This window comes from Bacillus rossius, assembly GCF_032445375.1.
Source record: "Bacillus rossius redtenbacheri isolate Brsri chromosome 9 unlocalized genomic scaffold, Brsri_v3 Brsri_v3_scf9_2, whole genome shotgun sequence".
NCBI lineage: Eukaryota > Metazoa > Arthropoda > Insecta > Phasmatodea > Bacillidae > Bacillus > Bacillus rossius.
The window spans coordinates 32058110-32128865 of record NW_026962013.1 but is presented as its reverse complement, the minus strand read 5'-3'; the positions used below and the strand labels follow the sequence as shown (position 1 = coordinate 32128865).

The 70756-nt window shown below is 41.6% G+C and overlaps 3 protein-coding genes across 3 annotated transcripts; 1 reads left to right on the top strand and 2 right to left on the bottom strand.

The window, feature by feature from the left end:
* The first annotated feature begins 21067 nt into the window (after positions 1-21067).
* Positions 21068-36456, top strand: LOC134543183 (ragulator complex protein LAMTOR3-A). The gene is made up of 5 exons (XM_063388076.1): positions 21068-21242; positions 21321-21355; positions 26438-26496; positions 26582-26715; positions 34900-36456. Exons 1-5 carry the CDS (start codon positions 21195-21197, stop codon positions 35035-35037), a joined length of 414 nt encoding a protein of 137 aa, XP_063244146.1. The 5' UTR covers positions 21068-21194; the 3' UTR covers positions 35038-36456.
* Positions 36457-40406: 3950 nt separating this feature from the next.
* On the bottom strand, positions 40407-56790 carry LOC134543182 (glyoxylate reductase/hydroxypyruvate reductase-like). Its single transcript, XM_063388074.1, has 7 exons — positions 56441-56790; positions 54257-54384; positions 51706-51895; positions 47461-47627; positions 45620-45784; positions 43583-43708; positions 40407-40636 (listed from the first exon to the last, which is right to left on the bottom strand). Exons 1-7 carry the CDS (start codon positions 56560-56562, stop codon positions 40518-40520), a joined length of 1017 nt encoding a protein of 338 aa, XP_063244144.1. The 5' UTR covers positions 56563-56790; the 3' UTR covers positions 40407-40517.
* A 605-nt stretch (positions 56791-57395) lies between these two features.
* On the bottom strand, positions 57396-60435 carry LOC134542900 (cell surface glycoprotein 1-like). Its single transcript, XM_063387485.1, has 2 exons — positions 59710-60435; positions 57396-57404 (listed from the first exon to the last, which is right to left on the bottom strand). Exons 1-2 carry the CDS (start codon positions 60433-60435, stop codon positions 57396-57398), a joined length of 735 nt encoding a protein of 244 aa, XP_063243555.1.
* Positions 60436-70756: the final 10321 nt, after the last annotated feature.

Genomic DNA, 70756 nt, shown 5'->3' with positions numbered 1-70756 from the left:
ATATTTACTCCCCGCACGCATGTGGCTCTGTTGACAATCGCTCCCGGGTGAGGGTATGAGGAGGGGGGGAGTTGGCGCACGGCCAGATGTGCGTGAATGGGGGGGCGAGGGTGGTGCGCGGACAAGGATGCTCGCTGAAGGCCGGGAGGGGGGGGGGGGGGTGGAGGCGAAAGTGAGAGTTGGCGGAGGGGTGGCGCGGGCAGTGCCGCGCTTTACCAGGTGATCCCTTTGTCGCCGCTCCTCTGCACGCCAAATTCCACCGCGCGTGTCCAAAATGGCTGTCTTCTGTCCCCTTTGTCTGATCTTGATCCGATTTTCTTGGTTTCTGGCTCTGATATTATGCCCAACGCAAGGGCGCCATTTGCTGTCACCCTGCCTCTGTAGAAGGCCTGGGGAGTACCTGACGGGCGCTACGCGTGTCGCGGTGCTGCTGTTGTCCGGGGGACGCCAGGCTAGTGGAACACTATGCCGTTGGTGATGGGTCGTGGGTACTCTGCCCCCGCATGCCCCGCCAGGTACGCGGTTGGAAATCTACCCTGAAATTCCCTACTTGGCTGTGAGGCCGCTCGGCCGTGTGGAGGACGGAATGGTTCTGAATAATCGTAGATGACCCAGTTTATATAAAATTGGCTTTTAATCCACGGACTTCTCCAGTGGTACGCATGGGTACGCTGTACTCCCTACACATACACTACGCGGTGGCAGAACCGCTACATAAGCTAAGATAATACCCTATGCGGCGTCTGAGCCGTTGTACTTGACGCCCTCCCCGCTGCCTGTCCTGAAATTATGATAATTAAATTACGTTGATTCGAATTTGGTCTCGAGGGTGGGGTTCTTTGCCTCGTGGCTGCAGGCAGGGACGTGTCTACAAAGGGGCCCCCGGGCTGTTATGGCCCCCCAGGACGCCGTACTATTAAAATAACACACGTGATCGTTACTGATTTTATTGTTGACACACGTTACAGTACTTCACTTCGCATAATACACTATCATGTGGCTGGCCGTATCATCGTCGACCTCGTCTCCGCTCACACGGCCCTCGATTGGCGGTATTCCGGGAGACTACCACATCAAGGGGTGCAGACTATCCTGAGAGCTACAGCGACGATAGTTAAGGCGTGTGACGGATTAAGTGATTAGCACGTGGTAGTCCGGACGGTGCGTTATACAGAAGATTTACTAATTACTGGATATGAAACACTGAAATGGACACTTAAGCGTGGTTGAAGGCAAACACTAACACTAACACTGAAATCTGACAATAAAGTTACTACAAGCGAGTCCCGGGCTTGGGATGATGTTAGTCCCTACATTCAGGGAAATTACGTTAATCAAGCGCAGGCACCTTGGCAGGCTGCCTAAAAACACTTAAGTTTACGTAGCACACTGAAAAGACTCGCGGTTGAGTTGACACCGACCGCCAATGTTCCTCTATGTCGCATAGACCTCTATGCCTCATCAACGTCTCACGAAGGCGTGTGCACCGAATGCGCTCGTGCGCGCACCTGAGTGTCAAAAGTGCAACGGGGCGAACGCCAGGTATCAAGTGCCACGCCGGCTGAAGGATCCGGCCGGGTGTGGCATATCCCTCCGCTGAACTACAATAATTGTAATGTTTGTAATTTTTTCCACAGGAGATTATTAAACATTATTTTCATTATTTAATATTTCATTTCTTTCAAAATTATGTTGCACTGTGCGCCTTGTCCCGAACCTGGCCGGTTCAGTTTCCCGCGATAATCACACGTTTCCGCGGGAGAGTCGGCGGGGGAGGGGGGTCGCGCGCGGTGAGAGCGGCAGCATCCTTCCGGAGCTCTGAAAGGCCGGCAGCCTCCGCGCAACACGGGACCAGCAATTTGTTTTTTCACCAATATGTAGTTTCAATAGTTATAATCTTCACAATCCTTTTCGTACAGTTCCGTGGTCGGCCTCGACTTACCATGTGGTATTAATTCATTAAATCAGTGCTCCAAAACGAGCGTTCATCGTAATACGTAAGTACTGTGGGTGATCTACGAGAAGTTACATCGGCGCTTCACGCAATAACCTAGCCAACCGGCTAACTAGTTTCAGCCCGCACGGGGCAGCCAGTAGGTGACACGTGCAACCAAATTTACTAACGAGTCAATATCTCGGACAAGTCTAAGAGTAAGGTAGAGTCGCCAGAGTTACGGGCCTACGTGTTATTAGCCCAGTGTAAAACGTAATGTGTAATTGTGAAGTGTTTTATTAGTCAGGGTATAGTTGACGCCGTCCCCGCTGCCTGTCCTGAAGTTACGTTAATTAAAATGATAGGAAGGAAATTTGGTCTCATTTGCGGGGTTCCTGGCCTCGTGGCTGCAGGCAGGGACGAGTCGGCAAAGGGCCCCCCGGGCTGTTATGGCCTCCCAGGATGCCATATTAGTGAAATACACACGTAACTTTGATTGTTTTATTCCGGTAGCACACGTTACAGAACGTCACACAAGGCACAGGCACGTGACTGGCCGTATCGTCGTCAACCTTCACTCCGCCTACACGGCCCTCGAATGGCGGTACTGATTACGTCTCGCGGTGTTCCGAGGACTGTCCCAACGATAGGTGCAGGCTATCCTGAGTTTCGGTGGCGGCGGTTCGGGACGCGTCAGGTCTGGTACCTAGCTTGTGATAGTCCGTGATACCCTTACTACATGAATCGGCTATTGTCTGTGCGGGTTTACAATTAACACTGACTTATACATGGATGCGATGATGACGACACACACTAATCTAAACATGGCGATTAACACTAAATAATTATGAGTATGTCCCGGATTCGAGGGGGATTCGGCCCCTGGACTTCTAATGTTCACGTGATGCGAGACTGATTCTCACAGTGGCGTGTGCCACGTTTAAACTGGGAACGGGCGCGACGGGACCCAGCGTGGTCTCTCGTTCACGTCCATTGCACGTCCCAGGGCTTGAGGCGTTCGTACAATGGTGGTACGTGTTTGGCGCAATGCCGTCCTGCTCGGGCAAAGTCCTAACTCCCCGTGGGGAGATCTTAAAGCGTGAGGCGCAGGCACCACGGCGAGCTGCCTTGATATATGGTAATTACGTATTACGTTAAAAGATCCGTAGTCGGATCGCACACTTTAACTAAAGACCGCAAACATTTCGTACGGCCGAATTAGGGCCAACCGGGTAGCTGTAGAAAGTTGATTCGGAGATAGTTACCTATTGATGCTAAACGTGGATATTGGCGCAAAAGTTGGAGGCTCCCCGTGCGCGGGGCTGCCGGCCCTGGCGAGTGCTGGATGGCTACTGACGACTCTCCCTGGCGACCTGGCCAGGGAGGGGAGGAAAACCCGCGGGAAAACTACGGAGCGCGGGAAGGCGATGCCGGCCAGTTTTTTGAGTGGAAATATTTGACACAACCATTAATTAATTAAAAACAATATTTATATTTATTAAAAGTTTTCGTTTCTGTTTGGTAATTGATTTGCATGTGCACTATATGCCTGATGCGCAATGCCACACCCGGCCGGGCGCTTTGAGCGTTTAGCTGGCCATGACTGACGTCACGCCGTTCGAGGTGCTGCACTAAGCTACACGCGCGGGCGTGTTCATAGCACTGGCACTGGCTCAGGTGTTGAGGACACATAACGGCCTGTGCTCTCAGAGGGAGCACCGACGGCGGCGTCATAGTATGTCATATTAGGGTTTATTCTGTAACCGCCGCATCGCATCATGCAAGCAAACTTACTAACGAGTCAATATCTGGGACAAGTCTAAGAGTCAGGTAGAGTCGCCGGAGTTAAGGGCCTACGTGCTATATTAGCCCAGTGTAATACGTAACGTGTAATTGTGAAGTGTTTTATTAGTCAGGGTATAGTATGTCATGATAGGGCTTATTCTGTAACCGTCGCATCGTGTGCAAGTGTACGATCATCCTGCACATTAAAATCGTGAGCCGCCACTGAGAAAGTGGCCGCGCGTGTGACGATTCAATTCGGGACAACCGTTACGGCCAGGACGGGCAGCACTATGTATAGGGCTGTGCCGTGATAAATTCACCAGACATCAATCAGAAATTTCGTGTTCTCTTTCAGGCGTCCCGAGTGGCCATAACAGCTCGGGAGGCCCTACTGTGTTGAACCGCTACCTCTAGCTACAAGGCCGAACCTACCCTGAGATCCCGAACAATATTAAAATCACGTAAAATTCAATAGAGGTAGTGGGAACGGCATCAGAGTGACTCCACCGTCGGTGCTCCCTCTGAGAGCACAGGCTGTTATGTGTCCTCAACACCTGAGCCAGTGCTGTGCCACGAACACGCCCGTGCGTGCCACGTAGTGCAGTGCCCCGAACGGCGTGACGTCAGTCACGGCCTCCTACGTGTGCAAAGCGCCCGGCCGGGTGTGGCATTGCGCGACTAGGTAGTCTGTGTACATGCATTTGATAAAATAATCAAAATATAAAACTTTTAAAACAGCCAATAATTATTGTTAATTAACTAATCATTTTGTAAACCAATATCGTTCACAAAACTGGCCGGAATCACCTTCCCGCGTTCCGCAGTTTCCCGCGGAATTATCCCCCTCCCTGGCCCGGTTGCCAGGGAGAGGAGGAGTAGCCACCCAGCACTCGCCAGGGCCGGCAGCCCCACGCGCGGGGAGCATTCATCTTTCGCGCCAATCTCAACGTTAACATCAATAGGTAATTATAGTCAAATCTTTTCAATAGCTCCCCGGTCGGCCCTAACCGGCCGTACGATATCTCGTGCGGTCTTTCTTTAAAATGTGTGACTCGCCACCGAGTCTTTCTTGTGCTACGTAGTGGAATTATTTAGGCGGCTCGCCATGGCGCCAGCGGCTCACGCTATTAAAACTCTGTCGAACACGAGACTAAGTTTAATGACGATTCATCACCGGGGACGTGCCACGGTCACGGACGAGATATCCCGCCGGATTCCGCCGTGCCCGTGCCCAGCTTAACATGGCCTTCGCCACCACGCGGACTATCCGCCTTTACGTGACCACCGGAGTGGGACACTCGAACTTCACCCCGAACTCGGGACTAGCCCTCAGCGACTCTAGTGTAATATTTCTTTGTTAAGTGTACTTGTATAACCAGCTGTTAGTGTGCCCCGTGTAACGTCCCACGCAAATCGACCACGTGTGCATAACGGGCTTGCCGCTTACCCGAGCATTCATCTCCGTAACTCGCCGGGTTACCTACCTCTCTTAAAGTACTAGCCGCCGGGCTATCGAGCGATCGTAAAGAATACCGCCAATTGAGGGTGGTGTAGGCTGAGTGGAGGTCAAGATGATGCGGCCAGTCGCGTGAGAAGTGTAACGTGTGCGACGTAATAAATCTGTTAAACGTACATGTGTGTTTTCTCTAATAAGGCGTCCTGGGAAGCCATAACAGCCCGGGGGGGCCTTTGCCAAGGCGTCCCTGCCTGCAGCCACGAGGCCAGGAACCCCGCCCTTGAGATCAAAATTCTTTAAATCTTTTCAATTAGTGTAATTTCCAAAACAGGCAGTGGGGACAGCATCAAGAGCCACACATTTTAGTTACGGACAGTACGACACATCATACGGCCGAGTTAGGGCCGACCATGGAGCTTATGAAAGAAGATTTATAACTATTACCTATGGACGTTACATGCTGGATCAGGCGCGAAAAGTTGGAGGCTCAACGTGCGCGGGGCTTCCGGCCCTGGTGAGTGCTGGAAGGCTACTGACGATTCTCCCTGGCAACTGGACCAGGGAGGGGGAAAAATCCGTGGAAAACCACGGAGCGTGGGAAGATGATGCCGGCCAGTTTTGTGAACGATGTAACGCCCCTCGTGCCTCAAAATTAAATTATTTTAAATTAATTAAAAAGAGCCTTGGAAACTTGCTAGGTAAGAAATATAAGAAAAATAAGTTTATTGACCAGAGGTGGCACGAGGTGGAGAACAAGGCAATTTGGAACTCCCTGACACAAGCAACTGGGGAGCTGGTGGATCGTTTACGGGAAGAAGGTATATCATAAATAAATTAACACTACACAAGTAGCTTGGTCTATAGGTTCCCTGTTTTATTTAAAAAAGGTAAATAATGAATTCCGTTTTCATTTGATTTGGCATTTAACAGTTTCCCAATTAATATATTAATTATATATTAAGTTTTTCGATAACGGGCCGGCCCTTAGATTAGTATAACACATATACTCAACTTTAACAACAAACAATAACATAACAAAAATTTATTAGTATCACACCAAAATTTGATTTGTCCAATTATTACATCGATGATTAGTTTTATTATTGACTCTACATATTCTTGAGGAAAGCACTGTTCGCTGGTAGGCTATTCATTCGATTAATGTAGTTCGTAGCTAGAAGGTGGGGGGGGGGGGGATGTTGATTTCATATTACCACCCAGGTCTTCAAAAAATAACGTCGGGTCGCGGAAACCTCTCTTCTAACGTGACCCGCAGTGGAGGTGCAGGACCACGAGCTGGGAGCAATTTGTCTCTCCAGCACTTCAACCCTGTCTGAAACCCAAATCAAATTCAAAACGAATTAGACTTGCTTCCAGACAGTCCTACACCATCGGCGCAAAAGGCCAACAAACGGGAATGGGGGGGAAAAGCCGGATTACTCACCAACCAGGGTGTAGAGTTCGGAGCTCACTAGGTGTCCCGCGCCGACATCAGGATGCCGCAGACCGAGAAGTCAGGATGCGCGGACGAAACCGAAATTTTTTGAATTAAATAAGAATAAATAAAAAATTTAACTAACATGACTTTTCTAAAAACTACCTCTGCCTGGCTACTGTACAAACGGGATCACATCCCTTAAGCAAGCTGACTACATTCTCGTGCACACGAAAATCACCGTTCCCGCAAAAAGCCTCTTAGCGCAGAGGACGTAGAGGAGACGTGGTCAGTAGCCGAGGTCAGAGGGCTGAGTCCTCGCAATCGGACAAAGCACCTAATTAAATCGGGCGGTAAGGCCCCGGGTTAAAGGAGGGGGTAGGTTCAGTTCTAAGCCGAAAATTTCCGAAGTAGTCCGAGGCGGGCGTGACAACCACACGACATGCGCGCTCTCTACCGGACCGAAACGAAAGCAACGAACAATCGACTTCTCCGGGCCGCGAGAGGTAAGCATAGTGCCTTATGGCACCGCGACGCTGCTTTCTAGCGGCGTAAGGGGGAACTACTTGAGGTGGTGAGCAGACTTGCCACCAGGTGTCACGAGGGTAAGCTCTGCACGCTGGCGACCAGGCCCGCGGTTACTTTTTCCTCCGCTAGATGTCAGGGATGTGTCTGTCGGACCCGGGAGAAGGTTTTTGCATCAGGTCATCGTCCCGTCCGGTCACTGCTCTTAGCTTAATTTCTTAGAACTAAAGTGAGGAGGAGAGAGAGGAAGGGGGGGCAGAAATAGCCACTAAGGTGGGAACGCAGCTCCACTGGAGACTGCTTCGTGACGAGACATGCTTTTCTCAGCAGGCCTCTACAAGGTAGGAGCTTGCAGCCCAGGAGCTGCTCAAAGCAGTTTTGGTCATGCAGGGAATTAAAATTACAAACTCGGGACGTGACTGCAGGCGAGAGAAATTTCAACCGGGCTGACCATGTCCACATTAGACAGCAAAATATCAGATTGGCCCCCTGGGAAGGGGCTTCGGTCCACTGGCACAAAGTTTAAATCCGTGGTGTACACCGGCCTAACAAAAAGTAAATCACCCCCATTAACAACCAGATAAATTTAAAAAAATAGAAACCCCAAAAAATTTTAAAATTATATAATAAATTAAAAAAAGTGACGAAATGCCTAATTTCCGGCACATACTTCCCCCTTGATTGCGGAGCATATAGGGAAAAAAAAACACCACTTACACTGCTCAGTAAAACTAGTACCAGGTTCGTCTGTATCCTACTACTTATATTCTAACACCTTTGAGACGCGTCCGCCTCTCAGGCACAACATATCGATAACCCTTAAACACACTTATTAACTAAGAGCTTATTAACTAAGTGGCCACTTAAAACTAATACAACGTAAAGCTAGCATTCTTATTTCTAGTACCATGGATTTTTAAGACCTCGAGGATTTCTGGCATGCCTAATATTAGAGAGTCCCCTATGTTAGGGTAAAGAAATTAAACACATCTACTTTAAGTCAGCATGTGTTTTCTTTAGATGGGAGATGTGCGCTCTGGTCACGAATTCTCCTGAACTGGGGTCAGCTAGGCTAAACGTCACTGGCGTTAAAAATCGCTGTATTTGAAAAGGACCTCTCCAGCGGTACGCCAGCTTGGCGGAAAACTTATCCACTGCCTTGCTGAGTGGGTGTGCCTTACAAAGCACAAAATCGCCTACCCTGTAAGGGTTAGGAGATCGGTTTTCGTTGTATTTCTTTTTTCTGCTCTCATGAGCCAGATTGAGATTTTTACGAGCTCTTCTCCAAATCTCCCTGATGTCTCTCGGATCATCGGGCAATAGGTCATTCAAAGACCAAAGATTTGAAAGAGGGGTATTAGGTCGGTAAGTGAACATGAGTTCGAAAGGAGTACTTTTGTGTCCTTCATGATGTGCATAATTAAAGGCCATTTGCAGCCACACCAAATTCGAATCCCATTTATCCTGCTCCTGCGCATGGTAAGCTATTAGAGCAGACCAGAGATTGCGGTTGAATCTCTCAGCATGCGAGGGCAGTGGATAATAAGGCGAGGTTGTGACGTGCAGAATGCCATGTGAGAAGCACATGTTCTTAAAAATCCTAGCCGTGAACTGGGTTGCATTGTCTGAAACTACTATCGACGGGACTCCCGACGTCTTGAAGATCTGATTACGTAGCGCAGATACAGTGTTTTATGCGGTGGCTTTTCGCATGGGGATGAGCCAGACAAATTTTGTGAAGGCGTCGATACACACCAGCAGCATAGTGTTTCCTGTCTTTGAGCGCGGGAAAGGCCCGACAAAGTCGATAAACATCTTTTGCATGGGGCGCTCGGCCACATCTGAAGTTAAATAACCGAAACGAGTGTTCTGCGCTGGCTTACTCAGCGCACAGATTTTGCATAGTCTCACCTGCTCGGTGATGTCCTTGTGCATGCCGTCCCACACGAAATGACGTCGGATAGCCTGAATGGTCTTATATATACCGAGGTGTGCGCCCACCGGCGAGGTGTGATAATAATGGAATATCATATTATGCAGATTTTGTGGGAGCACAATTTTGTATGTTTTTGATTGGGGGGTGCGTTTTTGTAACAGCCCCTTAGACATCCTAAAGTATTTTGGCTCCGTTCCTGAACTAAAAAGGTTAATAATACTGGAAATGTGGGGATCAGCTTCCTGCTGGCTCTGTAAATCCTGAAATGCCAACGGAAAGTCTGTCAATAGGGCTTGACATAAGAGTGGTGTTCCTTCGGGCGGAGTCTGAGTTGGGTTTTCGAACATGCGAGACAGAGTGTCCGCTACTATATTCTGTGTGCCACGAATGTGTTGGATTTTGAACTTCAAAGAGGAAATTTTTGCAATCCATCACCCGAGTTTCCCTAATTGTTTCGGGTGTGCCAAAAGCCAGGCTAATGCCTGATTATCTGTCTCTAACAGGAATTCCCTGTGTTCTATAAATTGGCGGAATTTGTCAATGCCAAATACCACGGTGAGGCATTCTAATTCGTAGATCGAGGAGGCTTTCCTCTCGGCGTGGGTAAGTGTCCGCGATGCAAACGCAATAGGCTGTCTGCAGCCTTCGACTTCCTGTGACAGTACTGCACCAATAGCCACACTGGATGCATCGGTCTGTAAAATGAAAGGTTTGGTGAAGTCTGCCATGCGGAGTACAGGCGGGGAAGAAATCGCCTGTTTCAGGAAATTAAAAGCTTTTTCTTGTTCCAGACCCCATATGAAAGGTGTGTTTTTCTTGCGCAAGGTATTTAGTGGTGCTGCGTGCTCAGCGAAATTAGGAATATATTTTGAGTAAAAATTTGCCATCCCAATAAAACGTGAAATACCCTTAGGGTTTGTGGGAGGCGGAAAATCACGAATGGCTTGTGTACGTGAAGGATCAATGGTGACTCCCTTGCTAGAAACCAGGTGTCCTAGAAAAGACAGTTCTTGGACTGCAAACTTAACCTTTTTCGTGTTGACAGTTAACCCTGCTTTACGAAATCTACTTAGGACTTCCTCTAAATGTTTGATGTGTTCCTCGAATGTTTCTGAATATACGACGACATCGTCTAGATAGTTGTACACTGTTTTGAATTTTAGATCTCCTAGTATCTGATCCAGGAGTCGAGTTAGTACTTGGGCTCCCGTGGCAAGTCCGAAAGGTACTACTGTGTATTGGTACAAGTTCCAAGGGACACAGAAGGCTGTGATGGGTTTTGAATCCGCAGTAAGGGGAATTTGGTGGTAGGCCGAATTTAGATCAAACACACTAAAATATTTGGCCTTACTGAACCAATGAAAAGCAGTGTTTAGGTCTGGCAACGGTATGTTTTGTATGACTATTTTCTCATTTACTTTTCTGTAATCAATTACACGTCGTTGTTGATCCTTGCCCTTAGGCACCAGGAAAGCTGGGGAACTGTAGGCGGATGTCGAGGGTTCGATTACCCCTTTTTCCAAAAGCTCCTGAACATGATTGCGCATCGTCTGCATCTTAGGGCCTAAAAATTGATAAGGGTGAGATCTCACTGGTATTTTATCCGCTAACTCAATTTGGTACTCGACTAATTTTGTGCGACCTAATTTACTAGTCAAGACATCTGGAAAAGTACTGCATAATTTTGTTGTGTCCTATATTTGCCCTCGGCCTCCTCTCTCTGCAACCAACATGGCCGCTTCACAAGGAAAGCTGTATCCCAACAGGCTTCTCTACACCAGCCGTGGGACATAGGCTACGAGTGGTGCCGCAAACATAACATAGATGGCAGCACGCATCTTTTTGAACGTTTATAGCAGTGCATATGGATTTATTAAGGACTATATAATATAACATGTGTGTCAGTGCTATATATGTTATAAGTAAATAATATCCTAGTGTGTGAATTACTGGGGAGGGCACAGGATGGCCTGTTTTTCTGTATTGGGGAAAGATATGTCGCTCTGTCAGTGACCATTGTAGGGAGGAGATCTATATAAGCTCGGTACAAATTGTGCCTAGCCAGAGCTCCTCTCCAAGTAATTGGCAAATATAACTTGGTGAAATTGGATACAGAGGAAGAGTTATTTGATCTATCTCTTGCTCTCAGCTCCCTTCCACCCGCTGGAGCGGTCTTAGGGTGCTCGCTCTAGAAGCTCTTTCCTTCCTCCCTCTGGAGCGGCCTTCGGGTGCTCGCTCTAGAATCTCCTCCCTCCTTCCTCTGGAGCGGCCTTCTAGTGCTTGCTCTAGACTCGCCTCCCTCCTTCCTCTGGAGCGGCCTGCGGGTGCTCGCTCTAGACTCTCCTCCCTCATTCCTCTGGAGCGGCCTTCGGGTGCTCGCTCTAGACTCGCCTCCCTCCTTCCTCTGGAGCGGCCTTCGGGTGCTCGCTCTAGAATCTCCTCCCTCCTTCCTCTGGAGCGGCCTTCGGGTGCTCGCTCTAGACTCTCCTCCCTCCTTCCTCTGGAGCGGCCTTCGGGTGCTCGCTCTAGAATCTCCTCCCTCCTTCCTCTGGAGCGGCCTTCTAGTGCTTGCTCTAGACTCGCCTCCCTCCTTCCTCTGGAGCGGCCTGCGGGTGCTCGCTCTAGACTCTCCTCCCTCATTCCTCTGGAGCGGCCTTCGGGTGCTCGCTCTAGACTCGCCTCCCTCCTTCCTCTGGAGCGGCCTTCGGGTGCTCGCTCTAGAATCTCCTCCCTCCTTCCTCTGGAGCGGCCTTCGGGTGCTCGCTCTAGACTCTCCTCCCTCCTTCCTCTGGAGCGGCCTTCGGGTGCTCGCTCTAGAATCTCCTCCCTCCTTCCTCTGGAGCGGCCTTCGGGTGCTCGCTCTAGACTCTCCTCCCTCATTCCTCTGGAGCGGCCTTCGGGTGCTCGCTCTAGACTCGCCTCCCTCCTTCCTCTGGAGCGGCCTTCGGGTGCTCGCTCTAGAATCTCCTCCCTCCTTCCTCTGGAGCGGCCTTCGGGTGCTCGCTCTAGACTCGCCTCCCTCCTTCCTCTGGAGCGGCCTTCGGGTGCTCGCTCTAGAATCTCCTCCCTCCTTCCTCTGGAGCGGCCTTCGGGTGCTCGCTCTAGACTCTCCTCCCTCCTTCCTCTGGAGCGGCCTTCGGGTGCTCGCTCTAGAATCTCCTCCCTCCTTCCTCTGGAGCGGCCTTCGGGTGCTCGCTCTAGACTCGCCTCCCTCCTTCCTCTGGAGCGGCCTTCGGGTGCTCGCTCTAGAATCTCCTCCCTCATTCCTCTGGAGCGGCCTTCGGGTGCTCGCTCTAGACTCGCCTCCCTCCTTCCTCTGGAGCGGCCTTCGGGTGCTCGCTCTAGAATCTCCTCCCTCATTCCTCTGGAGCGGCCTTCGGGTGCTCGCTCTAGACTCGCCTCCCTCCTTCCTCTGGAGCGGCCTTCGGGTGCTCGCTCTAGACTCTCCTCCCTCATTCTTCTGGAGCGGCCTTCGGGTGCTCGCTCTAGAACTCCCACCCCTCCCCCCCTCTTCACCCCTCTCGACCTGTTTCTGCACTACCCTCCCCTCCTCCTGCCCAGCAAGAGGGCTGGCAAGAAACACCCTAAGGGGAACAAGGTGTGTGGCCAAGAGCATCAGGGATACTTCTCTGGACCTGTGGACGCCGTGGCATCCAGCCCAGAATACAGCCTCTCCAGCACCAGCCCCGGTACCGGGACACGTCAATTTATCAATGGCGCCCCGCTGCTGTGTATTAAGGTGCTCGTGTGAAGTGGTGTTGCCCTGATCCAAGATGGCTGCCGTTGGCTCGGCCGGAACTGAAACTATTTGTTCAGGGGTCCCACAAGGAATAGGATTACCCATGTTGAATTTGAAAACAAAATTCTTCGCCTGAAGATTAATGATTAGACCTGTCTTGGCAATGAAATCAGACCCGTAGATTAGGTCCGTGGCAAGTTGATCAGACACCAAAAATGGAAAATTCCATGAATATAAATCAATCTTCACCTTGATCACAACTGCTAACGTAATATTTAATGGCTGCTCTGAAGCTGTGAAACATTGTAACTTAGTGGTCTCAGTCCTTAGAATTAATTTGCTCTGTTTTAACTTGTCAAACAACTGCCCAGAAATTAGGCTGCGCGCTGATCCCGTGTCAATTAGTCCCGGTACAGTGTGTTCGCCAATCGTTGTTACTGCATACGGAATTACTGTAGGAATATTGCCAAAAATTTGGTGGCATTTTCTCTTGCCCTTATTTGTAGGATCAACACACGTTTTACATGAGTACGTGTGCGTTGAATTATCATTTCCCTTATTTTTGTTATTTCTCCTGTTATTGTGCTTTCTTTGTTTATGTTTGTGACCTCGCTTGTTACTTTTATTCCTGGACTCTTTGTTGTTAGGATTCTTGTTTTTATGTAATGATGTTTCTTGTGTACTGTCATTACTTGGCGCAAGTTGAACTTCCCACTTATAAGAAAAAATTTTAACACTTTTTCGGTGACCCTGAATAAGGTTGTTCGGGCCACCGCGTTATGCGTTTTTTGGAGTGTCGCCATTTTGTTTGTTGTTTTTGTGGTAACACTGGGCCAGGGAATGCCCGTCTCTTTTACAGAAATTACAATGTGTATTTTGTTGATACCTCCCTTGTGGCCTTGAAGAGAAAAATGTATTGCCCTGATGTTTCTGTGCTGCATTCTTATGTTGCGAATTACTGCGCTCCGCTCCCGCGCTGCTACCTTGTTGACTAGCGAATGTGGCTTGTTTATTTCGCTGAAAATCAGCGTATTCTATGTTTGTGGCGTGTACGCAAAGTTTGTCTAGCTCAGCATAATTTTGGGGGCGTGTCTGGAACACTGAGCGCGAGCGCTCCGCTGGGTTCAAACCGTCTAGAATCGTACTCACGACCTCTCTCTCTGGAACCTTTAGCCTGAGTACCTGGTTGGCTTCCCGTATGTCCGCAACGTAATTCGACAAGGCTTCATTACGCTGCTGCAAGCGGTTAAACCACTCCAACCGGATGTTTGTGAGTAGCCTACTCGGTATACAAAAATTTAACACGTCTTCATGAAACTCATCGAAAGTGAGGTCATTCTCAATGGCTGCCATGATCCGCTCGCTTAAGGGAGCTTGGGTGTATGGGTAAACAATTTCAAAAATTTGTTTGTCGGGAATCCCTCCCTTTTGTCGCAGCTTTAATAAGACCCGAAGGAAATCAATTAGTTTGTGTGCGTCCAGACCCGACGCCTCTGGCAAATCCTTGAGTAGCCTTTCTACAGGATGGGTGATTTTTCCGTAGAAACTGTAGCCAGTTTCTGGGGCTGTCGTGCTCCTCAATACTGAGTCGTGGGGCTGAGCCGCGGCTCCTGCTGGCTGAGGTGAAGGCCGATTTCGTGGCACCTGGTGCGACTGAATCTGTTCCCGAGTCGCACCCGAGGGGCTGATTTGTGGTGGAGTGAGCTGGGGCGTTATGAGTGGCGGCTGCAAAATACCAGCACTCGGAAGTGGGGTGGTTTGCCATGAAGGCAACTGTGGTTGAAATTGAGCATAAGGGTTAAAATAGCCCTGAGTGGTCGGATACGGGAAAAACATGTTTGGTGGGTATGGTTGCGTCATGTGGTGTGTCATGGTTGGTAATCCCTGTGAAAATGTCACGCTAGTGACGGGGTGGGTTGTCACATGACCCGTTGTAATGTTTGTCGCCGCTGTCGTCGACTGCACAAGCGGCTCTGAATGAGTGGTAGATACGTGTATCGGTTGGTTTGGAAGCGACGTTAGTGGCTGTGAGTCAGGGGCTGCGTCTGGTAATCTGCTCGTTTCCGTCTCCTGTCTGTTTACTGTCGCCCGTACTTCTGATTGTCGCGTGTCGGGTTGCTCTACTCCCAGGGGCAAGCTAGGAGCGTCCCCTTCCGGGAGGGCGGGACAATCGATGCCTAAAGCCTGTGCCTCAGCCACATAATGCTGACTGCGTCGTGTGTCTTCCAAAACGGCTGCTCTCGCCGTCAATTTTGAATGGAAACCGGCCGTCTGTTGCAAACATCGTTCTACCTCTTTTATATAAATTCCATGGAGAAGGTCTGCCGAAAGCTGTTTCAGGTTTTGCAAACGTCGGGTAACATGTTTTAGCCTGACTATATGTCGTTCGACATTGGGTAAATTTTCCTCCACCTCTAGATAGCTTACGAAAGCCGATATATCATAAAACTTGGCGCAAGCAAGGTTGAATTCTTCAGTTACATCTAAATCCAAATTCGATACACTAGTGGGCACGCCATCATGAAGGGCGGCCCTGAGCCTCTTCCTGAGGACTTGGACATTGCCACTGGAGGGCAAATTGCGTAGCTGTAACTCATAGGTCAGCTCATCTGACAGCAATAACTCCGGCTTAAACATACTGCTCGGACGTAAATTACTGCTAATTAAAACAAAATTTTAACACACCTGTACGATTCAAACGTACACCATAAATACTCCTCCCTTAAAAACTATCTTAATTTTAAATACCTCCTAAGGCTTCCTATATTAATATAAACTACCAACTAGTCCCAATGCGCGGGGAGTAAGTCACACCAAAGCGGGGGAGTATGTGCCCAAACTTATTTGCGTATAGAGTCGCCGTACTACTCAGACAACTGCGCGAGCTTCCCCTGTCAGTTTGACTTGCCAACCTGTATACGTCAACAGGGGGACTGACCTGCCGCTCGCAAGGTCGTCTCCCACGATGGACAAGGGAGAGGGGTGTGCAGGAGGAACAGGGCCGTGTCGTCGCCCTCAGATAACGGGCGTGTCGCTGGCTCAAGCGGGGTGATAAGGGGGGGGGGGACGCCAGCTGAGCCGAGAGATAAGACACGTCTCGCTGCCGGCCTGCTAGCGGACCGCACGCCGCGACTTCTTGCGCCGCGCGCAGACTAAGTCCGCACGGCACTTTAAAACTCAATCATAACTTTAAAATAGAAAAGCAATATAACTACCGGGTGTACCAGCGATCAGTTTACAATGTTAAAAATACAAAATTGGTTTCACAAAAATTAATTAATTTTTTTTTAAATTTTTTTTATTTTATTTTAGGTATGCCTACTTCTTTTAGGTATGCCTATAGACCAAACCAGGCTCTGCTACCAATTGTAACGCCCCTCGTGCCTCAAAATTAAATTATTTTAAATTAATTAAAAAGAGCCTTGGAAACTTGCTAGGTAAGAAATATAAGAAAAATAAGTTTATTGACCAGAGGTGGCACGAGGTGGAGAACAAGGCAATTTGGAACTCCCTGACACAAGCAACTGGGGAGCTGGTGGATCGTTTACGGGAAGAAGGTATATCATAAATAAATTAACACTACACAAGTAGCTTGGTCTATAGGTTCCCTGTTTTATTTAAAAAAGGTAAATAATGAATTCCGTTTTCATTTGATTTGGCATTTAACAGTTTCCCAATTAATATATTAATTATATATTAAGTTTTTCGATAACGGGCCGGCCCTTAGATTAGTATATCACATATACTCAACTTTAACAACAAACAATAACATAACAAAAATTTATTAGTATCACACCAAAATTTGATTTGTCCAATTATTACATCGATGATTAGTTTTATTATTGACTCTACATATTCTTGAGGAAAGCACTGTTCGCTGGTAGGCTATTCATTCGATTAATGTAGTTCGTAGCTAGAAGGTGGGGGGGGGGGGGGGAATGTTGATTTCATATTACCACCCGGGTCTTCAAAAAATAACGTCGGGTCGCGGAAACCTCTCTTCTAACGTGACCCGCAGTGGAGGTGCAGGACCACGAGCTGGGAGCAATTTGTCTCTCCAGCACTTCGACCCTGTCTGAAACCCAAATCAAATTCAAAACGAATTAGACTTGCTTCCAGACAGTCCTACACCGTCGGCGCAAAAGGCCAACAAACGGGAATGGGGGGGAAAAGCCGGATTACTCACCAACCAGGGTGTAGAGTTTGGAGCTCACTAGGTGTCCCGCGCCGACATCAGGATGCCGCAGACCGAGAAGTCAGGATGCGCGGACTAAACCGAAATTTTTTGAATTAAATAAGAATAAATAAAAAATTTAACTAACATGACTTTTCTAAAAACTACCTCTGCCTGGCTACTGTACAAACGGGATCACATCCCTTAAGCAAGCTGACTACATTCTCGTGCACACGAAAATCACCGTTCCCGCAAAAAGCCTCTTAGCGCAGAGGACGTAGAGGAGTCGTGGTCAGTAGCCGAGGTCAGAGGGCTGAGTCCTCGCAATCGGACAAAGCACCTAATTAAATCGGGCGGTAAGGCCCCGGGTTAAAGGAGGGGGTAGGTTCGGTTCTAAGCCGAAAATTTCCGAAGTAGTCCGAGGCGGGCGTGACAACCACACGACATGCGCGCTCTCTACCGGACCGAAACGAAAGCAACGAACAATCGACTTCTCCGGGCCGCGAGAGGAAAGCATAGTGCCTTATGGCACCGCGACGCTGCTTTCTAGCGGCGTAAGGGGGAACTACTTGAGGTGGTGAGCAGACTTGTCACCAGGTGTCACGAGGGTAAGCTCTGCACGCTGGCGACCAGGCCCGCGGTTACTTTTTCCTCCGCTAGATGTCAGGGATGTGTCTGTCGGACCCGGGAGAAGGTTTTTGCATCAGGTCATCGTCCCGTCCGGTCACTGCTCTTAGCTTAATTTCTCAGAACTAAAGTGTGGTGGAGAGGGAGGAAGGGGGGGCAGAAATAGCCACTAAGGTGGGAACGCAGCTCCACTGGAGACTGCTTCGTGACGAGACATGCTTTTCTCAGCAGGCCTCTACAAGGTAGCAGCTTGCAGCCCAGGAGCTGCTCAAAGCAGTTTTGGTCATGCAGGGAATTAAAATTACAAACTCGGGACGTGACTGCAGGCGAGAGAAATTTCAACCGGGCTGACCATGTCCACATTAGACAGCAAAATATCAGATTGGCCCCCTGGGAAGGGGCTTCGGTCCACTAGCACAAAGTTTAAATCCGTGGCGTACACCAGCCTAACAAAAAGTAAATCACCCCCATTAACAACCAGATAAATTTAAAAAAATAGAAACCCCAAAAAATTTTAAAATTATAGAAATAATTAAAAAAAGTGACGAAATGCCTAATTTCCGGCACAATGACAAGAGTTTACAAAATCATTAATTAATTAATAAGAATTATTTGACATCTTAAAAGTTTTAGTTTGTGTTTATTAGTTAAATTGCATAGGCACTGAATTCCCTTTTGCGCATTGCCACACCCGGCCGGGCACTTCGTGTATACAGCCGGCCGTGACTGACGTCACGCCGTTCGAGGCACTGCACTATGCTACACGCGCGGGCGTGTTCATAGCACTGACACTGATTTAGGTGTTGAGGACACATAACGGCCTGTGCTCTCAGAGGGAGCACCGACGGAGGCGTCATACTATTACACTAACACACGTTGATTACAAAATTCTACACTAAAATAACACTGTGAATTTGCCGCGGCAGTCTCGTGGGGAAATGATTACTAGTTCGCTGGAGGCGGCCAGCGCCGAAAGTTAATTGTCTTAGGAGTGCTCAATGAGCGTGATCCTAAATTCTAGTCTATACTTACATGAGGTTGTAGCTGGCAGGTTTATGCATGGCGATCTTAATGAAAACGAGTTGGCTGGAGTCGGCCAGTGCCGTACATTGCGTGGTCCGCGACGCAGTGCAGAATCGCAAGGAAACGGTTGAGAGAAGCCCGGGTCCGCGAAATACACACCGAGTCTACGTGAGCAGCAATGAATTAAAAAGATTTGGTTATTAAATCAAGTATAGAGTGAACTTGACGCCAACCGCCGGTGCTCCCTCTGGTCCGCAAAGGTCGTTATGCCACAACAACACTGGCTCCGAAGTGCGGCGAACACGCTTGAGCGTGATCTTCGCAAAGTGTGAGAAAGTGCACCGCAACGAACGCCGCAGCGACGACAGCGCCCGGCCGGGTGTGGCAATGCGCCTAACTAAACAGTTGATTATTTTGTTAATTAAAACAACCAAATTAATAACAATTTAAAAAGAAGGGTTCATGTAAGGGAAATTATGTCTAATTGTCTTATAAGCATATGTTGTGTAATTTGTTTCTAAGTCCAAAACTGGTCGGGTCGGTTTTCCCGCGTTCCACGCGTTTAGGCGCGAGGCCGCTGGGCGGTCTCGAGCTCAGTTTCCGTCGGGGGCTCTCAGGGGTCGGATGCTCCGCGAACTTCGGGCCAGCAACTCTAGTTTCTCTTCAACATTTCAGCAATAGTGTAAGTTTTTAAAAATCTTTCAACCAGGTCGGCGCCGACCCCACTTCAGTCGCACGATATTTCGTGCGACTCTTAGCTTAATAATTTATTCCCAACGGGGATTTTTAATTTAATACGTAAGGCCATGTCCAGTTTAAGGACAGCGTAATTAAGGCACGCAGTTTTCGGCTTCAGTAGCCAACTAATTGTTATCGTCGAGAACCTTGTGTAATACTGACTAACTCTCGTCTCGTAACTTTCTTCATTTTAGTGCAATTTGTAACGTGTGTTTTAAGTGACTATCTTTCCGGTTATGGAGACTTTACATGTACGTCGCACGCTGACGTGATTATTTAACCTTTAGAGACTTTAATATTTCGTTGCAGGCTAGACTGCAACCCACCCTGATCACAGGGTCTTCGCTATTTGTTTACATATCTACATGATTTGTTGCAATCTCAATTCCGTGACTTTGTACTGATTCTTGCTCAGGAACACGTAGCCACCATTTCAGCCCGTTGATATCACTTTGCAATCTACCCTGGTCACGCGTACCGTTTGCCTTCATTCATACGCGTGTCACAGCGGTCCGACAACGGACGCGGCCAGTCCGGAACCAATCAGTGTATAAATGCTGAATAAAGTGCAGTGTTTTGTAATCCGTTTATTAATCATTTACAAGGCGTCCTGGGTGGCCTGAACAGCCCAGGTAACTTCTGATCCACGGCGCACTCCTGTCTGCAGCCACGAGGCCGAACCCCCATTAAAATCCCTGAGATCTTTTCAAGCATTCATATTTAATTTAAAAACATAAACAGGCAGCGGGAGTGGCGTCAAACTATCGGTGGAACAAAAGTGAAGGCTGCTCACGGACACACGTCTTGACCCGGCACAGAGTGGTTGGAGACTGCCAAAAATGGCCGCCTTGCAAGGGCGGGAAACTTTCACTTCCTTTGTGAGTCGGCGCCAAAAACGTATATCAACTTAATTTGCTCTATTATAAGCTAAAAACACGTTCCAGGCCATCTTGTTGGTTGTGCATGCTATAATCCAGCCCTCTAGATCTTCAGTTAGTATAAGCCCCCTCACGCTATCATGTATTCTATGCTGAAATATATGCTATCTACCAAGCCGTTAAATTCTTCTCCTCAGTATCCTGTGTAAGCATCTGCCTTTATACTGATTCACATAGTGCAATCTCCTCGTTGACTTCTCTCCACCAATCACATAATTATGCTACCGATCTGATTCCGCCTCAATCACAACCGTTTCAAGAAACATCTGCATAAAATAAACCTTTCTGATACTCAAACTGTGACTGTGGATGTAACAGGGAGGATACAAATCACATATTGTTTCAATGCCATCTCCTGCAAGCTCGAGATGTCATACAGAAAGCTTATCGCATGTGGTATATATCCTCCCTATAACATGGAAAGTGAACTTTCATCTTTGAACATCCAGGCTTACGAAGCTATGTATGAATTTCTAATAAGTGTCAATAATATCGTCTTGTCAATTTTTTTTTCCCCCTTGTCAAAATGTTATGTCTATTTCGCGTTCAACCTTCTCGTCCGAAGCTGCCACTCAGGCACCATGATTACTAACTACGCATCTGGCTTGTGAAGTCATCGTCAACACTACAACATCTGTAACATTATTGCAGCATTCCTTGTCAGCTTCTGTACCATTTCTGAGGAGAAATCTTTTCTCGCTGTTACTGCGAAATACGGAGTACCAGACTTGCTTATGGCTGGATTGGAAACGTAGGCCAATATTTGTTGTGACGAAGAAGAAGAACATTTAAGTAAAAACACCTGTGTATCTTTACTTGTCAACATTATTTATACAGGATTTGTATTTGCTTTTGCCATTTCGTTTATCTTATAATTGGAAGCTTATGGTTTTCGTTAGTAGCCAGTCAAATTATATTTTTTCGAATATGGAGGTATGAGAAATATTTGTTGAACTTATTCTTTTCATTTAGTACTAATTGTTATAAACTAATCCAATGTTTTTATTCCAGGAAATGAGAAAGTACTTACATCAGTTGTTATTGAAGTAAGTATTGTTTTCATCTATTATATTTTTGTTAACTATCTACACAATTCTGAGTAAGTAGCTGAAATGGAGGCGCATCCGAAAAGAAAAATAAATAAAAATTTGAGAATGTATGTTTTTACTTTTTGACTGATCGGCAGTGGCGGATCCAGAGGTTCACCTCGGAGGGGGCACTCTAGGATTTCAGAATAGCCAGAGAAAAAATGGCTTAAAATTACTAAATTTATATTTAATCTACTCACACTACACATAACATCTAACCACCAGATTTTATATAATTCTACAAGAAATTCATTAATTATATTAAAATATTTTATTGGTTTCAGAAACAATCATTTTTGTCGGCAATATTAATGTAGCAGACAACTTGTTTTTTTTTGGGGGGGGGGGGGGAAGAGGGCACTTGTCCCTGGTGCCCCCCCTTGGATCTGCCACTGCTGATCGGTTGGTTGGGTTATCTACATTATTATAGCTATGCTAGTAATTATTTCAACTGTTGGGAGGGGCTATTTGCATGATAAAAAGTGAGATAGTGTAAGGGAGTGGATGACTAAAGGGTTTTGGGTGTTAGGTTTGAAATATTGCCCAGTTAAATTGAGAGTTAGATTAGACATTTAGAAAAGCAATAATCCCTTACTTTAATGTATTTTTGTCATCTTTGAAAGTATTGTTTTTTAACGGCTGTAAGAGAATACATAGGAATATGTCCATGGCGCACACATCCCTACATCCATTATCAGATGCAGCCACAATGTTAAAAATGGCGGGGGGGTCCAAATACTTTTACTGCTAGCACCACCTGTTGATAGTTCATTGTACTAATTGGCATGCAGCCATTTTGACTTATGATGTCCACGAATATTTAGCAAAATGTAAATAACAAATTTTTAAATTGGTAAAATTCTCGCATCGCTGCTTATCCGTAAATCTAATGATAAAATTAGGGAAATAATTTTTTGAATGCTAAATATGTTCCTCTATTTATTAGCTGAAGTACCCGGCATTGCCAGGGCTAAACCACCCTGGACCTGATTTTTGGAAAACCTTCTTGTCAGTTGATGAAATATAAGGAATATCTCTGCCGAGTTTGAAAAACTTTAAGTATTGAACTTTAATGTTCACGTGAAATTTGAACAAAGATGAAGAATGCATCAACAATGCAACTGCTGTTGCCATAGTGATTTTCTCATTGAGTGGCATTTTTCTTTATACAAACTTTACTACCCTTTTTCACTCCTTTAGTGATGGAATTTAAAAATTCCCTCCTGAGTGCACCTTCAGGTTGTGCATTGTCAGTCAGTGTTAAGAGTTTTATTAAGTACCGTAACGTGGGGTGAGTTTGATATGTTTGCTATGCTTTTGGGGTCATATTTTTTTGATAATTTTTTTAAAACCAATATAAAAAAGTTATGGTTACGTAGATATTTCAGTGATATAGTGTGATGTTCTGAAAAGTATTTTTTATTTTTTAATATTACCTAAAAAAATAATATATGGTGGATCAAACTCACCCCATGGGTTGGGGTGAGTTTGATACCCCACTTGAAACTACATAGAATTGAAGCCTGTAACATCCAAAGGATCATTATGAACCCACAAGGAAATTGGTTCAGCCGTTTACAAGATATACATTTCTGTATAGGTTGGGGTGAGATTGATCCCCTAGTATAGCACATGCATATTAGCGAATGAACTGTGTACAGTTTTTGTTTACTTTAGCATTGTTGAAAGTTAAAAACATAAAAGGACAAAAAAAATTATAGCTTCTAATAATTAAGTCTAACAGTTTAATGTGGCATGTTTACAAAGATTTTAAAGAATAAAGTTTTTTCACTAAAATTCTAGGAGATAACTTCAAAAAAAAGTTTCACTAGAAATTATTTCGATAACATAGTAACAATTGATTTAACACTCATTAACTTCTATTTTTCCACTGAATTTGTACAGTAACCTGTTGCCTGACCGTTCTACAATAGGCTCAGGTAGAACAGCTATAATGTCAGAAGTTGTAACCGAGAACACATCTTCCTCGACACTCTTAAACACTGTTTTCTGTGTGTCGATAGATTTAAGTCCCATAACTCTGAACTCAGTCTCGTCGATTTGGTGCTGAATTATAGCAGCATACTGAAAATTTGTTGATTTTCGCCTACCAGACAAAACTTTAACTAAAACAAAAGTTCCAGTCTTCAGCACTTCAGAACTTGGTTGAATGTACACTAATGGCTATGCTTCATTGTAATTTTTAGCACTGAGATCTTCAACACTTTCTGCATGAGATACACGAGTAGATGGAAGAGGATCATCTATGTCGGAATCTACTCTTGCAGCAGCTGTTACACTGTTATATTAAGCCTCTTTCTTTTTCGCTGGCGTACACTGCCGTCTCCGTGGTGTCGCTGAGTGCTGAGGTACTCCACAAGAGAATCATGTATGACTTCATCACATACAGATTGCCGTGGTAGCTTTCTAGAACTTGGACTGGGTTTAAAGGGCAGAGACCGGTTGCTTTGAAGCCACTAACTAAATTTTTGTTAATGGAGTGCTGTGTTCCATCCATTCTTTTAAGAGTGGAATTAAGCATTTTAGGAAATTCTTGCTTAGGGAGTCCTGTTGATCTCAAACTTCTCATTTTGAACAATGTATTTCAGTACGCCATGCTGGCTTAAGTGGTCTAAAAAAACACACATAAGAGGCTGGGTTAGATGGGTAGTGTTAGGTGGTAGGCACACAAAAGAAATTTCATTTTCCTGACACAGTTGAATGACTTCGTCTGTGAAGTGCGAGGCTAGGTTATCTCCAACAAGTACCTTTCTACCTTCAAGTTGCCGAGCATGTGGAAGGAAGCATGTTACAAACCATTCAGTAAATGTCTGGGCATCTATCCACCCATGAGTTGTAAGGTTATATCGTGCACCCAATGAACAGCATAGTTCAGCACAGCATGGGCTTCCCTTTGGTCCATTTTCAGTCCATTGTTGCCATTCTTGAAAATAACTATATAAATAAATGTTGGTGGCTAGCAGTGCAGTTATGTTTTATGGAAAACTGCCATTATAAACTGCCAGAGAGAGTTACACATTAAAATTTTGACAATATTTCATACAAGACACACAAACCATTTCAACACCACACCATCTATCAATCACACCCCATGGTAAAACATGGTTTGTATCTCCTAACCTAAAAGGTTACAAAGAGGCGGGAAAACTTGTATACATTGCAGACATGTCAGACATTTGTGTTATTAATCAGTTGTTACGAAATGAAAATAGGCTAACTGTCTCAGCTGTAAAGTTTTAAGACTTAAAATTAATGCAATTTTTATTACCCACTTTTAAAAATTATTTTTGACTTGTTTGGCTTTTTTGTTTTGTTTTGGGCATTTATGTGTTTGGTTACTGTATACATTCTTCAACCATTTTAAAAATTGAAATGTTTTCCCAAAAAGACATACAACAAAATAAAAATTTAAAACTTCTCCAATGCATGAGTGATCAATTTCACCCCTTGATATCAATCTCACCCCATGTCACGGTAGGTATATCAGCTGTTACAATTTACATCAAAAGGCATTACCAGGAAGTAAGGCAGTAACATGATTATATTGGTCTCACTGTAATTACTAAATAAGTACTCAAATATGATACACCCTTAATATATATGCTAAATGTATTACATCAAAATTTAATTTAAAATTAAAAGGCAGCCAGCATAATTCCATTTATCTAAAATTCTATTTATCTAAAATTCCATTTATCTATGCACAATAAATATTGGTACCCAAAAGTTATAGCTATTAAAAATGATTAGATTAAAAATAAAGTTTTCTAAATCACTAAAAGTTTTCTAAAAATGATCCTTAAAAAACTTTTGAGTCCTGTGTGGTTTAATTATGTTGTGATCAAAAACACAATAAAATAATGTTGAATACATAATGCTGTGGGTTTCATGTGTCTCAAGCATTTGAGTACGGTTGAATGCATACGGCAAAGTCCTTGACGTGAACGATGTTGTATCAAAGTTTATAACGGTCATTTAAAATGTAGTACACATATTTCCCTTTTTGTGTTATGAAAGGGAAAAACCAATAAATATTCCTAGTTCGTCACAGGCAAACTTGAATGATTAACTAACCTGTTGATTTGCAAACATGTAATTGTAAAGTTTAAAAAAATTGCAAATAATTGCAGTTACAAACCACAGATGCAGTTCAGTGCTCACACTGGTATTTTATAGAATATACTCAATATCATTTCGGGACACAGTAAGTATTTTGAGAGGGTTGGCTGATGGTAAAATTTTAAACCATTTACTTTATACACAGTATAAGCACAAGTCTTGTAAAACACAAAATTTATGCAAACTATGATTTGCTTGTAGATGGTAATGGTCATTGGGCCAACAGCCAAGTCCATTAACCACCGCGGCACTTCCCTCGCTTGCGTATGCACCCCGTTGTCGTCAGTACGGCGGTCGTGACGTCACTTGCCACTGCCGCATTCGTGTCGAGTGCATGAAACGGTTTAAACCTTCGTGTAACCACTGCCAGGCGTGGGTTCAAAACTTCCGTCAGTCCTAACCTTTCCCGTAATATTTTATTTTTATAAATATAACATTTCAACTTAAGGATCTTATTACTTGAATTATTATCAACAAACCAAAAAAGATTAAAAGCTGTTTTTTTTTTATTTAAATTAATTTGGTAAAGCTGGACTGCCTAAAATAATAAATCGAAAATACATAATCTTTTTAATTAAAATAATTTAAAATTTCAACTGATAAAGCTTTGAAATCATTATGGAGTGGCCAATGGCCATACTATTATGCATTCCTCAGAGAGGCAAGAGCCATGTCGTCTTATCTCATTACGTTCTATTATTTATACTACATCTTTGGATTGTTCTGCAATTATTTTAAGAATAAAAAAATAATCAGAATTTTAAATTAGTGCTACCAATATTATTTTCAACTATGTATGTATTTATTTCTTACAGTTTATCATAACATTTTCAAAGAAAATTGCAGCAGTGAAATGTTTTTTTGCCACAATTATTTTACAAATGATTGCTTTTGTTGCAGAGTTGATGGCTTGCATTGTATCATTATTACCGACAGAGATGGTGTCCCAGTTTTGAAAGGTAACTATTTAGAAATTACTCGTCTGTTTTGGAAAGGCTTTTTTTTTTGAAGTTGATAAAAAATTGAATTATATTTGTCTTGTAGTTTCAAATGACAAAGTGCCGGAACTGGCAATGAGACCGAATTTCCTCTCTACGTACGCAATGGCGACAGACCAAGGCAGTAAATTGGGTCTCGGAAAAAACAAGCTGCTCATCTGTTCGTATTCTTCGTACCAGGTATGTTGCCTTAGGCATTATTGTTTAGTAGCAGTCTAATCAGCCCAGCACATGTCTTTAAAATTTTATTTAGTACATAGGTATACATTGAGTTAACTTATGCAAAACTGCAGTTAACAAAAGTTAAAGAGGTTGGCTGACTGCAGCTGTCCACTTATCTTGTCTTTTGTATGCACTTAGTCAGCATAATTGTCAACCTTACCCTTTAAGATTTATGTATTTTCAAATTAACTGTACTTGAAGTGTTTGAGAAATAGTAATTATGTTCCTCCTCCAAACATTTTCATATATAGTGGTGAAGAAATACTTTGGTGCTAAAAAATATAATCACACTAAGAGAAATTTTTGTTTGTAATTTGAGTTCTAATTAGGCTTAGTAATTAATTTTTTTTAGTTCTTATAAATGGGTTGGGTGGATGGATCCCAAGGCTATCCATGAGCATCGTCCCATACAAAAAAGTTTAGTTTCCTGCAGAATCACCAAGTGCCTGTTTGGCACATGCCTGTTGAACACTGGCTTGGTGACATTGCTGTTCAGGGTTTAGGCGTGTGGTGGGGAACTTTTGCAACTGGATACTTAGTATTTTAATCACCTGCTGTGTTGCTTCATTGCATTGCGATGTTTTGTTTTTGGGAAATTCATGCGGATATTTCACAATATAAGCTTTGCATCCTATATTTGTTGCATGTATTCTTTACCAAAAATGTTGTTTTGAATAATTGCTCAATTGCTGCTAACTGGAAGTTATTTTTCTTTGTTTCTGACAGCTGGTTAGTGCAAGGAAATTTATTTCTACAGGATGTTTGATTGAGCTTAAATTTAATTGGGTGGCAGAGAATACAGAAACAAGCAGTTTTTTTTGGTTAAGTAACAGATGTCTGGGAACTAGTGATGGGTCAAATCCCTATTTTTCTGGGATCCAAACCTTGAGTTGAATCTCAGAGAGTACCTCAGATATATCCCACGAATCAAAATCTAGGTGTCAGCCTTTCTAAAATAAAATAATGTACAATAAATCAAAAATATTAACTATGGTGTTGAAACATTCTACCCTTTAAGGCAATTGGTGCATGGAAAATATTACGACAAAACTAATTTAACTGTACATATTTATTTTTGATGCTTCTTTTTAAGACATAATATACCTAGGATCTTTTTTAATAAACTTTTTTTACTGAGTTATGTCATTTTAAATGCATTTATTTTTATTCCAAGCCAGAATTATTTAGAAAACACATAATTATGTTAAACTTAAGTATAGTTCAAGAAATGAGTGTACGAATAGGTTTCTGCACCTATAAAAGTAAGAAAAAAAAATTTTCATCGTCAAAATGACAGTTTAATATTGAAAATTTCCATTGATCATTGCTGGACTACTTCAGGAGCGATTTAAAGAATAAATTTAAATGAAAATGAAAACATAATTGGCAGAACACTATTGAGTTATGTATATATTTTCATATCCTTTTTTTTTTGATACGATACGACTCAAAACACGACCTCTGGAGTGGCAGTTCTAGTGCTGCGTGTAAAACTCTCGCCGCCGGGAAGAATGTCCCAGCTACGTGGCGCTGAGGGCGGCGCTTGTCGGAACCAGGTGGTCCGGCGGAGCTCCGGCCGGCTGGCCGCAGCCTGCGGGAGGGGAGGGGGAAGAATGGGGTGTAGAGGGAGGACGAGAGAGGAGGCCGAAGAAACAAAGGGTCTGTCAAGGTCGTGCTTCATAGTGGAGTATCTTCGCTCAAGCAAGGAAATTGTCTCTGTACAGAAAAATTCGTACAGCGAATTTCTTTTTAGTGGTTATGTTTTGACTTGAAGTTGAATACTGACAGGGTGATTATTCTTCTTGGTGGTTGTTTACACATATGAATAAATTTTTACCCTCCAGATTAATATGTTTTGACAGCATAGAACATCAGTTGTGTATTCCGGTTAGTTAGGGTATGCTATATGCACACTAGAATGACAGATCTAAATTTAACCAAAAAAATAGATTTTATATTTATTAAAATTTATTTAGAACATCAAATCAACACTAGGCTATTCTCGTTATATGAAATAAAAAAAATTGAAAATGTTAGCTAGCGATGCCAGAATGCTGGGCACACTAATTACAAATGTCCTTTTGTAATATTACATTGCACAGAACACTGAAACCTTAATACTTCAAATGTTTGTTTACAGTTTTATTATTCTGTGCTACGTTATTTAAATTTATATGTTTTATTTATTTTGGGTTTTGAACTATATTTCTGACATTGTTTCAGACGTTTGGGCTTTTCTGTATGTAATTATTAAGTAATTGCGGCTTTTGGAATTACGTTTTTCACGGCCAGAAATTGCCCGAGGTTTCGGCGTAACTTTCAAAAAGTGCCTCGAGCCTATTGTTGTAAAAGTTACACTACTAAAAAGAAGCTTGGTTTTGGCCGTTTTGGTGCGTGCAGCTCCGCGTCAGGACGTTCCTGACGCGGGCCTACCATAAGTTATGTTACGTGTGCGGTAATAATAGTATGTATAAAAAGTTTATCATCAGACTGCTGATGGTATTTTAAGTTGCGAACGGGAATACGCGATTTTAAAGTTATTAACGTCAGAAGATATCATTAGTCTAGGTATGGCCATTTTGTTATTACTCTATCACTAACGCTGTACTGACGCCCTGCAACCTTTTAACATTGCCAATTGATATTATGACTTTGTTGATGTTGCTGGGATAAACTAAAACCAGCCGCTATTAAATATTATATTTACTAAATTAATTAGCCTCTCAGTATTATTAATGGCAAGATCATATGAACATACAATGCACAACTATCTTAGTGGTCTTGAGTCTATAGGTCTTATGTTTTATCGGACAATTGATTTAATTTATGAGTTAGTGAATTTTTCGAACCGTAAATCCATTTTTGAACTCTACGTGAAACATTGACATTTGCGAAGTCGTGTCCATGTACCTGGCAACGATAGTTAAAAAAAATCGGAGTGATATTTTGGTCAAAAGGAATTACTGTATTGAGGGATACGTGGTATTTGTTTATTCGTGTGTAAGTAATAAATCAGTCTTAAAATCAGTTAATTATTTTGTCTTCCTCTTTCGTATTCTAAGTGAGATAAATATCAGATAAGCATGTGTTACTTGTATCACGACATCTAGGTATTGTTTATCAGTAATTAATATTATATTTTATTTTTTTGTTAACTAATGTGCATAGGGCAGTGCACTAGACATCACTACCTGTGTGTAGTGTTGCGTTACACTTTTTAACGCATTAGAGTTCACATAAAATGATAAATCCAAAATTTTGTTTAAAAGTATAAATATCAGCGATCAATTTAATTAATGTCCTGTATAACTCAGTGAGTAAAACACTCGAAAATATGTATAAGACCTGTTAACCTAAATATTTGTTAACAGTTAAACTGAACCAAGATGTTAGTGTTTTTTTTTTCCTTCCGTATATTAGAGGTATGGGACATCAAAATACGCATCTGTCGCCCATTGACTTTAAATACAGAATTATAAACTACATATTGTGAAAACATTCTGCAACAGTTTTTGCTGAACGGAAAAACACGGATGAGAAGACAGACGAAATGTGTTTGGTAAGTGATTTTTCGTCAAATGAAATGGAACAGGGCAGTGCTTATCAGAATGAAAGTACAGAACTAGTAGAATCCCGCTGATGCGACGCTCACGGTTCCCGCAAAAACGGACTTATAAACGGAATGGTCGCAATAGAGAATTCGGGCCAATTCCACCCCCCCCCCCCCCAAAAAAAAAAAAATCCAAGTACATAAAATACTCGCGCTAAATGAATTCGCGTCACGCGAGTTCGGCTATGCTGGCCGGCTGGTTGTTATTTTCGTTCAAAACATGGCGAAGGAACTTGTTGGATCAGGTAGAAAACATTCGGCTATAAACGAAAGATATAAGAACAATGCTATCCTGAAATGCTGTGACATGTTTTTTGGAGTAGATAATCACAGCGACAGACTGACAGGATGCGCTCCCGCCCTTGCCGTCAGCGATGTTTATTTTGACAGCTCAAGCAATTATCTTTTCCACGTCCCTTCACAGCGTTAAAAAAAAAAAAAAAAAAACACGGAATGCAGATGGAAAAGTAACTATGCAGTAAAATAAATATATTTACGGCCCTGCTAAATTTTTCTATTCAATAAAATTTGAGGTATTAGTGATTTTTCAGCAGAAACTGCTGTGTGACTAATAAACAAATTGTATCATAATAACTTAAACTTATTAAGTATTTGTTAACGGCGAAGGACAGTCGTATAAGCCCATAAAAATATTTATTTTGCCGAGAATGGACTATACAACCTGGCTTTTGTCGCACGCGGTGTGGGAGGGGAGGAGGATGCTGACAGTTTCTCACGCAGAAGGTTGAAATAAGAGAGGGAATGTGTTGAAATGTTAGTTGGTAAAAGGAGGGGGGGGGGGGGGATTGTTTTTACAATGTCTGTGGCTCTGGGAGGGATGAGCCTTGAAGAATTAACAGGGGATGGGAGAGGTAAGCGTCGCGTCACGTCACGTATGACGTCAAGCCGCTGGGCGGGTAAGATAACATGACAGCTGAGACGGCTTTTCGTGCGATAGTGGAGGCGCTGAGCTCGGCTAGACACTGCCGCTTGGACAGTCTAGAGGGGTGGTATCTATTTTTAGCCGTCTTTGTCTTTTGTATGCCTGCCTGCTTACAGTACAGCTCCCGCCAAGATAAACGTGAACACGCAGCCCCCAACAAAGTGTAACAGACTTGTTTTTCAGCCGATTTTACTCAAATTTTCGACTTTCTCTGCTCAAATTTTTCACGGTTTCTCAAAAAACGGTCGTATAAACGGAATGGACGCATCAGAGGGGGGTCGCATCGGCGGGATTCTACTGTACTTTTGTGCAAGAAAATGCATTTTACAAAGACATTTCAAGAGAAATCACCTTTAAATGAAATAGATCTTGCTGACATGGAAGAAATATACTTAGATTTAGCGGCCAGGCCCCTTTCAAGTGATGAAATTTCTCTTGAAGGGCTGAAATATGTTTCTGGCTATATAGCTCACAGTTTCAGAAATAAATATCCCGACCTTGGCAATACGGATTTCAATTCGGAGGATGATAGCTGGATACATGTACAATCAAAGGGTAACTTAAAATGTCCCACTAATGAATTTTTTAATTAATAAAGATCGCTGAAATGTGTTTTGATAATGTACATGGCAACAATTTGTGCAAAAAAGAGCGGATTTTTGAATCACTGACTAAAATTATTTGCGGAACTACTGAAAATAAATATCCAGAAGAAGTTATATACTGTTTTGTCAGGACAAGAACGTATATGCGTATTTGAACATGAAATATTTTAACAAAAAAGACCAAAAAAGCAAAGAAAGAAATAAGATGAGGAAAACTACCATCTAAGATTTTTCAGTGTGATAGTGTCCACTTTCCTTCACCATAATATGTATGTTCATAATTTATTTACGATGTTTTTTAACTACTATATTTAAGAAAAGTATTTATTGTGAATATCACAGCAATTATGTAGGGCTTAAGGTATTTAATGTATTCCAAATATTGAGTATGTCATATTTATTGCCTTTATTAAAAATAATATATATGTTAACAATGTACCAAAATTGCGATATTTTTGTATTGCTATTGCAATTTCGTTTCTTGTAAACATTATTGTAGACTTTTTCATATTGAAATTAAATTTGCTAAAGGGTTGTTTGTATTTTAATTTTACAGTTATAAGATTTTTTACATGTTGTTTACTGTTTACAAACATTTGAAAAATATTTCCTTAACCATATTTCCATTTCCATGGCAATAGTCTTGTTAGCTTTTCGGGTAACTCTTCTACATGGATGATAAGATGGTGCGACATCTAAAACATATCACACCACCTTTACATAACTATAAAACTAAGAGGTGTTTTCTTTACATAATATTAAAGCACAATGTTTCCTTGTGGCGTAGGTGATTTAGAATTTCCATTTATCTAGAAAAATGGGCTTTTAGAATGTTTTTTAACACACAGTGTTTCGGAAGGTTTTTGAAGAAAAAAATTGGCTACCCGTTTTATTTTTTTGCAGCTGAATTCGGGCACGTGCATGAAATATAATTAATCCGTAGGAAGCGCAATGGTTTTAAGTATTGATGTTGAAGATTTGAAAAGATTTATTGAAATAGTGTGAGAGAACGAGCGAGTTGAGTGAGAAGATGTGCGCTCTCAGCCACATGACGTGCGCAGTTGCGAACAAAAAAATAATCCATTCCGCCTCCCCATGGCGAAGGATGAGTGAAAGAGAAACCTGCTAAACCTTCCCCTCCTCCGGGCACGATAGAACCGTATCGGCTGTGTGTTAGAGGGAGAGCGAGATACAATCTTCGAGGTTTTGTTAGTTACCGCTAGATGGCAGGCCGCAGAGCGACCGCCAGCGACACCCTTTCCGTCTGAAGGCCATCTCGCCACTGACGAGCTGGAACTAAGCTCCTGACCTCCCTACATAGTAACGGTCACCCACATAGGCATCTAGACTCTTTAATGATCATATGATACAAAATTCATTGTTTTCGGGCCTGTGACCGTTTTTTACCGTGCACCAATCGCCTTAAATGGTTGTTTCACAAACTAAGTTCCCAGAATCAATTCAGATTGTAATTTTGTTTTTTATATAATTATATGTTAAAAGTACATCATCTTAGGGAAATGGTAACATGAAAGATGGACAAAAAATTGACCTAGTAAACATTTGAGGTTATTAGTGTAAATGTTTTTAAATTTACTTTATTTCCTTTTATATAATTCTTCAAATCTGTTTACTTGAACATTGAATCCTCTGAAGACTTAAGGATTTGATGGTATTTGAAGTTTTAAAAATTTTACTGGCCCATCTCTGCGAAGTTATAGGCACAAACGGTAGCGAGCAAATTCTTATTATCACATGAATTTAAGCACTACTCCAGAGACCGAAAGGATGCACAATCACACAGCAGTGGGAACGAGGTGACATGGGTTTTGGGTTGCTCGGCATAAACACAGGTTCGCAATGTCATACAGTTCTCATCTTCAAATAGATATTTAAATAGATAGCGTGTTGTCACACATCTTGTCAACATTTGTGGCACATTGTACAGACGTTCACATGCCATTGTGCGTCGTAATTCCTCAACAGTCTCAACTGGCAGCACGTAGATGTGGATTTTATAATGTGGCACCACAGGAATAAGTGCGAGTAATCCAATGGGATGCACGTCAAATGTGAAGTGGGCTCGGGCACCGACATGCTGACACATTTTGACGTTCCTCGATGCTCGTGGCACACATCCTAGCGGCTCAGGCAGGTATGTTCGGAAGGAAGTGGAGGTAGGTGTTAACGTACACTGCACTGACAGTCCACAGCCAAAACACGTGAACGTACCGCTACCAACAACTACTGCTTCACAACAGGCCGATGGCAGCAAGTGCGGAGAGAGTTTGAATATTAAACATCACTGCGTTGCAGACACGCGTACTCTCGGGCAACGGAGTAGTGCTTGGATGCACTGGAAATTCAAATTTGCATGCTAGTACAGTAAACTCCCTATTATCCGCGTGCGGATAATCCGTGGTGCGGATCATCCATACATGCTATGAAAAAATACGGCACATATGTAAATCTGTATTTTATTACAAGTGAGCAAATTTGAACTCTAATGACGAGTGTATTGTGTGCAGTATACAGTCAAACGCCACAGGCCTTCTCGGAACTCGCGCAGTGTCTAATGAAGTGTCTGAGTACTTACAGTACTGTGTCCTTGTTACGAAGCAAGTACCGAGCACTTTTATGTTTACATTACTTAAATGTATGTTAATTATTCAGTTAAATACTAAAATTTGAGCATCATTTAAAATATTTACTGTTAATTGTAACTTCTACTACACACAAATTTTTCAATTTTTAAGTTGAAATTAATGTTTCCTTTTTTTGTGTCCCATTTCCGACTCTTTTACGGATAATCCGCGATTTTCACTACCCGCGGTGGCCCTGCCACTTAATTTAGCGGATAATTGGGAGAGTACTTTACTTGCGTTATGTTTCTGGAAATTTGTTCCTTTACGGAAACCACTTGTTTTGGGCATGAGTTGTCCTCTGTTCAGTTCACCCGGGAATGACGGGGGTGGGGAGGGCAGGTGGTGCAGATGAACAAGCTGCCGCTGGTGGTGAGCTTCGTGGGCGCGAGCTGGTGCAACACGGGCCACATCCTGTCCCTGGAGCAGCACATCGAGCCCCTGCTGGGCGACCTGCGGTGTGCGGTGGCCGACTCCTGAGGGCGGGCCCCTGCGGCCCTCCCCGCCTGGCTGCTGCCCTTCCTGCTGGCCTCGCAGCACTCAAGTGAGGCCTGCCACCGCTAGCCACGTTCCTGGATACCGTAGCACGTCTCGGATCAACCTCATTCAACTCAAGCAAACTAAACATTCTCACAAGTTCATTTCAAAAATTCATTTTTTAATGTACAAATTTCAAATTTTAACTGAAGGATAGACCAACAAATTATTTGATGGGCACAAACACCATTATTTTTACCTAGATATTTCTATTAAAAATTTAATTTATCATAAACTTTTGTATTCAGTTTCCTAGCATTTCAGTATGATGATTTTTTGAAGACCTGATGTGTTTTATGCAAAAAAAAAACTGTAATCAAGACAGTGAACTAACTATCAATTTCAAAACAAGTAGGTAATGTTCATCCATCGAGTGGTAGTAATGTTTCATTTTCAGTGAACACCGACACCGGTTGGCTTGTCATAAACAGTTTAACTTGTCTTTTAAAATAAACTTTTGTTATCTTTACTTAATGGGGAATAGATTGTCCTGAAAATAAATAATTTCTTCTCCCCTTATTCTTAAAACTTTTTTGAGGCTTTGTTAGATTTTTGTCTCTAAAGGTAGCTGGCTGTAAAATTCAAGAATAAAAAGTGCTCAGTTTGTCTTAAATCAACAGATATTTAGACACTTTTTAAATGGATTGGTACACAATAAGCAATGGTCATAGATAAACTCACCTATTGGGCAAGGAGAAATGGTTATGCACTAACGGTCACTTTTACTGGTTCTCTTTACTTAATTAGTTGATTAGAACTTTGCAGTAAACATTAGTATTAACAAGACCATTTAAAAGATGCTAACAAATGTTTAGCTCCTAATGTCCACATTAAATGTTATCAGAGGGTTTAATGAGAACATGTAAAAGAGACCCAAGTCTTACTCAGACAAACTATCTGCAACTGCAATTTTTAATTCTATTCTTTGTGGGTAGATTTTGTGTAGTTTGTTTGCAGTGACTATATTATGAAACGTTAAAAATAGTTAATTTATCTTTACTTTTTTATGTTCAATGGATTGTTATTATGTTAATTTTTTTTTAATACATGCTAGTCAAATATGCTTGTATAGGAAATATGTTTAAAATTTGGATACATACTTGCTGGGATCCTTTCTTCATTAATTACTCCATTTACATTTATTGTGGTAAGTACGTGTTCACAACCTGACCAGTAATTAAATTCATATTATCTGTTAATGTCATATATAACTGTAAAGTGAGGGATGTAAATTGTTTATATGGAAGTAGCCACATAGTATAAAAAATTGTATGAGTTATGTATAATATTAAGTATAGAATGTTTTCATTAATTGTATGGCTAAACCAAGACTGAAATAATTAAAGCATTCAAGTTGATGAATTAATTAGTTTACATGGTGCTGAAACATATATAAAGCAGAATATTGTCCACATTTGTTAGGAATTTTCACTCTGTGTAATTTATAAACAATCAAATATAATTGTATATGAAATGAGCATTGATGAATTTAAGCAGGTTTATTTCTTGTGAGTTCAAGGGTATGACATGTAAAAAATTAATATGTAATTCTATTTGCTTTGAAGTAATGTATGGACTAAAAAACTCTCATGTAATACATTTTTTCTATCTTTTTTTAAAAATCCTAATTAATCCAATGAAAATGGAAACATTTGTTTACAATACACAGTGCTTTAATTAACCACTAGTGATGATATAAAATTTTTATTTGCAAAGAGTAAAAAAAAAGTAAAACTGAAAAACCTTTTCCGCAGAATTAATACTGCTTCAATGCAACTCCGGAGTGCTCAAATTTTTGTGATCGTTATTAATAACAAATAACAATACTTACGTAAAGCAATATTTTTATGTAATTTTTGTTTAGTCATTTTTTAATGCATAAGCAAAGCACTGGATGTTTATATTTTTATATGTGTGTTTTTTGCTTTATTCGGGTTTATTTTAATTTTATAATTTATGTGCATGAAGTTTTCATTTCTAATTTTTTATTTTAAATATCCCATTCTTGTTCCAAAGTGAAATTTGATAGACTGTCAGAAAACCTGCACTTTTTTTTTATTCTTAGAAATTTTTTTTTACAACTTTTTTGAAAATATTTCTTCCTAGTCACCCATGCAGCATATCAAATTGTAGCTATTTCAGAAGCATTTAAATGAGTCCTATTGGACCAATTTTGACAAAAATAGCAGTTTTTCTCATTTTAAATAATTTATTAAAGAAAACTGCTTACAAAAAAAACACATTTTTAATTTACTACGTAGTAAATTAAATTATATATATATATATATATAAAGTAAAATATTTTTATAGTTCTTGTTACTACAAAATTTGGCTATAATTATGAAAAAATTTCAGTGTTCCTCCATTAACTGGATAAAACTCAAATTAAATCAAACAAGACTTCTAATGAGTTGGCTCAATACACTAATAAATCTGATACACTGATAAATAAAACTAGCCTTATTAGTCAGAAATCGCCTGATTAGTGAGGCATCACTCAATTACGGAGTATCGTCAGATTAGTAGTGTATAGACCAGTTGGGGTATAAGCTGGTTATTACGATAACTGCTTATTATCACGGTATCAGCTGATTTGGTAATTGCTGAATAATCAGATGAAAAATGTAGTTTAAAATTAAAAAAAAAAAAAAGTTATTACAAATTTCAAGATTGTGCTGTAGAGAAAGTTTCAACTAAGTAGGATTCCATAACCTTTAGACTTCTAAATACTTAGATGCCACTGGAATTGGTTAATTCCAGATTCGAAATTGTTCCAATACAAAAAAAAATAAAGTACAGTTGCACTAAAATATGTAAATAACATTTTTTTTTAAAAAAAAATTGAACCTACTTCAAAAAGTCAGGAGCGGACTGGAGTAGATTAACTTTTGTTATTCCTACAGTACTTTTTGTTCTATGAGAAGTACAAGGGATGGATGCAATTGCCCCCATTGGCTTTCCCACATGACCACAGCTGTCTGTTGCCAGCATTAATTAAACATACGAGAAACAACACACAAACTGCATATTGATTCAATAATTTGAAACATCATCTATAAAGAATCAATATAGCAGGACTGCAGATTTCACAGATCTGATCCTGGTTATTTCGGATTTACAGATTTTTATAAATGCAATTTCCATTATACCTGCACATACTTCATTCGTAAAACAAATATTGTAAATGGCGGAGAAACAGCATAGATTTTTTGTTTATGTGCGTTTATAAAAAAAATATTTACCACAGACATGGAAAACCAGCACAAGATAGCAACTACTTTGGTAAGGCGCAGAACTCTAGCTGTGAAGTACATAACTATGGTCGACTTCTGACAATTTCTGTTGAGTGCCGCTGTTATTGATTGTAGTCAAAGGTAATTTGAAATATGTGGCAAAACCGTTGATTATTCCTTTATTTATTATGGTTTTCAGTAAAAAAAATTGTGGTCTGGATTTCGTATAATTTCTAGGACTTGGCGATATAAACTAGAATTAAATATTCTCAGCCCTTGTTGTGATGAACAAAAAACATAAGGTGTCACCAGATCGAGCTCTGTTTAAGTAGAAATATAGACGAGAATGGGAAAACTCAGGGCGCAGTGACTACCAGGCAAAATGCACACACAGTGTGTATAATACAATACTTAATGTTGTCAGTTGTACTTAATGTTGTCAGTTGGGGCTTAAGGATCTGCAACATCACGGCAATACTGAATGCCACAAAATAAATCAAAGGGTCCATCGCTGTCCAGTTTTGAAGTGAAGGAAAATAATGGTGCGCATGATGCAGAGTTACATGACAACTTTGCTAGTGGTCTCACAAAACAGGTATGATTATTCCACAGGACTTCTACTTCAAGTTTCCAGGATTTTTTTTAGTGTTGAGTCCATGATTTAAGTTAGAAACCAGTGGGGGCCCAGTAGTTCTGTATTTCAGACTGGCAGTGTTTGTTGCATAGTGTTGATGTGAATGGTAACATTGCAACATGTGTAAATAGCAGGGAAAGAGTTTATGGTGTGGTTTAAATGGGTTTTGATTAAATACTACTTGTTAAGTATTTATTACCTTGCAAGATTGATTGATGACACAGCGAAACGTCTAAGAGTGAGAGAGTGGCAACTTTTGATTATTTTACGTACTTGGTTCACTCAAGTCTAGGGCTCGAACCCCTAGCAGTGGTCTTCAACCCGTTGCTCATAGACCATTAGCGGCTTACTGACAACATTTCAGCAGGTGTTTTCTTCTCACCCTGCATGAGTACGAGGCGAACTACGCATAAAAGAGACATCTGGTAGCACTTAGCAACTGCTTACTGTTTATTGGATGCATGTTATAAATGATACAAGAAATATAGCCTACACTTGTTTAATTTATTAAAAGAGCAATATAAATTTAATGGAATGGAAAAGAAACTTTAATACTGTTCTTTTGTTATGTTTTGATGTAATTTAGTACCATCATGTCTTAGATTCAGTATTTTACAAGCTTCAAAAAATACTGGTCGGCAGAACTAAAGAAACTAATATATAAATATATTTTTAATTTTTTGTAAGTATTTTGAATTATTTGTTAATTTTGTTATCAAGCAAAATAAGGACAAACAAATATTTGTGTAAAAAAAAAAAAAACAGTCACTGAAATGATAGTGTGCAGCCCATGACACACTTGATGAAGATACCATAAGCATTTGATTCTAAAAAGACTGAAGATCACAGACTGGCCTAAGCTTGCTGATTGTTCCTGCCAAGGCAGGGGTTTGTCATTATTCGGACTGGGTTAACTGCTTCTTGCGGACTCAGGAATGTCCCAGACATACCAAAATACCTGTAGAGTAGTAAAGCAGATGCGTGCTTCATATATGCGTTGCTACCAACTACATAAAATAAGTACTAGTAATATATTTTTTGGGATAAAAATTCCAATGAATTCTCCCACCTCAACTTTCAGTAATTTTTTTTTTTGCTGGTGTGGGTACATTTTTGTATGTAAAATCTATTGATTTATTGTGTTAGCCCTCAATTTGAAGGCTGTTGTGGCTTTTAGCAGTACAGTTCGGAGTTATTGTGCAATTAGAGGTTTTAATAACAGCACCTAAATGATTGGCGGTGATCATTCCCGACTTTTGCACTAGAAATATACATACAAACCCTCCCCCAGCTGACTTAGATTATAATAGCCACTGATACGTGTTATCACAACTTCTCATACTGTCGAAAATTGGAATTCTTTGTTAAATTATGCATGTGCATTGTTTCCAAGGTTCTTCGTCTTTAAAGCCCCCCATACAAACAGTATAATCAGTGAACCGAGGTGAGAAAATAGTTCTTTTATACTCTGTAAACAACGTAGGTCACGTACAATACAGGACCTCATAAAACTCTTAATACACAAAACGAGTATACACAGGCCACTTGTCACAACTTTAAACAACTTGGGCTGGCAGTGGTCTCCCCTCCAACCCAGCAATTATATTCTGCGCTGCCAACACGGCCATGTCCGTCCTGGTCTTGAGGGTGGCACTGCCCAGGTGCGGCACCACAACTGCAAACACAAAACGGTAAGAGCATAAAATAAAGTTTCTAAGATTCTCGTTTATGCTAGTCAAACTGGACAGGCTCTATGAAGAAGGCCAAGAAAAAAAAAAAAACTAACTGATTGCACCCGCTAAAATTAAATACTTACAGTGAAAGGTCCATGCTTTGGCACACACTGTAATCCAGGACAAATCGAGCAACTCTTGTTCAGGTTTTTTTCCAAGGTGTATTCCGGCTGTCGACCCTGGCCGCCAGGTCGCATTACTGCACCTTCGGCGATTTCAGTTCAATCAAGAGTTTATATTTACTGTTCGTTTCCATTTCAGCACAGCGTTTCCTGTTTTATAGCAGATAAAATTCTCATTTTGAGGGTTACGTTTTTCATAGTGATTCTTTGAGGAAGACCAACACTGATCTTTTTTTTTTCTAAAGAGCAGCCTCTTTACCACTTGTTTTAAATACCACTGTACTGTGAATTTATTTTTTTTGGTATTCCCATTAAAACTATTTTGACTTTCGACAATGCAGATTGGCTGTGGTCACGCTACTTTCACTATTAGACTAGATTTAAATAACTACAAAATTAGTAGACATTTAAAAGGTACTGTGTCCAGACTCTAAAGTTAATAATCATTCCATTAAAATTTCATATATGCCATGCCTAATAATCTTCAAAACTCAGCTAACTTTGTTGCTATCTTTTTTCTATCAGAATTTAGGAAGTACCATGTCTAGTGATATTCAAGAGAGAATTTTCTCCTTGTCAAGTATTTAGCACTTTTCCCTTTTGAATTTCAACTCTTGCAAGTACTATTTACTTCTTACCTACACGATTTTAACATTTTAAACATTTTTAATATCTGTGCTAACAGTGTCCCTCATAAATCTTGCACAAATACACTAGGAATACATTTTAAGTGTTAATTTTTTAGTCTGAAAATTGATGTGGTCAAGGGACTTGCTTTGAGAGCAACACCACGAAAATGACCGAACCTCACCAATAAATATTTGTACCACTGGTCATTTAAACAGTTTTATATCCATATGAAACTAGGACGTGTAGGTAAGAACGTGTAATAAAACATGTTACAGTATGGTTTTGAGTTCGTTGTTGACTACATGTCTTCTGTAGTCTGTAAGTGTAAGCTGTAAAAGCCTACAAGGTAACTACACCGATATACGTGTCCAACGCACAGAACAAGCCAGGCATTTTAGGATTGAGGTAATTTTAAATGGGGTTTCATTTGAGTCTCGTTCCTAACACGGGCAAAATCACGCCCTGACTCTTAAGAGTCTTTCTGATTACGTATGCGAGTATGCCCTTAATTATATGGTGGCACCCATCATTATATCATAGCATTAGCCTATAAGCATGCGCATCCCATGACATAAATGTTTCACATACCGTTAAGCCTAGGAACAATGTGGTAGCCCTAACTTTAACTAACTTTCTGTGTTAATATTTACAAAAATTTTGCATATCATTTTAATTGTAACACCCATGCCTTATAATGTACTTTCTTGGTCGTTGTAACTTTTATCCAAAATAATTTTTTGTTTAAAAGGGACCTTAAAAATGAAAATTGCATGAAGCCTGCTCCTGAAAATTCAGTATCTCATCACTCTGCTACCTTCACCAATACTGAGAAAAATACATCTGGGGCCTATTCCACCAATAATCTTTGCAACTTTTCACTGTACACTTTGCATATAACTGAAAAGTGCAAAGTAAATGTGTTCCACCAAAATTGTTAACCTCTTTGCATTCCTACAGCCATTCTGCAAAGTCTTTGCGTTATGTTATTTATTGTTTACATTATTCTTGCCTAGTTTGTAGGTTATAGAGTGCATGGTGAGTAAGAAAATGGAAGTTGTGCATAAAACGTTTGCAGTATTAGAACTTGCAAAAAATATATCTTTTTTTCTTTTATAAGTTTCTCGAGCACAGTAACACAGAAACAAAAGGAGAAGGAATGGACTGACGTTCTTTTAAAACCACAATCGCTTCAGCTTGCGGGGGCTGATAAGAAATTGACATTTGCCAGAGATCAGTTGTGGGGGTTATGGAAGTGTCGAAAACATTTATCAAAATTACTATTTTTATGTCAGCAGTGCTTGGAAAAATAAATACGATGTCCAGTATTTTAATGATGTTAAATTTAAATTTAATGTAGGCATAATAGTATCTGTTGCTTGGGAGATATACATTTACTCCTATTTGTAATGTTCTAGAGGTGTGGCCCAATAGCACTCAAAAGAACATCAACTTGTTGTGCACTTAACCTAAAACATTCTTTAAAATGAATATCATTGTCAATCATGAAATTTATTCTTAATCTGCACACTTTCCTTACTGGAACTCTGTCATCTTCATCATATTCATCACTTGAATGCAATAAAATACGCCTCATCATTTTCCTTCTTTTACTATTGTAGGTTATGTGTTTATGTTACTATGTTTTCATTTCTCTCAACCACATTAAATTAAATAATTACTTACATACTAAATTTATAACAAACAACACTTTTAATCACCTCAAACCAATTATTTAATTAAGATAACACAATAAAAAGTTAAACTGCAAAAGCAAAATAATATTTGCATAACCTCTGAAAACATTGCAAATATTTATAGATGAGTTATGCAGAGAGAGATTATTGTGGAACAGAAACACGTTTAAAAGTGCAAAGTCTTTGCACTTTTCGCTTTGCACTTTTCAATTTTTGCTTTGCGAATTCTAATTTTCGTGGAACAGAAGTAAGAAAGAAAAGTGCAAAGTGCAAAGTGCAAAGTGAAAAGTTGCAAAGTTTATTGGTGGAATAGGCCCCAGATTTGCATTCTTTACACAAGCTGTTACAAAACTTTTACTTAACATATATACATTTATATTTTAAAAATAAACCAGTAACCCACTTTAATTAAATTTTTTATCATATTTTTACAACTACTTACCACAATTTTTAAGTGTCATCAACTTGTGGTTAGATGGTAGTGGTTCGGGATACATGACGTCCAACCCTGCACCCCAGATCTGTCCAGTCTCCAACGCTTCTATCAGAGCTGGTTGGTCTACTACTTCTGCAACAACCAACAAACACACTCATCATTAAATGCACCATTTTGAGCTACATAAAAAGAGAATACAAAAAAAAACCAGAGCCTTCTATGCACTTATAAATTTATCGTTTAACACTAGTGTAAAACACTGTTGAACTTGTAGGTTTTTTAAGCAATGAAATTTTCATGCAATTGAATTTTAAAAATTTACATAGTTTTTGTTTTGTTTATTTTTATCCCTGTGCTAAGGCCCACAGGGTCAATTAAGTAATTAAATATGGAGATGAAAACTGCAGCATTGTGAATTCATGAGCAATCTTATAATAATTATGTTTCTGGTATGAGGCAGTGTGTAACCATGTTTCAAACCCTTGAAGGACATTTCTTGCATATAAACAAATACAGTGAAACCTCATTAATAAAATCTCTGATAAAACAAAACTCTCATTAATGTACAGTCAGCACTGTTTAATCCGGTACATTCCGTAATCTGGCACTGACTGAGCTGCTTGCGTTTGGAATTATTTTTTCCAGTGGATTTGGGCATTTGTTTAACATGACACAACGTTATATCAAAAAACTTTTTTAAACAATGTATTATGTTATGAGCATGTTTTAGTAGTATATGATTTTACATCAGTATATACCAATCTATGTGTGAGCATAGAAAAAGGTAGCAACATCTCAAGGTGAGACAAGTATTTACAATGTGTAAAGTCTACTCCCTACATATCAGTTGAGACAAGAGCAAGCACTCAGCATTTCAATGACTTTATATCCAGGTGCCAGTACCTACTTAAATCACTGTGTCAATATTGCACAACAAGAGCGGTTAACAAACAACTTTGAATCTCTGTAACTGAAAATCTTACCATAACGCTGCAGTTAGCAGGCTTGATGCAGTGAGGTACATACATGTTTATTCAGTATGCACCAGTCATTAAGTGTATTTCATTAATTTGAATGTACATATGAATTTAATTTTTTGTTTAAATAAATGATTATGATTGAAGATTTTGAAAACTAGAGACTAACAAAATAAAAACAGGCATGTTTAGCCACAGACTAATAAATATGTAGACACACACAAACTCTCGGATATAGCCAGCACATGCTAATAATAAAAAGTGTTTCAAAAATCTCTGATCAAATGAAAAAGCAACTAACTGATACCATAAATTTCAAGTCCTCACATAAGCAGAGGTGCCCACACCCCCCAAACACTATGACTCACCCCCCTCCCCCCCCCCCCCAAATTTTTTAGACCATTTTCTTAATTATTTACTCAATTATTTTATAATATTATACTTTTTTAGTATTATATTTTATCACATTGTACATTAATTAAAACTGATTTTCTAATAATAATTTTGGTCATATCAGGTAATATTTCCATCCTGAACCGACAGATGCCAAACTGCTTTTGTTGAGGAAAGTGCGGGGTTGCCAATTTGATTTACAAGATCCCTTTCAATTATCAAAGCACCAGAAACGTATTTTCATATTAGAAGCTATAATTATGTAAATAATATATACATTTTTCTCGTCTTTTAACCACCCCCCCCCCCCCTTAAATTTTAATGACGCAGTCTGCATCGTTACCCCCCCCCTTGTGGGCACCCCTGACATAAGGAATAAAATCTTTATTACAATGAATAATGCTTTGAAAACAATTTGCACACCAACTCAGATGCGGGAAGCTGGTGCTACTAGCTAAATAATTGTGTTTAGTACAATAGTTTTTGAGTCCTCTGTGGCAATTAAAATATTTTAAGCCTCACTCACTCCCACTCACATATTATGAATACATCACCCAACTGAAAACCATTCTTGACACTATTTCAACTAGTCTACTGCAAAAAATTACATATTGCATTTACATGAGTATAGTACTTAAGTTTGACAGATTACAACACTCATGCATTTAGTTACCTCCACGTGCAACATTAACAAGTATCGAAGTTCTCTTCATCTTTGAGAAAGCATCCTTATTAAACATTCCTCGTGTTTCATCTGTCAAGGGACAGATAATGATCACAATGTCACTATCCTTCAGCAGAGCATCGAACGAAACAAATTCAGCACCTAGTGCTGCAGCTGAAACAGATCAATATTAATGTTAGTGCAGTGCTTGTGGTTATGTCATTAAATAAAGCTTATTAAATATAAAATCGTTCAATTAATTCATAAAAATACAAAGACTACAACAACTTTCAGCAGCCTAGTCCAGCCAACACAGTTCTAACTACAGAGAACATTGTGATTGTTTTGGTGGCAAAGTTGACACGTGAACTGCTCTTACAATGCTCTGCAGGAAAACATATCTTGTACACATAATTTACAAAACATGATGAGTTTGGTTGAACATGTCATCAACATCAAGGTCATTACAAAGAGGTGATGAGATGCAGGGCTGTCAAGTAAGGAAGGGAAGAGGAGGGCAAAATGTTCAGAAATATTTCTTTATGCTTGTGTTTACCCTGATAGGACAACAATTACAAGTCTATTGCTAATAAAACTCATTGGAATCCAACAAGTAAGACAGTTTTACCAGATAACGTTAAACAGGTTTTTTTTTTTACTGCTGGGTTTAAAGCATCGCACATTAAGTAATTGGCAGACGGCCCTACAAAATGTTTGTCCAGAGCCCTTAGTTTCTCTCGACAGCTCTGATGAGATGAGAAGAGAATAAAGCACTGACGGAATACACTGGAGAGAAAACGGGATCACCCTGAGAACACCCACCAGCTCAAAGCAACATCCACCATGTTTTCCACTTGCCAAAAATCCTAATTTGATCCCCCTGGGAATCCAGGGTGTTTACAGGTCACAAAAGTCACAAAACTTAAAGGGTGGTCACGAAAAAGTTCCAAAATAAAAAAAGTAATGCTGTTGGAAGTCAAAATTTTTTGATTTCCAGCAGGCATTTGCCAATCTGCATTTTTTTTGACCCCTCACTTCAGTTTATAGTCGCACATTAAATATAAATGGTTGTTATCAGTCCTCTTAAATAAATCATGTGGAAATCACCTTTAAAAACATTTTTAGCTTTCTAACATAATCTGTATGTTCCTGCAAACATTAGATATATTTTGTATTATGTTTAGTTTTTATTATTATGTAAGTACTTGTACGTAGAAATAGTACAATATTTTTAAATCCTCAACAATATTGGCAAATTTAGGCATATTTTTCGATGGAACTTAAGAGAATTACAAAAATGCCTGCATTCAAAGCATGTAAACAGAAAATCCCATGCAATTTTGTCCATAACTCAAACCATAAAAAACTTAAGTTTTTCGTAACAGAAGTTAATCAAATGATAAAATAAAAAACAAAAAGAAAGCACAATATTTTAGCTCTTTTAAGTTTTATCTAAACATGGAAGGAGGAAAGTAGAGAGATTGGTAAAGTTTTTTAGGGTGACAAGGGGCGAGGGGACACTGGGAGACAGGTTGAACAAAGTGGTGTATAGAGGGAGGAGGGATCATAGGTGGAAGATTCAGAAAGAGTGGAGAAGAACAGAAAGAGGAAGGCAAGTATTCCTGGTGAGGACGGGGCGGGAGTGGAATAGGATTGAGGGAAAGATACTGGATGTAAGAAGAGGATTCAGAAAAGGGTGAGTTGGGAAAAGGCGGGGGGGGGGGATATTCCTTGCCACTGGGCGGAATCCCAATCGCAAGTGTAACAATCAATCAAGAAACACAAAAGCAATGCTCAAATACAGACATTTCTCACAGAAAGTATGCAAATACAAAAAAAAAAAAAATTACCTTCTGGCTTAGGCCTATGACCGCAATAAAGAATCCTGGATATTTCAAATGCCTTAAGTCTCTTTGCAATAGCTTGGCCAATATTACCGAGCCCCACAATGCCTACCGTGGAGCCTTCAATATCCTGTCCCAACATCCACTGCGGTCGAGTTAGCTCCCAAACGTCACTATGAAAATATGTGCACAAGTTAACATGCATATAGAGCCGTAAAGTATTAATAGCAATATTATAAACATCACATGATAATTTCACACAACAAAACCGGCTTAATCCATGCCAAGTCAACCATTAGTATTTCAATGAAACTTTCAGGAGCCATTCTCCCTAATGATAAAAAACAAGAATATGTATATTATATATATATATATATATATATATATATATATATATATATATATATTTTTACTTCATAGGGTTTTTATGCAATTCATTTTTACAGTTTTGAAAAATTGTTAATTTTTGGATTGTATTAACTTTTTTGAGTCTTGAATACATCAAGTTCTGCAAGACAAAAGAGTTATTTTACCTCTCGTTTAGAAGATATTCTAAAAAAAACATTTTTATAAAAGTTTTGAGATGGTTTAGAGTAACCAGTTATTATTACAAGCCTATTACAGATAATAACTTACTGAAATAAAGACAAATCAGGGCCAGCATGTTTCATTGTGAGTAAATAATTGGCTAATCACAGGTGTTCTTCCACTATACACAAAGCCTGTAGAGACTTGTTTGATTCATGTTCTAGCAGCAGTGTGACTTATGCACACTCAAGTGTTGCCTACCATGCAGTCTTGATCCCAACTTGCATGGTGATTTCATTGTGTGTACGGACGTACGGTCCTACCCTTGCACCATACGCTAACTGTACAGTTCTTGTAAATTAAAATAAAAAAGCTGTACCTATCACATATAAATCGTTTCAGCGTTTGTTTTACATTCTTTGAACGATTCTTGTAATGGCAAAGATTGATTTAAAATAATTTTATGGACATTGTCATTGCTGGTTTGCCCTGTATATCACAGAAAAACCTCAAAAACTCACAACAAAAATTAATACATAAACATACCAAGAACAAGCCAAAATCAGCTGATGTCAAATTTTAATGCCTGAAAAGCTCAGTGCGATGAATTCAGTCAGAAAATTATTACAATACAGACAAACACAGTAGGCTGATAACAACAGGACAATTGTAGTTACAACAACAATAAATACATATAAACAACAACCTTGAACAAACAGATGAACCCAACGATGACACCAAACAGATATTCTGGACAACACAATGACGACAATACAGACAAACAGTGAAGGCTTCCTGTGACAAAACAGTTGTGAAGTTTCAGGAACTGACATCTACTCAACTCCCACCATCAAGCACAAACAGACTGATATTGGGCACTGGAAAACAGGGGTTTATATGTTTGACTCCATCTTTTCTGGCACAATGCTACTCAACTCATAAAGGAAGAACACACAACTACAAGGAAACTAAAAAAAATCACCATTTATCATTAGCAATCAATGTTATCAACCTACAAAGTATTGAATTTAAAAAAAATATTGATAGTTCTAATTGAAACAGAAACAAATTTACCACAAAAAAAATAATTGAAAATTAACAACCTTCACAGCAAGACAGCAAAGACACCAGCCAATAACATCAGCTATTTAATGCACAGCCAATCAGAGGAGTGCTCGCCTGTCATTGGCTGCAACAAAAGAGGGGGTCAAAAACATAAAAAAAACCTGTTTTTCAGTGTTTGATAGTCTGTTTGTGCCTGATGATGGGAACACATGTCAGTTGCAGGAAGCTTACTGTGTGTGTGTGCTGTTGTAACTGTTTTTACCATCAATGTGGTCGTATGTCACTGTGTTGTCCAAGGTGATTGTACAAGGTTCTCTGTTTGTGTCTGATGACAGGAACATATCGCAGTTCCCGAAACATCGCAACTGTTTTGTCTTGACAACTGTCTTTGTCATCAGTCCACCGTGTTCATTGGTGCTGTGATACTGTTCTGACAAATTCCTTCCACGGAATTCTCTGTGCTGCCTTTACATTTAACATCAGATGATTCTGGCTTGTTTTCTGTGTGTTTGTGTATTCATTTTTCTATGTCCATTATTCAAGTTTTCTCTATCCTATGTCTTACAGTTCAAACTAACAATGGCATATGACTAAAATATTGATTTAAATCATAATAAATGTAGAATATACATTGTTCATTAAAATGTCTAAGCAGTTTGTCTTAATCTTTGTAGAATATTTAGAAAAAATCATTTCAATTACTGGCAAACTGGTCCCATATAGTAGCTGCAAAATTCTAAATGATTGCACAAAGTAAAAATATTTGACCTATCAACTCTACAAAAAATTTTGGTTTGGTTGAAATTAACTAAAGGAAATAAAAATTGTGGCAATAAGAAGTGTTGAATGGTAGTAAATGAAATTTTATCACTATAGAATATGAATAGGATACTAATATATGTTATGTAAAATATTTCATAAAAAAAATATGTATATACCTATTTTGTTTGATGGGAATACAGGCTGGGATTAACGTTTCTGCAGCACATTCTTTACTCACTTGAAAATACACATTCAAATTGTTATTACAATAATATTTATCTAATTACCTCTTGCTTGAAAATTTGGTGCCATTTTTTTTTCTTCTCATCATCAAATATCAGTTGTTACGATTGTGCGGGCATTATACTGTTTGCTAAACTTTGTGAGAAGCCCGAAACTGGGCCAGTGAAGTTAAAATCTGTATCTATCTTATACTCAAGTAACGTTTTGGTGAAATTCAATTTGTGATTAAAACATCTTTTAAATTGTTCTTAAGCACAGTTTAAAATTTAATTTATCATGGTCAAATTGGACGTAAGAAAATAAATAATATCCAAAATTACTTTTACGGTAACCTAACATTTTGTTTGCCATCACTCGTAACCCCACATAGGCCCTACTACAAGTTACAAGATTCAAATCTTATAAAATTAAAAAAGTATATATATTTATTTACTGACTTATTTTAAGTGTCTACCACTTAACCAAAGACAAGTTATACAATTAAAAGTAAAATTAAAACAAAAATAAACATACATAACTAAACTAACCTAAATAACTGGCAATAAACAAGAAAATCATAAACAACTTACAAATTACAATACAAATTAAATAAACAAAACAATTACCAGTTTTTAAAAACAGTAGGTATCCCAAAATTTGTATAAAATTTTCTCTAAAATAAAATAAAAATTACTTTCACTATAGTCAAGTAGCACATAAAACTAAATTGATGTTTGTATTAAATAATCATTTTTCTGAGTATAATGTATAATGAATAAGTGTTAAATTAACTACGGAATTTTATTTGTGCCAGATCTGATTGTTAAATGTATGATAAATATTTAAGTGTTAAGTGTACAGCTGTAATGCTATTACCTGTGAAACTTATTATGTGTGTATGCATTGTTATGAAAAAATGATGTGTCATATTATGCCAAAGTGACGTGTATAGTTCCAAAACAGAGCTATGCTCTCCGGAACATTGTAAAAAAAATAATAAATAAAATAATAACTTTAAAATGGGTCTCACACTCAATTCTCTAGACCTCATAAAACTTTAGAAATCCAAGATTGAATGCAAAACACAATCTGATCCATGCATAAACCTGAGGGAAAAAAGCTTGGAAATGGGCTTTTAAATCAACTATGGGTTTTGTGGACAAGCCTGCGAAAAGAGTGTCTTATTTTGACAAATTTCATAAAAAGGCGTTTAAAAGTTGAATCATTGTAATGTAAGAAGCTAAGGGTTTCTTGCAGAGTGAAGTGAGTAATATCTAAATGTATGTAATATTTATCTATCTAATATCTATATCTAATGTATATAATATCTAAAACAAATCTTTAGGTTAATCAAATGAATTTACTGTGCCTTAAGTCATGACTGTGCAGGCCGGCCTAAGATTTACCACACTTTTAAAATATGTACACGTAATACAAAATATGTATACATTAAATGTCTTATGGACACATTTTTCTTAAGAATAAAATATCTACAGTGGACTGTACACAATCACATTTAATATCAACAATCTGGTGGTTCCTAATAAAGCCACAAAGGCATCTCAATAAAAAAAAATTTGCCCATTCAATGATTTTAAGCCAACTTGTGATGTTGTACAAGCAATTTTTTTTTTATCTCAAACAGTTAACAACAACAACATTTATAACACTTACTCCAGTATTGCCTGCCGGCCTTCTTGCATCCTCCGAGCTGTTGCTAACACGAGAGCAATAGCCATGTTCGCAACGGCATTGTTCAGAACATTCGGCGTGTTGCCCAGTTTGATGCCTCGCTTCTTCAGTTCTGCAACGTCTATGTGATTGTAGCCCACTGACATTGTGCCAATAACCTTTAGGCTTGGCCCTGTGTGTTGCAAGAGTAAAGGGTAGTATGTTAGCCACAGTCATGTCCATGCAATGTTGTCTTCACAATTATTTCTAATTAAAAACTAAAAATAGCAAAATGAATGTCAGATTATATTAGTACATGCACTAGAAAATACATTTTAGACACATGCTCGCCAAGCTTTTGACGGACAGATAGAATTTTTTGATCCATCCAAATGGCTGTAGGACATGAGAACGACAGATGGATGATAGATGGATGGGGGCGGGGGCGACTGGCTTTTGTAATTCTGCCTTATGATACTAAAAATGTAAGAAGAAATCAGAGTTAGGAAAGACGTTTAGCGGGAACAGTAGTTCTGTGTGAGATTGTTTTAGAGGATGATGTACTGCAAGCCACTGTTGAGCTGTGCTCTCTAGCTCTTCAAGCTCAAAATCATTGTTCTGTGTGAGTACAGAAATGGAAGTTTTGAAGGCATTCCACATTCAGAATTGAAGAACAATTAAAAAAAAAAACTATACGTTTTTAGCTGGACATCCTAGCAAATGCTCGCAGTACCTAACTGCTCAACAGTCACCCTCTGCTTCATCAGCTACGGTTTTGGCACAGCACTTCTCACTTGAATAAGTTGGAAATAATCAACTTTACAGCAGCGAATTAGACACCAGCAAATAAAAGTAGCCACGTCTTTTGCAGTTTCACCAGCAAATTCAAATTAAAAGCCTGCCCCAAGCAAACAGAAGCAGCATCGTGTAAAATCACCCTTTAGGTTAAGTCATTGAGTGGACTGCATATCTGTATACAATTTCATCTTATTATAGGTGTTGGTTTATTTTCTACTAATTCTATGTTCAAGCAGAAATACAGTTCCTACCAGAAATACAATTTAGTAGTGAGCCAACATTCTAATGGGATACTAGGCAAAATATCTGCACTAAAAATTTCTACAAACTCTCTAACTATAATGTTAGGATTGTTTTTTCAAGTCTCATAATTGCATAACATACACAGAAGTCAAAGAGAACAAATGTGCAAATTTCAATGTCTCATTGCCCTGTTTTCCAACCTTTAGTTTGCTTACCACCTGACTTTCCCATTGTACAATTATGTTGTGATGAGCCTATACTTTACATGGCTTTTTCTCAGCTGACACTCATAGGAGCCTGCCCTAGGGACACACCTGTTGTTCCGGCCAGCCTGAAAGTTGCATGAAGTGAGGTGAGGTGAAATGAGGTATGGGGCAGCGATGAAAGAATTGGTGGAGGAAGCAGGAGTACCCAAAGAAAACTCATAGGCCACGAAAACATCTGCCACGTTTCTCACTTGCAAAAATCTGGATTTAACCCAGCCGGGAATCAAACCCTGGTCGCCTTGGTGGGAAGTGAAGTTCCTAACCACTCAACCAACGTGCCTCTACTCAAAAAGGGCAGTATTTAGATAAATTATATTCAAGCACTGATTTTTTAAAATTCATAATGAGGGAGTGACATAGCGGGCCTTAACTGTACAAGTGTTTTGATGTATTTAACTTTTAATACCAATGGCACATTTTCAAATAGGTACTTGTAACATTTGTCTTGGCGTGAGACCATTGACAAGCCCTGGTGAGCACGCTCTTCTAGTCCAGTCTGAAGTCATCACTGCCCGAGGCAGGACATGCCAGCACCCTAAGTCTTCACTTGCCATCACTGAATAGTATATCAAACATTTTCTTAAAATCGTCAGGGCCTGCCTCAGGTGGCAGACTGCTTTAATTAATAACATTTAACTTTTTTCATGGACTTTGAAGTTAACTTGTACAATTCTGTTTGGTATCAAGAGTGCCCTGAGCCCCTTCCTCTCTAACTGGATTCATCCCGCAAGGTTTAATTAACAGCTATAACTGAATCATGTATAAGAGTGTGTAGTGTGACATGGAAATAAATATAATTTATGGAAACCTTGTATTAGTTCTAGGCTATTACCAATAAATAACCTGCAGACATTAAGCGTAAGGGACGCCTTAAACACCCACAAGGTAATCATGAGGTGAGAATGCCTGACGCTGAGAGCGGGCCACGTCTAAGTAGGTAAATGGTAACTGCGCTAAGGATGATTTTGAGTCTGGTTCTCCACATGGGCGACGTTACGCCTTGTAAGAGAGTCATTAAAAAAGTCAGTGTGCCCTTAAACATACGGTGGCGCTCATCAAAAACTTCCCTCATAATTGCAATAATATCACAGTATGCCCTTGACTCACAAAATACTCTTAAAATTTATGCTTACTATAACGTAGGTATTATTTTTAAGAGAAAATAATTTTAAGTAGAGATTGCTTGCTAGGAATATTGCCAAATTTTATACACAAAAAAAATTACAGCAACAAGTTAGATACTTCACCTGCAATATTAAACAGCTCTGCATCAATACGATGTTTTGAGAACCAAAACAAAGCATTAACATTACCAATCCTTTCCAATAATTGAGCTCTCGTGGGTTCACGTCCTGGGCATATCACCAACTCATACCTAGAATTTAAAAAAAAAAATCTTCAGATACATAAAAAAAGTTTTGTTGTAAAAAATATTTTAGTAATTTCCTAGAATAATCACTGATCCGAAAAAAAAAATCCTGAAAATGGTATTTCTGGGAACCACTTGTCCCGAAATACGCTGATAAGTACGTCAAACGTCACTTTAATTTTCTAGGATAAGTAGTCTTCTTAAAAAATTAAAACAAAATTCTGAAAATTTAATTTTTAAGTCTCTGATTTTATTTGAATTTCTGTTAAACAGCACTGCAATATTTAAAGTAGTTTACCGGTAGCCTTACCAGGGTGTTTACATTCTGTAGTCAGGGAAAAGACCGGAAATTTACTTTAAATCCTGGAAAAGTAAGAAAATTCCTAGTGCAATCACTTGGAGTGTGAAATAAATGGCTTATTCAAGGTTCTGTTTGAACTAGGCCAGCTATAGGGATAATAGAGACTTAATTTCTTTAATTTTCAAAAAATTGTAAAATATGTAAATTAAAAAAAGTCAGCAATTTGTAATTTTGGGTAAATATGTAGTTGAGCGGTATTTGCAAAAAAAATATGTTAAAAATCCGAAAATACCTTTATTAGACGCTATTCAACTTCCTCTTTTCATTAAAAGTGGCGGAGGTAAGAAATTCCAAATACTTTAGGAGATATCGAATTTTTAAATTTCATCATATGTAGTTGAGCGGTATTTGCGAAAAAAAATGTTAAAAGTCCGAAAATACCTTTATTAGATGCTATTCAACTTCCTCTTTTCATTAAAAGCGGCGGAGATAAGAAATTCCAAATACTTTAGGAGATATCGCCGTTCTTATTTTGCATACAAGACCTGTGTTTATCATTCGACCGTCGCCATTTTTTTATTTTGCCGTGTGTTTGTGAATGCCTAATCAATGAAAATGGTCGATTATGTCAGGTCAGTTACATTATAAATGCTTTGAAACTAAGCGTACATTAGAAATAATATGAAATTATTTCAATGGTTCTTTAGTTTTAAAGTATTTATAATGTAACTGACCTGACATAACAAACCGGGACAAAGGATGAACAGAAAGAACTCACGTAAAATTTTTTTGTTACTTATTACTTTAGCAACAATAAAAAATAAGACTTTAAAATTAGAAACGTTAAAAACTCGCCTAAGTTGGAGGCGGTAATTAAATAGCGTTTTAAATAAATGAAGTAAATAATCACGTATTGGTTAATTTGAATTCTGGCCTATCACGAACAATCACGTGACATCATTATCCAATAAAAAAATAGATGCTCATAAACAAGAAACAATGGTGAAAGCCACATGAACGCACTGCTATAATTGTGATGAAATTTAAAAATTCGATATCTCCTAAAGTATTTGGAATTTCTTATCTCCGCCGCTTTCAATGAAAAGAGGAAGTTGAAGAGCATCTAATAAAGGTATTTTCGGATTTTTAACATTTTTTTTCGCAAATACCGCTCAACTACATATGATGAAATTAAAAAATTTGATATCTCCTAAAGTATTTGAAATTTATTACCTCTGCCGCTTTTATTGAAAAGAGGAAGTTAAAGAGCATAGAATAAAAGTATTTTCGGATTTTTAACCTTTTTTTTCGCAAATACCGCCCAACTACATATTTACCATTTAAAATAGTGTAAAATCATATGAATGGTTGGTATAGTTAGCAACATTTTAAATACTGTTAAATCATGTGATTTGTCGGTTAAGTTAGGTTAAGGAATCTACATAAAATACTGTACAAACGTTTGAACAGTTAGTTATGTTACTTTTGCTCCATTTAAAGAGTTGTATAAATTTACCATTTTTGGAATTTATAATTTTTTTTTTCAGACCACCTACTCTTAAAAATTCCCGAAAATGAAAAAGATTTTGCTATATGATTGATGATTTTGTACGAAATGTTTGTTAAAAAACTATTAACTATTCCTTAGAGGTTGCTACTATAATATGGTATATTACTGCATAAGATTGACATGTAATCTGTGTTAATTTATCTTTATATTATAAATAGTACTTTAAAAAACTAGCATAGTAACGCACTCACCTTTCTTTGAGTAAATCCAAAGCTGGTTGAGGAACTTCTTCGTGTGATACAAACACTTTCATAATGTTAGTTCTAATATTGGCAAAATTTCTTACCAAAGTATTCCGCCCAAACCAGAGCATCAACAATAAGCCCACATGTATGGTATCATCTAAGCAAGACACGTCTACTCAAACACATCTTAACCATATTCTTGCTACACTCTAGCTTGTTATCTATTATGTAAGTCTTATCTAACTAGTGTTATAATTGACATTGCAACAAGGCTCAACTTCACTAAATTTAAATCTCAAGGACTGTTCTCCGCAAACACACTCCAGCTTGTTCATTTTTTATTTAGTCTTTTGATAGCAGTAGTGCCAAGCTTTTGACACAAAAAAGCCTCCAATCTACTTATTAGAAGTCAACTTCCGAATAAAATTTAAATACAGCCACTGAGTGACAGCAATATAACACAATGCGAAGACGAATGCATTAGTCATGACGATTGTAAAAAAATAAATAAATAATAAAAATTTCAAAAACATTTAATTAAAAACTCAGAGTTTTTCCAATAATTCGATAAAATAATATCCTATAATACAATGTAATAATATATATGAACTTTTCTCGGTAAATTCTGTTATAATATATAACAAACTGCACAAGTAGTGACGTAAATGTTCAAAAAATAACTAGTTGCCCAACATATAACCATAGACTCAGGACCTATTCAGCTGAAAATGGAAAGAATGAATTTTTGGAAAGGTTCGGGGGTCTATAGTACCATAGAATAATTAACTTCACCCGCGGTCTTGGTTTTGATATCAAGGGTGAACTTTGTGCTTACTAGGTAAATTGGAGGTGAAGTTGTTCGGAGGGCACCAGGCTAGAACTATGTTTAACCAAGTGCTGTTAGTCGTTAGCCCCAAGCATGGTTCACTAGGCTGGTAGGTGTTAGAATATAATGACGTTATCAGGCTACCTGTTACACATGATGCACTACTCACTCACAGCATTGTGTGCTGATTCCTATAAAAGTTAACATGGGGTTACTCGGAATAATAGTGTGGTAGTGGCAAAACAACAGGTACATTTACACACACATGGTAAACATAAACAAGTACTGTGATTGTTGCACTCCATTTGAAATTACTTTTGAAATATTAGTAAGTCCTAGTGGCAGTCTCGCTTGATTGGTGCATTGCTGGAGTCGGCCAGCACCATAAATTGAAAGTTAATTGTGGTTCGTAATCTGGAAACGTAACTCTACATTAGAACTCATTGAGGTTTTTCGTGTCCATAGTCATGTGACTAAAGCTGTCTGCGAGCTCCCACTATTTTTTAGAACTGGTCATGTGACTGGCGACTATAACTCACAAGTGCACAAGCACTACCTACATATTCTATATATCGAAGCATGGACATAAGCGATATGTAGAAACAAAAAAGAGGATTTGTTTTTTTAAAGGACAATCGCCTTATTGTTTGTGTAAGGATTTTATTATAATAAAGCAGGAAGAGAGATTAGGTATGTAATTTTAACAGGGTGCAGGCATAAAATCTCTAGTTGTTATGTTTATATAGTTTGCCGTCGTCCGGGGTCTCGGGCTCGAGTCCCGGTGCGGCTCCTAGCAGGAATGGCTGTTGTCGCTGTAGTGTTTCCGGGTGGGCGCCAGACTAGCTCTGTTTCTAGTCGATAGGTGGATCGTGGGGTCGATTGCCCTGCATGGCCCACTAGGATCGTCGGCGGTGTTGCGTGGGATATGAGGAGCTCCCTACTTGGCGGTGGTTGGGAGTCGTATGGTTAATTGATTAGGTGTTGAAGTAGTGTAACAAATGACATGCGTCATTTATTCATGCGACTGTGGGTTTGGTGTAATACCGCTGATTACACACCACGTCGTACGGAGGGTGACGTCACACAATACAGAAGTTACACAATTACACAAAGTTAGTTTAAAAAGTTACATAATAAGACGTGGCACAAGTTTACAAAAAAATGTTACGTGATGGGACGTTGCACAAGTTTACTAAAGACGTTCCAGATTCAAGGCGTCGCACAAAATTACTAATTATTACGTATTAGCGTGGCACTAGGCGGTTCTGAGCCTGGTTACTCAAAAGAGGGGTGAGGGCGATTGGAGGCGGCAAATCCCGTATATCAATGTCTCGAGGCAGTGTTCGCGTCCACTGTAGTGGAGCGCGGACCACAGCTAAATTCACCCAAGTTCCGTTACGGGGTGGTGTCAGCGCCGGAGCGTCTGGTTTTAGTTCAAGTTCTGTGGTTCGGGAGGCGGCCCGTACCGTATACTGAAACTACCCCGCAGACCAAGTGTGGTGCAGGGGGTTTTAAAAGTTATGCGGCCGGATTAAGTCCTGGACCGAAAATTGGACCGGGTATGCACGGAGAGATAAGTAAAAAGAGGTTTCGAGGAAGTGACTATAATTACCAGAAGTGAGTTCAATGCAGACAATGGATGATGTCTCTCCGTGGGATGTGCGTCCGCCCCGGTCCACGAGTCGCGCTGTACTGTCGTCATGTCATGGCATCCGGCCGAGGCTCGGTGCCCCTCGCGCCAGGGTTGACCTCATTACGTTATTTTCTAATGTAACACGTTAATAAGAGATTTTAAGGGCGCTAAATTCCTACATTATTATTAAGGCTAAATTAACATCACTCATCCCTTCTACCATTTAGAGTTAGTATGTTTACGAATTATGTCCTTTAAATTATACGTCACACCAGCGACTGTTCGTCTCTTGCCGGACTGCTCTGGTGGGGTTAATAACGAAACACAAGGGGTTAATAATTATGTCACATGGGTTAATTAACTAATCTAGGCAGAAGGCCGCCAGGGGGACACTCACACACGTATCGACGTATTTACACACGTGAGTGCCCGGGCACTCCTACGTCGCACTTTCGTTAATCAACTTTTAATTTATACGCAATACTGTTTAATATTCTGTGTTTGTTTTTGCAACGTGGTCGGCTGTAATGTCGGTCTGTTTATTAGGGGGCCGGGTTCTACCTTGGTTGCTGGTGGCTCGCCTGACTCGGGTGGGCCATGGCTAGGGGCGCGTTCCGTTAGCGGGGTTGAATACTGGCGGTTGCAGGTCGCGCTTTAGGGTGGCCTTCGGTCGGACTACGTCAAACGCCCCCCCCCCCCTCGAGAAGCCCGACCTTGTGCCGCTAGTGACCCCGCCATGTGGGGGCGCACCTAGCTTCGGCAGCAGCTCCATCCAGGTGGTGCTCGCGGTGGCCGCAGCTGGTAGGTCCTGCGTACTGGGCCCAGGTCGTCCCACGTCGAACAGCCGGGTGTCGGTTCGTCGGAGTGGTCCGGCAGCTGGTAGGGCCTGCACTCAGGACCTGGATCGTCCCACGTCGAATGTCCGGGGTGGTCCGGCAGCTGGTAGGGCCTGCACTCTGGACCTGGATCGTCACGTGTCAGATGTCCGGGTGGTGGGACGTTGGTGGGGGCCCGTGGCGCCTTCTCCCGTACGTAGTCGTCCAGGTACCTGGGTGGTCGGCGGTACCTCTGGGGAAGGTTCCCTGGGGTGTCTCCTGGGCCCAGGGGCCCGTGGGGAGACGCGGTGGCGTCTGGCCGTAGATCGTCCGGGGCCGGGCACGGCGTAGATTGGTATGGGCGTCTCTCCCGCTCTGGGATGCCAGGCGGCCCCAGGTCAGTGGCCTCGTCGTCTGGTTCTGTCACCACGGGGATGGTCTCAGCATCGCAGTCTTCTGTCGGGGTGCCGAGAGGGTCAGAGAGCTCGGTGACTGAGAGTGCCCCGATGCCGTCCTCTGGCGGTCCTGGTGTAGTCGTGGGTTCGTCCGTGTCAGCGTCGGGGGGCAACTCGATGAGGGGTCCTTGGGGCTCGTCTTGGAGGGTAGGTGTCCCACTGGGCTCGTCGGCTACCTCTGATGCCGGTGTGGCTGTCGTGTCTTCGTACACGGGCGTATGTGGTCGGCTCTGACCAGTTTGTCTTCGTACCGGGGTGGTCTCGGGAGGCATGTCCCCCTCAGGTGCTCCCTCGGTGTCAGGTGTGAGTGCTGCTTCCTCATCGGGGGGGTTCTCCCCGGGTAGGTGGGCCAGCTGCCGATCGTCGCGGTGCACCTTTCTGTCCCGTCTTCCGCTGGTTCGTACTAGGAAAGTGGTCCTCCCGAGCCGTCGGCGTACAGGGTGGGGACCGCTCCACCTTGGGGCGAGTCCAGCGCAGTAGTTGCGGGGCGCATTGGAGAGGGGGTGCACACGGATAAACACCTGGTCGCCTACCCGCACCGCGAGCGGGGGGGTGCTCAGTCGTGGGTGTTATCTCCTGGGCGTATCATCTCTGACGTTGCCGAGCCTCGCTGTGTTCGACGGTGCGTCGCTGATCGCGGTCGGCTGCATCTTCGGCCGGGTGGGGTGGTCCGTGTGTGGTCCATTCCCCCGGCAGCGGCAGGTTGTGCCCCTGCACCATCTCTGCCGGTGTGCGGCCTGTGGCGGCGTTGGTGCGTCTCCGGACGCAGAACAGGGCATCTGGTACGTGGATGTCCCACTGGGTGTGGTCCGCCCCTAGTCGTATGCGCAGTTGCGCCTTTAGTTCCTGGTTCTGTCGTTCGGTGGGGTTTGCCCTCGGGTGGTAGGCCTGCGTCGTGTGGTGTTCGACCTCGTGGTCGGCGCACCAGGTCTTCCACTGACGGCCCAGGAACTGACTGGCGTTGTCTGTTAAGATGGACTGGGGGTAGCCCCAACATGACAGAAACTCGTTGGTCAGGATGTGAAGCAGAGTGGTGGCCCTGATGTTGCTGCACGGGTACGCTTCGGTCCACCGCGTGAACAAGTCAGTCACGACAAGCAGGAAGCGTTTCCCGCGGGGCGTGCGGGGGTAGGGGCCCATCAGCTCCAGCGCGATGGTCTGGAAGGCGGTGGTGGGCTCCCTAAGCCGTTGTTGCTCCTCCCCGTCCTGTCCACGTGCCTTTCGTCTCTGACAGACCTCGCACTCGCGTACGTATTCACGGACGTCATGGGTTAGGCCTGGCCAGTGGTAGTGTTGGCCCACTTCGCGGCGGGTCTGGTCCGTCCCGGGGTGCCCGGCGAGGTAATGGTCGTGATGGAATCGTAACGTGGCCTCTCGCGCCTCTGTGGGGACGTAGGTCCGCCAGTCGCCGTGGTTGCCTGGGGTCCATGTCATTACTACGCTGTCCTGCACACGCCAGGTACCGTGCTCGGCCGCGGGGATCTGTCGACGCCAGCGGTCGGTGTCGGGTGACATCTCCTGGGCTTGGCATACGCGTCGATACAAGTCGGCAGCAGTGTTGGGCGGTCCCTCCTCGTCATTGGCTTCGGCCGTGAGGCGGCTACACGTCGTGTCACCGTGTTCGAGTGGGTTCGGCGTGACTGGTGGTAACATGGAGTCCCAGTCGTCGTCGTCCCGCAGTTCGTTGTTCTGGTCGGGTTCTCGTGATAACAGGTCGGGCAGCTGATTTTCGGTGCCGGGGACATGCTCTACCTCAAAATCGAATGATTGGAGAAACAAGGCCCACCGAATCAGCTTGCCCTTCCTGCCCTGCATTGTGTCAGGCATCGGTTATCCGTCCTAAGTGTGAAGTTTTTTCCCTCGAGGTGTGGCCGGTACTTCTTCATGGCCCAGACTACGGCTAGGCACTCCTGCTTGTTACTATGATATCGGCGCTCCACCGAGCCGAGCTTTGCGCTAGCGTAGTCTGTGACCTCACGCTCGCCGTCTGGACCTACGTGGTACAGTACCGCGCCCACTCCGAGGGTACTTGCGTCCGTCTGTAGGTAGAGGCGAAGTTCCGGGTTTACCCGCTTGAGCGTGTGGCACTGTGTGAAGGCGAGTTTAACCTCTTAGAATGCGCGCTGGGCGTGGTCGTTCCATCTGTACCGTGACTGGGGTGACAGGAGGTCCGTCAGGGGGGCTATTGTCCTCGAGAAGTTAGGGATGTAGCACCAGAGCCAGTTGATCAGGCCGACGAAGCGTTGGAGCTGTTTCCGCGTTCGTGGTACCTAGGCTTCGGCGATCTTTTTGAGGTGGCCCGCTTGTGGCCGGTTACCCGCGGCGCTCACGACATGTCCCAGGAACTCGACCTCCTGTGTCCCGATGTGGCACTTGTGGTGTGCGACGGTCAAGTGGTGGGTAGCGAGGCGTTCCAGAACTAACGTGAGGTGCCGGATGTGTTCCTCCCAGGTCTCCGAGAATACGATTACATCGTCGAGGTAAGCCAGTGCGAAGCGATCGACATAGCCCTCTAGTACGCGCATCATCATCCCCTGGAACGTCGTGGGGGCGCACTTCAGTCCGAATGGCATCGCTCGAAATTGGAATTTGCGGCCATCGGGGATGGTGAACGCGGTCTTCTCGCGGTCCTCGGTCTGTATGGGAACCTGCCAGTACCCTGATTTAAGGTCGAGGGTACTGAACACCGTTGCTCGCCCTAGTCCTGTTACTGCGTTCTCTACGCTGATCTGGGGTGGCGGGTCGCTAACCGTGATTGTGTTCAGTGGCCGGAAGTCCACGCAGAACCTCAGTGACCCGTCCTTCTTCGGCGCGAGTACAATGCAGGCGTTGTAGCCACTGTTCGACGGTTCTATAACACCGTCCCGGAGCATCTCTACAACCTGTTCCCTGATGGCGCGTTGCTCCCGGAAACACTACCCTCTGGGAGGCTCGTACACCGGGTTATTGTGTTTGGTCGGTATGTGGTGCTCGGTGACCATAGTTCGTCTGAGTGGTCAGACACCGTGAATATCTCTTGTCGCTCTGCTAGCACCCGGTCTACGGCGGCGCGGTACTCGAATGTGACGTGACGTATCTGGTGGAGTGTTACGGCTTCCTTAGCCCTTGCGGGTATTGACCCGACTGCATAGACTACTAGCCGCTCTTGCGTGCCGATGTGTACCAGGGTGACCTTGGTCTCGATTACGGCATCCTGCTCCGCCAGCCAGGGCTGCCCCAGGACCATCTCTTCGGGGAGGTTCTTGACTACGAGGGCGGTCACGGTGGTGATATAGCCCCTTACGCTGACCTGTAGTGTCGCTCGCCCTACGGTCCGGCCTGGCCGGGTATTTGTGGCTAGTTGTAATTCCATTTGTTGCGGTTGAAGTTTACCGGGCGGTACCAGGTGGGGGGCTACGAATACGTGACTCACCTTGTGTCGACTAGAGCAGCCGCGGCTCGCCCATCAACCTCCACGGGGATGCGCAGGAGGCTGTCCCGGGGGTGGGTCAGCTGGTACAGTTGGGGGGCTCTTTCCCCTCCCGTAGTAACCGGGAGCGGTGGTTCTAATGGTCCGCCCCCGGGCTGGCGTTTCCCGGTGGTTTACTCGCGCGAGGAGGTGGCAATGGGCAGTCTTTGTGCCAGTGGCGTGTACGATTGGGGCAACCTCGCTGGCACAGTGGTAGCCCCGGGACGTCCTGTGATGCCGCCCTGGTGGGTGTTGCGTCGGTTTGGGGTGTGTTCTTGATAGCTCGTCGTCGGGTCGGTAGCTGGGTATCAGCTCCCCACTGTTGTGATGTCTGAGGCGTCACACCGACTCGTGCCCGGTGTGCCCCGTTGCCAAAGATCGCGCAGGTTCTGCTCGATGGCCGCTGCCTGTTGCACGTATTCTTCTACCGACTCCGGGCGACAACAACGCATGAATGGCTGAAGGCCGGTGTGGAGTAATGCCGTCATGGTGGGTAGCGCTGTCGTGGGTCGAGCGTGCGGGTTGACGCGCGCGAAGAGACGTAGTTTTCGTGCTACGAACTGTTCGGCCGTTTCGCCGTCTTTCTGCCGCTCGCCATAGAACTCCGAAGTGCAGTCAACCAATGCCTGTTCGGTGTCAAAGCGGCGAGTTAGTGCGTCGGCGAATTCTGCCCACGGCATGCCGAAACGTCCCCATATGTCCCACCATTCGTGGGCTGTGCTTCGCAGCTGTCCGCTGGCCTGTCCCGACCACTCGTCTACAGGTATACCTGCCTGGGTTAATCGCACTTCACAGTTCTCCACGAAACTTCGTGGGTCCTCATGTGTGAGGCCACCGAATTCAGGTAGTGTGAACTTGCCCTGGTAACCCTGGGGGTGGTTGTACATAACGAGGTTCGGGTCGGCAAGTGGTGTTGGCTGTTGCGCGTGGCGTTCCCCTGGTGTGGCGTGTGTGCACGTCGTGCAGGTGGTCGGACGAGTGCTCACCACGGTAGTGCTAGTCTCCATTTCCGTCTTTACGGGTTGTGCGTGGTTCTTTCCCGGGAACTGTCCATCCCACGGCTGTACCCATCCACGAGTCGCGCTGTACTGTCGTCATGTCATGGCGTCCGGCCGAGGCTCGGTGCCCCTCGCGCCAGGGTTGACCTCATTACGTTATTTTCTAATGTAACACGTTAATAAGAGATTTTAAGGGCGCTAAATTCCTACATTAATTATTAAGGCTAAATTAACATCACTCGTCCCTTCTACCATTTAGAGTTAGTATGTTTACGAATTATGTCCTTTAAATTATACGCCACACCAGCGACTGTTCGTCTCTTGCCGGACTGCTCTGGTGGGGTTAATAACGAAACACAAGGGGTTAATAATTATGTCACATGGGTTAATTAACTAATCTAGGCAGAAGGCCGCCAGGGGGACACTCACTCACGTATCGACGTATTTACACATGTGAGTGCCCGGGCACTCCTATGTCGCACTTTCGTTAATCAACTTTTAATTTATACGCAATACTGTTTAATATTCTGTGTTTGTTTTTGCAACGTGGTCGGCTGTAATGTCGGTCTGTTTATTAGGGGGCTGGGTTCTACCTTGGTTGCTGGTGGCTCGCCTGACTCGGGTGGGCCATGGCTAGGGGCGCGTTCCGTTAGCGGGGTTGAATACTGGCGGTTGCAGGTCGCGCTTTAGGGTGGCCTTCGGTCGGACGACGTCAAGTTACCGTACTGTGTTATACATTTTCCAGTGTACAAAAGCAGCCTCGCAGAACAATATTTTTATGCTTTGTGGATACAGAAAGTCACAAGCGCATTACTCCCCAGTTAGTTCCGGAGCTCAAGAACTGCGTTGGTCTTGATGAAAATGTTTTCCTTTCTCTAAATAATGTAACCATAAAGTAACTTTGTGCATTTAACTTTCTGCTAGGATTCTACTTGTACTGTTGTGTTTTGTGTTCGTATTTTGGCATATACTCATCCTACAGAAAGTGGAAAGTCGTAGAACCCCAGTTTTTTTATGTAATTCAAAAGTGTATTTTATTATTCATTGTGATTTTAATATTTTGAGTCATGTTAATGCTGTATTTGTGTCACAAACTAGTGAGAACATTTTGATAGTTATTGTGCGAGCTTTACCGACACCCGAACCTGTTTAAATATAACCCTAACCCAATAGGGAAATAAAGGTTGAAACAGAAATAACTGCTCATATATCTATTAGGCATGATATGGAGTTCCAATCTCCTCAAGTCGAGATGGTATATCCCACCAATGTTTCCGGCAGAGGTATGCATGGTTGAATTATTCAATAATTTACCCTGGAGTCAGCCAGTCCTTTATGATAGTGACTGCTACTATGCAGTGTGGAGGAGTTAAGTTAGTTTATGAGACTGGGTTAACCCTACACCATAAATAATCTGGGGAAACTAGGGATCGTAAGTAAAATAATAGGTTAAAGGTGATGACTATAACTATCAGAATGACCATCAGTGATGTAAAGTTGTTGGCCCCTCCCCCCTCCCCCAGGAATGTTATGTCCGCTCCAGAAAACAGCCATTGCTCGACTGCCAGTATAGGGTCTGACGTATGTGTGTGTGTGTGTGTGTGGGGGGGGGGGATAGCATCACCCTATCGCCAAATTCATACAAGATAAAAATCGTTGACTATGTTACATGATTATTACATAATTAACCTTGACACATTTGCCTTCTTTAAAATCATGATATGATTACAGTTAGATTTAAGGACCTGCAATGCTGTAATTAATTGTGAAACATTATTTCATTAAAAACCCTGAGCCAAGCTGGAGACCTACCTCTGTTTTTTTCTCCATCTGTAAACAACTGCACTTGTCATTGAATATTCTTTAAGGATATGACACATAATGCACTTACATATACCACAGGTGAACAAACATTTATTACATACACAGGACACCGTAAGTCCCACCAGCAGGGACAGCTGCTGGCAGGGTGGGAACCAGGCTTCCAGTACTCATAGAAGATACAATGTTATAAACAATAATGGTGAGAGTTGAAATCTTATGAAAAATCCTGTAGGTTGTCTAGTTTTAATTCTTATGACTTCTCACATATGATGTAGTGTTTTTATTTTGTAATTAGTTTCTTTCAAAGAAACCGCCAACCAAAGGCGTATATATGGGGGCCCAGGCAAGAAATAAAAAAAGTTAAAGTAATAAGTACACCCACCCCTCGAATTAATGCTGTTTTATTTACGCGATTTTAAATAACGATACCAATCAATTAGGGATTTGAAGCAGCACTTTTTTCTATTGCTTGGATTTTTATTTCTGTGCACACACAATGGCAACTTCATTTGTGTAGCATTAAATACAATGCAACAAATTAATAATGTGACTAATCAACAAACAATATTTTACCCTTTTCTTAAAAGCTATTAAATTTCTTCTTTGCTTATTTATTTCCGGCGACCCCCGAGTGTTCAGCCAACATTTATATTGTACCATTTCGCATGTCAGCAGCAGCTCTGGAAAGAAAAGGCAGAAGCTTTCACGACTAGTTTACCTTGCGTATACTAGGATGCGCTAGTGACATCATGGCAGACACGCATTTAGTAAACAGAGTCAGGAATTATGTTAGCAGGTTAACGTTTTCTCTGCTTGTCTGTCAAGTTATTTTATTTGTAGCTCTGTTTATTGAGTTAGTAAGTTTTTTATATAGCTCTCTATCGGCTATCATCTGCATTTGTTGTTAAGTCAGCTGCATTCATAACTTTGAATATATATACTGTATAAAAGTCGCGAGTGGATAGGATTTACTCTACGTTTTTCAGAAGCGTATGATGAGCAGCTTGGGAACTTCACCGCTGCAGTGCACTGCCGTAACGCCCTGTATCGTCTTAGTTGTTATTTACACGTTAGAGCGCAGCTCTGTCGCCCGCTGTCATTCCCCGCACCCCCCACCCATCATTCACTGCAGCTCAAGTTCGTTCAACGGGAGGGGGAAGGGGTGTTTAAAGAGTTCGACACTTGTCCGCTAGGGACCACCACGAGTCGATGCCCTAGAGATGGTGGCGATTGCGGCGGTGAATTAACCAACTACCTCAAAACCGTATTAGAAATTTTAACCTGGGCTGGCGACTTCTATACAGTATATATATTCAAAGTTCATAATGAAGAGACAAGCCTCTATTCAAAACTGTTTTACAAAAATAAACAGAGTGTAATGGTCAGTGTTAGTGTCAGCACTGTTAAGGCCCTGCTACAATTGACTTGTCCCATGCAAATGTCCGTTAGACACTACTCACCGATTGGTCCACGTGACCCTGTGATATCATGTCTCTTGTCCCTTCGTCCCTATCCCACCGTACCCCATGCAGATGGCGAACTTTTATAATTTTGTCCCTTATTGATGTGTCCCATGCTGGAAGAAGAACTTTAAAAACATGCGAACAAGAAGTAAATAAACATCCATGAAATGAAAAAAAAAAAATGTAAATACATAAGCGCGCGGGGAAATAGTAGTGGTATAGTACAGGTATACAAAAATAAACAAAGTCAATTTTGTGAATTGTTTGTGAATTTACTGCTGTGAAGCTAAAAAAGAAATAACTACGGACGAGGTGGACGAGATATAAATAAGTGCTGTTCAATTATGCCCGTAATTGTTCAACATCAAAGACAGAAACTTTAAAAACGTAAAGTTAAAAGAAAATGACTGGCACTCCGTGGGAGAGTTGGTTGGCATGACAGGTGGGCCCAGTACCGTCGTCTGTGTCTCCCAAATTTCAAGTAGAAGAATGCAGAAACCATGAACATAAATAAATGTGCCAAAAATATATCTTCCTCGGGATTCATTTCAATTGAATTCTCTGTTAGAATGCCTTCGTGATAGGTTTATATCTATAAATCGCTAATTCAGATGTAATTTTATTTCTTATGTAGGTTTACGAGAACACCTTTGATTATAATATGCTCGTTGTTTACAAAACATTAATTTTTTCCGGGATTTTTTGGCTTCTCATATAACAAACGGCCACAACACTTCAGAAATACAAAAAAGTAACGTTAAAATGTCTCCCAAAACTACTGCACTCTAGTGGTGGTATTTGAAATGTTTACATTTGGACAACTTGGGACATAACTGTTGTGGCAGCACATTTTCATGAGAGCATGGGCCAAACTGCCATGACTGACCAAGGGACCAAGGGACATGGCAATTGTAGCAGGGCCTTAGTGACAGCGCTGAAGTGCCAGTAACAATGTTTCTTTTAGTGTCGTAAATACCCGTACCGTTGATCCAGACCCAACCAAGTAAAAAAATAATAATAAACTATGATACTGGAAACTATTGTCACAGCAATTCCGTTCGCTCGTTAGCAAATGAAGAACAAATTTCGCTTGTAGAAAATGTTAAGAAACCTTAACCTGTACACAAATTTACTTCCACTTCTAGCAGTTCCAAGTTCAAACCATACCAGATAATTTCAAATGAAATGGTTAGAATTTGAGTGGTAAGCTAATTCTGATGGAAAATCTGGATATTTTTTGTAAATATTGCGTAATATTTTCGCTATCACATGAAATAGCAGGACAGAGGAGAAAGGAGTTAGCACACGCAAAGTGACAGTCAGACAGCGAGTGTAGTGTGTTCGATACATATCACAAGCATAACAATTTGATAATTTCTTTTTGCGTACTTTTGTCATAAATACCTAAATACAAGCTCGTTAACCAAAAATGTTTTTAAAAATATTCACGAGGCTGGACGAACGAGACTCGTTTGCCGCTGCGGGCTAGAAGACTTTGGACCTTCATGCGGGGAGAAACATGGAAGCTTGCAAAAATGTTCCTAAATGTTCGCTCAAAACACGCAACGCACCGCTCCACGGCCAACTCGCTAACAGTAAAAAAATTCTTCGAAATCTTGTTAGTTTTTTTTTTCAAATTTAAAGTTTCAGTCTAATAAATACTTTAAAACAAATTTAAGCCAAAACTTTTTAAAACACGTATTGGAATATGTACACATATTTGATTTTTCTTAAACAAAAGAAATCAGTTTGTAAATACTTCCTTAAAAAATAAACCTTAATCTTATTGAGCTGACTAAATATTTAATATGTAACAGTAAAAAATGTATCACGAAATAGTTTATTAAACGGGGCGTCGAATATATGCAGGCTAACAATTTATTGTGTGTATACAGCATGATGAACGCTGCGCTATCTCTACATTTATAAATAACTTAGGATTCAAATTTTTTTTTTACATTGTCATTAATTCTTTTAATGACTATACATTATAACATAAACTTTTACTAATATAAAGTTTTATTTGTTAAGGCCTATGAACGGTTTAAATTCTGCGATGTTCAGGAAAGCAATAAATACGAACGAATCACGCGGGTCCGCCATATTTTCAAAATTCCTGAGACTTTCAGAGATGGCAGCACCGTGTTTACATTTCCGTTCACTCGGCTTCTGTTCCATTCGCGAAGGTACTCCTACCAAATGCCGTACACCAGGAGCTAAGACTTTTTTTTTTTTTTTACACTCATCAAAAACGCGATCAATTATTGTCCCCGGTTGTCATCGAAGGTCGTCGGCGAGGGGTGCACGAATGTTCTTCCAATTCTCTCTCTCTCCCACACCCGTCGCGCCCGCGATTGCGAAACGGCGAGATCGTCAGGTTATCTGCGATATTCGGGGCGCCTTTGTGCCCGACTTCAAAGGTTTTCACGGTCGGCGGGAGAAGAAAACAGCGAGCGAGGCGGCGGTCCCCCTCCCCCCCCCCCCCCCCCCCAATGCTCTTCTAGGCGGGAGGTGGTTTCGTCGCTCTCCGGCGGGGGTTTAATTAGCGGCACATCCTTCTTGGCTCGCGACAAAGACGCGGGAGGCAGCACCTGCTCTCGCCGTGGGCCGCTGCCCGCCCCTCCCCCGCCCCCGCACCCCACGCGGAGAGGGGCCAAGCTAAATAGTCCGCTGCTACACCCGCGCCGGCGCTCTTACGTCAACAGGGTCCCGCGTGCGAGCCGTTCCGACCACAGCACACAGGAAACAAAACAAAAATCTGTACTTTTTTTACAATTCACGAAAGATTTCTCTGGACACCAGTTCCCAAGAAATAGTTTGGTACCACACTACAAGGAAAAATAATTGTAACTTTGTACAA

What these genes read in the sequence shown, in the direction of transcription:
- LOC134543183 (XM_063388076.1), top strand. Translation starts at nt 21,195, where the DNA reads ATGGTTTTCGTTAGTAGCCAGTCAAATTATATTTTTTCGAATATGGAG. An exon ending in TTACATCAGTTGTTATTGAA is followed by an intron (nt 21,356 to 26,437) that starts GTAAGTATTGTT and finishes CTTTTGTTGCAG; the next exon opens with AGTTGATGGCTTGCATTGTA. An exon ending in GTTCGTATTCTTCGTACCAG is followed by an intron (nt 26,716 to 34,899) that starts GTATGTTGCCTT and finishes TGGGGAGGGCAG; the next exon opens with GTGGTGCAGATGAACAAGCT.
- LOC134543182 (XM_063388074.1), bottom strand. Translation starts at nt 56,562, where the DNA reads ATGCTCTGGTTTGGGCGGAATACTTTGGTAAGAAATTTTGCCAATATT. An exon ending in AGAGCTGTTTAATATTGCAG is followed by an intron (nt 51,896 to 54,256) that starts GTGAAGTATCTA and finishes TGCAACACACAG; the next exon opens with GGCCAAGCCTAAAGGTTATT. An exon ending in TGTTAATGTTGCACGTGGAG is followed by an intron (nt 43,709 to 45,619) that starts GTAACTAAATGC and finishes TGGTTGTTGCAG; the next exon opens with AAGTAGTAGACCAACCAGCT.
- LOC134542900 (XM_063387485.1), bottom strand. Translation starts at nt 60,435, where the DNA reads ATGCCTCCCGAGACCACCCCGGTACGAAGACAAACTGGTCAGAGCCGA.